This window comes from Eretmochelys imbricata, chromosome 9 (assembly GCF_965152235.1).
Source record: "Eretmochelys imbricata isolate rEreImb1 chromosome 9, rEreImb1.hap1, whole genome shotgun sequence".
Taxonomy (NCBI): Eukaryota; Metazoa; Chordata; order Testudines; family Cheloniidae; genus Eretmochelys; species Eretmochelys imbricata.
In genome coordinates, this window is record NC_135580.1 from 26,326,150 (window position 1) to 26,398,238 (window position 72,089).

The window sequence follows — 72,089 nt, forward strand, 5'->3', positions numbered from 1 at the left end:
ACTTAGGAAGGAACAATCAATCAGCTGCACACATACAAAATGGGAAATGACAGCCTAGGAAGGAGCCCTTTTATAGGGTGCCTCATTTCAGTTATTTAATTAAAGTGACCAATTTAATATGTTTACCACTAATATTAAGATTAATAAAAATTTCCACAGAGAGAGGATTGAGGTACTGTAGGGATGAATAATGGCACTGTTCTGGAGATGGTGATAAACAAGTAGCCTTCCAGACAAGGAATTTATGGAAGGAAGAAGAAATTTGAGGATTTCTGGTCTTGAGAAAAGCTAATGTGTGAATTCAGGAGAGTGCTGAGGAAGTCAGAGATGTGGTTCTAAAAGGATGGCTTGGATGATGATACATTCACTTTCAGGTGGCCATTTCTAGTCAGGGAAATTTGATTATGACAGAAACACTTGATTATTCTATACAGACTAAAATGCGCCTCTACTTACATAAAAGTTCATGGTCACTCTTCAACAATTTGATGAAAACCAAGTGCACAAATTGATGAGAAAGAGTTAATGGGTTTTCAATCTTCTGTTTACTTTTTTAGCCTCATATTGAGTATGTTAAGCACTAGTACAGTGTTAAAGAAACTTTCCACAGTCTATGTATCAAGATGTGTGTAAAGATGGTCACAGCAAGGTTAATAATTGTTGGTATGATAGCAGTCTTGCTAGAAGAAAGAAAAATAAGTGCTTTTCTTAGCAGAGGGATTTTGTAGCTTTTTCCCCCACAAACAAAGGGAGGGATAGAGAGAATGTTCGTTGAATCAAGTACAAAATGCCCCTTTAGGGAGATCTAAAGCAAATCATCTTTCCTCCTCCCTCGTGATTTTAGTTTTTCATTTAACTCCACTCTGTCCTCACCTGTTTCCAGAGAGATTATAAAACCATGATAGTTTTTTGTTGTTTTTGCCCAGATCTTGTTGTACTAAATCATCACTTTGTACTTTCTGTACACTGCCTGAAAGGAGAAGAATCTGTGTATAGAAATAAATTCATTGTGGTGAGGGACTCTCAGGTGGAGCAGTAGCAGGCCTGCAAATCTGAGGCTTTTATTGAGAATCTGGAGGGAATTAAAGAAAATAAAACAAGGATACTGGAATATTTTGACTTTTTTTTTTTGCTTAACAACATTGGAAAGAAAGCTCTCTCAGCTGTAGCCTCTAAATTAGAAGAATGATTACAGTGTGTCTTTCCAGCTGTCTTTCTACTCTCTCCTGAAAATTGCAACCTTATTTTACACAAAATGACTCAATGTCCCCTCATGTAATTCCATATAGTGCATGTATATCTCACACACATCTACAGTGATATATCTGAGAATTAGGCTCCTGGACTTTTTTTTTTTCTTCTAATTACCACCTAGCATAGACAATCCATTTGTTTTAAATTTATTATAAATGTTCATCCAACAAAGTTTTCTGCATGAAACACAAGCTATTTATTTGTATATTACTGACTGGTGTTGCCATAAATCCCTTCCAGATAAGGACCAGCTTCTAGAGCTTTTTCCTCATAGGAATACTCTTCTCTACTCACATGAGTAGTCTCATTTATCTTAATGCAACTACTCCCATAAGAGAAGGTTTGCTGGACTTGGAACTTCATGGTGAGGAGTCATGTTTTTCAGATTATAGAAAGCAGCTTTCCTATAAACTACATTTAACTTGAGATTAAGCTATGAAACCATCATCCCATTTGTCTTGGGACATCAGGTGAGACAAAAATAGCAGTTTCAAAGGTGGAAGTTCTTTTTGTTACTGCACTGAAAAATAAATTTATTTTTGTGATCCGTAAACCTGGTTTAGATGGTAACAGATGACTTGCTATTTGATTTTGTGTCTACCTCATCCTCCCATGTTATAGTAAAACAAATCTGTTTTTTCTTGCAAAATAATTAACCAGGATACCATTACCTCTGGATAACTGTTGGGAGTTGATTTACAATCGGATTTAAAATCACCTTTTCATTAAAAATAGCCTTGTGCAGAAGCACAGGAGAAGACACTAAATTTTGACTAGTAATTGGTACTATAGATGGAATAAAAGAAGCTTCTCATAACTAAATTTAGCTTTAAATAATCACCTAGTCAACTTAATATCAAATACAGATTTTTTTTTTACATCAAACAGTATTGCTTAAGCCAACAAACAGATGAAAGTTAAACCCAAACTTAGTTTTGCTCAAATCAAAAAATGTCCTGACACATTCTGGAGGCAGATAAAAACTATAGTTCAAATGAATGCATAAATAAGAAGGGACCACATTGCTTCTATCTGCATTTAGTCAAGTAATTATAAAAATCTTTGACACCAATATTTAATTGTTGTTGATATAAATAGATGTTTTTAAATATAGGCTCAGATCACTTCCTTTTGTGGAAATGCCAGTGGAAATGGGTCTAGGGAGAGCAAAATTCCACAAAGGATCCTCTTACCAAGTTTTCCCCCCCACCAACTCATTGCCAAGAGCAGGGGAGGAATTTGTCTCCTCTATCCTTGCCTTTCCTCTAATGGACTGTTCTGACTATAGAACCAGTTGATCCGTATGTGCAGACCCTATGCCTCTGCATTGGGACTATTGCCCCTGGCCTCTCGGATAGCTTAGCTCCAGTGGGGTTCTGCTACCAGGGCCTACCATGCCTGCAGCTGTCCTTCTCCAGAGCTCTTTGTATGTGGGGATTCCACCTCACCAAAGTATTTCATGCCAGTTATAATGCAGCCTGGAACTGTATTTCTAATCAAAGCTGTCTACACAGGCTGGGCGGATGGAGGGTTGATGAGGCTTCCCCAGCCTGCCTTTTCCCAACCAAGTGTGTCTGACTCCCTCTCACTCACCCAATGTGAGCCTTGAGTCTGCAGAGACCCTTCCCTAGATCCCAGGAAAAGAAGGGTGGCTATCCCCCTGCTTCTTCTCTGTAAGAAGAGGGTAGATCTCAGGGTACAAATCTTACCCACAGTAAGTAGGATATATATAGAGTCACTCTTTGGCTGCGGTTTGCTGTTCCTGGCCAATAGGAGGTGCGGGAGGTGGCAGCCTTAGATTTGCAGGCCTGTTACTGCTCCAGCCAAGATAGCTCCTCACCACAGTGAATTTCTGTACACAGATTCTTCTCCTTTCAGGTAGTGTATGGAAAGTACAAAGTGATGATTTAGTACAACAAGATCTGGACAAAACCCGCCAATTAACTGAATCCCTTTGTCTCAAGTTTCAAGCTTCTTTTAGTAAATGACCAAACCAACTTTTATATTTAAATTGGAATTAAAGCAAATGCCCATTCCTGGCTCTTCCAGGTGAAAGCTAAAGTAAGTGTTTTAAGGAAACACAAATAGTTTTGAGTACTTAATTATTCCAGACTTTTCTTAAACAGACATAACTCCTTGGTTCATCTTTCACCTATTTATTTTAACTCTTGTGTTTTAACAAAGAATTTTTAAATTTTCTACTTCAGTTTTATTTATATATAACAATAACTGAAAACAAAATAACTAAAGAACATTAGAAAAGTCTCCTTCATCTCTCATGTCACTACAGAAAAGTGTTATAAGCACAGTTCCTATCCTTATCCAATTCCATCTATTATATCTTAACTAGATATGGCATGATTCAAGACCCTCTTAAGTCAAGGAAAAACTTCAGTTGGCTTTGGATCTGACCCATAGAGCTAAGCTCTGCCTGGCAAGTGTTGGTCTGAGTAGGAGTGATGCTGAGCCTCATGCTACTTGGGGCGGGGGAAGAAGGGGAGGGAAATGCAGGGGAGGATTTTGCCTCTGAAATCCCTCCCTATCTCCACACTGTGCTCTGAGAAGCTAGGTCAGCCCCGTCCATCTGTTCCACCTGCCCTCAGAGGGTCAGATTGGTGAACAACTCTCCACAAATGGAGTCCTGCCAACTCGCCTTGCCAATGTGAGTAAAGGGTTCACACTCTGCGCCAAAGAATAGAAGGTGGCAAAGGGAATGTGGCCATATCACAATCTGCTTTCTGGGATCAATAGAACAGTCTTCTGTTGGGACTCTGACATGGTCCTTGTTATTTGGACCAGTTCAGTCCCATATTGTCAGACTTCTGATGTAAATCAGACAGTTTCCCTGCTGACATAAGCAGGTTATCTGGCCCCTAATGCTCCTTAGGAGACAGCCCCTTCCTCCACAAAAGCAACAATAAATCCCCTTTAGATTGTTATTTGCTATCCTTTTCTTAATAGTGTATCTGCAGTTAGTTGCTACTGTATTTATATAAAAACAGTTAGTAAATAAATTATATAATTTTACTAGGGCTGTCAATCAGTTAACTCATGTGATTAACTCAAAAATTAATCACAATTAAATTGCACTTAATAGAATACCAATTGAATTTTGTTAAATATTTTTCTACATTTTCAATATTGATTTCAATTACAACACAATACAAAGTGCACAGTGTTCACTTTATAATATTTTGATTAAAATATATGCACTGTCAAAATGATAAAAGAAATACTATTTTTAAATTCACCTCATACAAGTACTGAAGTGCAATCTCTTTATTGTGAAAGTGTAACTTACAAATGCAGACTTTTTTGGTTACATAACTGCACTCAAAAACAAAACAGTGTAAAACTTTAGAGCTTACAAATCCACTCAGTTCTACTTCTTATTCTGCCACTCGCTAAGGCAAACAAGTTTGTTTACGTTGACAGAAGATACTGCTGCCTGCTGCTTATTTACAATGTCACCTGAAAGTGAGAACAGGCATTTGCATGGCACTTTTGTAGTCAGCATTGCAAGGTATTTACATGCCAGATATGTAAAACATTCGTATGCCCCTTCATGCTTTGGCCACCATTCCAGAGGACATGCTTCCATGCTGATGACGCTCATTAAAAAAAAAATATGCATCAATTAAATTTATGCCTATACTCCTTGGGGGAGAATTATATGTCTCCTTCTCTGTTTTACCCGCCTTCTGCATATATTTCATGTTATAGCATTATCGGATGATGACCCAGCACATGTTTTTTTTAAGAACTTGTCAAATCTGCTGTGAAAAGATGCAAAGAAGGTACCCATGTGAGATTTCTAAAAAATAGCTACAGCACTTGACCCAAGGTTTAAATAATCTGAAGTGCTGTTCAAAATTTGAGAAGGACAAGGTGTGAAGCATGCTTTCAGAAGTCTTAAAAGAGCAACACTCTGATGCGGAAACTACAGAACCCAAACCACCAAAAAAAAGGAACCTTCTGCTGGTGGTATCTGACTCCAATGATGAAAATGAACATGCATCAGTCTGCACTGCTTTGGATCATTAGCAAGCAGAACCCATCATCAGCCTGAAAGCGTGTCCTCTGGAATGGTGGTTGAAGCATGAAGGGACATATGAATCTTTAGCGCATCTGCCACATAAATATCTTGCAACGCCAGCTACAACAGTGCCATGTGAATGCCTGTTCTCACTTTCAGGTGACATTGTAAACAAGAAGCAGGCAGCATTATCTCCTGCAAATTGTAACCAACCTTGTTTGCTTGAGTGATTGGCTGTCCAAGAAGTAGGATGGGTGGACTTGTAGGCTCTAAAGTTTTAGATAGTTTTATTTTTGAATGCAGGTTTTTTTGTACATAATTCTACATTTGTGAGTTCAACTTTCAGTTGAAAGAGATTGCACTACAGTACTTGTTGGAGGTGAATTGAAAAATTGTTTCCAGTGCAAATATTAATAAAAAATATAAAGTGAGCACTGTACACTTCGTATTCTGTGTTGTAATTGAAATATATTTGAAAATGTAGTAAACATCCAAAAATATTTAAAATAAATGGTATTCTCGTGTTTATCATGATTAATTTAATTTTTTTAAATTGTGCAACAGCCCTAAATTTTACCTGTTTGATATTTAGTGGGTTTTTTTGCAAAGTGCATTTGATTTCAACTTAATTCACACTCCATCCTATAGCAAAAATGTTTTATTATTTATGCCAGTTTTAGTCACCATGGTTCACAAGTTTCCTCTAGAGGTTATTGTTTGTTTTCCATAATTGAAGCACAAAGGAGGTATCATTAGCTGAGATTATGTCAGAGTTGGGGGACTGAAAACCATGCAGTTAACTTAATGCTTTCAGTGAAAACCAGACAAATATGAAGAGATTTGTGTTCCTATTGTGGCAGCAGCATTATTCATTTAGTTTTAATTATACAGGGGTTACAAGTCGCTTTTCCATTTTGAAAGATTCTACTGTTTTAAGTGAGGTTCCCTGCACTTCTTGTGCTGGCAAGAGCTCTCAAAGCAAAAATAAATATTTCAAGAGACACTGGTGCCTTGCAGACAAGGTTTGTCTCTATTATGAAAACCATGAATTGCTGAAAGCAGGGTGTCACTCATAGGGACAGCTGAACTGATTGCTGAAAACTGTTTAACTACAAGCATAGCCAAGGATAAACTGTGCTCAGCACCACCCCACCACTGGCCTCTGAACAGTTTGTATTTAGTTAAAACATATTCAGCACTGATGCAGCTGCACCCACTTATTACACCTGTTGTCACTATGGAAAGTTACCCATTGCTGACACCTAAGACATGATCTCTGCTCCCTCAAGACATGAAGAGGTTGTTCGTTATTTCACCCCAACTGACCTCTTCACTGTTAGGTTCCCTCCCCCCACCCTTTTTTTTTTGGTGAATTTTGGTTTAAAGTGTTCATATTTACAGTTGTGTGCACAATGTTTATTACACCATTTAGTGGCTCTATCTTTCTATGTTATACTGTATGGCTGATACACCTAAAATATCCAACTTGTCTTTTTAAGGTTAATCAATATTGATATAGTGATTTGTTATTTAGTATATGCAGGAAATGTAGACAAAAATAGATAGTGTAGCAATAGGTAAACGAGCAGGGATTGAAATTGCAACCTTCTTCCTCTGAATTTACAGCCAACTGCAAATTAGCTTCCAGAATTACGTGTAGGAGATGGAAGCCACTGCTTCCAAGAGGAAGTCAAACAATGGAATGATTATATTTAGGTCATTTGGCGCAAGCTAGTTCCTTGGCCGTGTCTGTGGTTAACAGCGTTGGAAGTGCCTCTGGGGTGGTCTTACAATTGGGCTGCTTTGAGACTGATTGAATGACTGTCTTTTCTGGGAACAGTTTCCCTTTCATTCACTTACTGCAAGTTCAGAGAAATTTTCAGAACATACTGTGCTCTGCTCGAGAAAAATCCTGCAACATAGGCACTGTCCCATCTAATAGTGCAAAGTTAATGTTCCCAGTGAGCAAACAGAACATCTTTTCTTCACAAGTCTATCCATTGACCACACTGATCTTGGCTATTCTGCTTTGAGTCACTTCTATGCAGTTTGTCCCTTCTCAATACGGAGCATCCATACAAACAAAATGGACAATTTTCTCTTTATCCATAGGTCAAACTGTAGAATATTTCAACACAATTTAAAAGAGGGGAAATGAAATCAGGATTCCTAGACTTTTGCATCAGACTTACTGACACATATACTGTCCTGTGGATTTTATTGTAGAAAGTGAGAGGCTGTAAATCTAGATTTGAGAAGTGAGAGGCTGTAAATCTTGTATTTGACACATTAAGAATTTGGATATGATGGAATTATTATTGGCTACAACTCCTAGTACTGGCATACTGAAGGTAACTTTAAATCACATTAATTGCCATTTTAAGTAAAGAAACACCTGCCCATCCCATGATTTAAAAGAGTGTAGCTCTTTGAATCTTCAAACACTTCAAATTTCAAAACAGACAGACAACTAATCATAACTGCCTTCTATTTCCCATACAATTAGGAAGTTAATACATTTTGCATTGTACATCTCAGGTGTTTCGAGGACATAAAATTGCACCATGTTTAATTTAGACAGTTTTATATGTCCAAAGTAACACTAATTTTAAAAAGTATTCTATTTACAAATTTTAATTATGAAATAAAAATAAAAAATGTTACAGTACTCTGAGTGCTGTTACCATGATGATGGATAGGCACCAGGCCTTCCTAAATTAGAGAGATTTGATGCTTAAATAGCCAACTTATAAAGTGGAAGGAAGGACGGACTTGTGGTTATGGCACAGGATTGTATCAGGAGATGTATGTTCAGTTCCTAACTCTACCATTGACTTCCTGTGTGACCTGGAACATGTCGCTTAGGGCTAGATATTGCCAGATATGGGTTTTTAAGCAGGAGTCTTCAATTTTTTTAAATAAAATTATGCCTTAAGCTGTTTTTCCAAAGATCAGTAAAGTGATTCATAAAAACATGCAATACACAAAGCACTGAGAAACACAAGGCATTCCAGTAAAATAATGTACTCACATAAATCCACAGCTATGGGTAGGAGTTCACAGTTCAGGGAGGGCATAGTACAATGGCGGTTCTATTACCAGCCAAACCCTGGTGAAGCTACACTGAATTACTTCAGCTGACAGTAACCCCCAAGAGGTCAGTATGATAGATTGGTGGCTCATAAAGATGCTCAGCTGCACTTTTTTTCCTGGACCTTCCCTCAGACTAGATATGGTTGGCCTAAGAGCCACATTATGCTTACTGTAGGTCATTGACTTTTGCTTCTACAGTGGGGTGATCCACCAGCTTTTTGGCTGCATTGTGCCACTGGTGTGGTGCAAAGGAACTGCACAATTGTGCGTGGGCATCTCTGCATTGAATGAAGCATGTAAGAGTCATCCAGCATTACAGGAACAGAAGAAGGACGTGAATATCATGGGGAAAAACCCAATACAAAAATATAATTAAATGATGCTCATTAATGACTGTTGAAGCAAACAAAGAAAAAAATTCCAATTTAAATAACCAACTTCACCAGTTGCAACAGGATTAAGTTTTGTCAGGGTTACCTGTTCAAATACTCAACCACTAGAGTCAATATCTAGAGCAGTGGTGGGCAATCTGCAGCCTGTCAGGGTAATCCGCTGGTGGGCCATGAGACAGTTTGTTTACAATGACTGTCCACAGGCACGGCCGCACACAGCTCCCAGTGGCTGTGGTTCACTGTTCCCAGCCAATGGGAGCTGTGGGAAGTGATGGCCTGCGGACAGTTAGTGTAAACTAACTGTCTCACGGCCTGCCAGTGGATTACTCTGACGGGCTGCATGCGGCCTGCAGGCTGCCCACCACTGATCTAGAGAATATTCTAGTTTTTTCATTTACAGGTTTTTTATAACATCCAGTAGCATATTTTGAGGCAGAGGTCTGTGCAAAAGGTAGAATGTGATCCTGTAATAAGACTATCATAATATGTACGCACCAAAGGGCTGAACTAATGTTTCATGGACAATCTTAATTCTGGCATTTTCTGTCTCGAGTGCTTGACTTTGCAACTTTAATGTTCTTGAACATATATTAATTGCATCCAAAAAGCTAACCATTTTCCCCCCAGTATCTTACAACAAATGGAAAAGTAGAAGTGTATAGGGCCCAATTCTCAACTCCAGAGCTAGGCCAATTTACATCAGCTAAGGCTCTGGCCCCATAGTGCGTACAACGGCCAATGTTTTCAAAGTGGAGTGCTTCAATCTATATTAATTGTGAATAGATCTGGTTAGAAAGTTTTCAACAAACTTCTTTGCTCATTCATCTAAACCAAAACAATTCATGAAACAGGGGCAGTTTTGTCTAATCTCCTGACCTGAAATTTTTTTGGGAAAAAAAAAAAAAGAGACAGTTTAAAATTGATAAAGATCCGGTTGTGACATTTTCAAACTGGAAAGTTTCCATTTTTCAAGTCAAAACAACTTTGTTTCAACATTTTAAAAAATTTTGACTAAAAAAGCAAAAGGGGAAAAAAGTTTAAATTGACTTAAACCTTTTTTAAATCATCATTTTTGGGGTTGGAAAAATTTGATACTGGTTTTGGATGGAAAATTCTCTCAATATATTAATTTTCACAGGATGGGAAACCTGTTTCCTACCCCACTCTAGTGGACAGCATACAGAATTATTGAAGATCAGGCCATTTTAGTTTAGGTGCTGAATATTTAAAAATGTTGGTAGTGCTTTTCCAGCATTTGTTTGAGTTAATGGTTTTTGCCTTCGGTATCTTGTAAGAGAAAAATTAAACTTCTGTTTAATGATTTTGAAGTGGCTTTCATTAAAAGCAGATTTTATTACATCTAGAGATTACTACAGTCTTTCCATAAGCAATCACCAATGTTAGATTTTTAATTCCTTAACTCAGCCCTCTTTTCCAGTATATTTAACATTCACATGGTTCCTTAAGCAGACATAAAACTTAGACACAACGTGTGATATCAAAGTATTAGGGCAAACCAAGGCTGCAATCTTGTATTGGGGTATACAAGCCTAATTCCCTTCACCTATGTATGCAGAGTCCCCTTGAAGTAAACTTTACTACTTCAGTGCTATCCAAGGACATCAGGAAGAAGAAAGAGGATCAAATTATGAAGATTTGTGATATCCACTGTGAGTGGTGATCGTTTTGGTCCCTGAAGAGACCTGAGCCTGATTTATGAGCAGAGCTTTGGATAGCACTATCATAGATACAGGATAACTGCACCTGTATTCCCCTGTGTTGTCCACTCCAGGTGTGCCCAGTCGGGTCTCAGGTTTCCTCTGTCACCTGAATGCTCAGTAGGAGGAAAAAGGGAGCTCTCCTGGCCCCCCATCTGGAAGGGATACCCTCATCCTGTCCCAGTTCATTTATGCACAGCATGGCCACCAGCTCTCATTTCTTCAGATCAGTAGCAGACACATCTTGCTGCTCAGAAAAGTTCAACAGCTGCTGTTTCTTTAGTGGTTCTTAATTCCTGGTCCTGTCTCTTTTTGCTATTCTTTTCCTGAAAAGACTGGGACCCTATTTTTCTTTGTAGTTTTTCCTTCCATAGTACTTGCTTTCAAAGCTGTTTGAACTGATGGCAATTCACACGATCATAGATCCCATACACACTGCCACTATATTGTCAGGTTCAGGATAACTGCATCTGCATCCCCCAAACCATGGTCCACTCCACGCCTGCCCAGGTCTCCCACTGTCACCTGTCTTTGAGCAGGAACCCTTGTCCCACTTCCTTCTGACTGGGGGTTTAAAGGCTGGACAGCTCCCTGCCATAATCTGCCTAAAGTCAGAACCCCAGTTTAGCTCTCTCTTCAAGGGCTGTGAACAGTTTTGTTGCCAGCAGTTACAAATTCCCATACAGCTCTTCCTCAGCAAGCACATTATTCTTAAGGTAAAAGCATTACAGGGAAAACATTAACAAACACTAGACGTTCCTATAAGTATGCTAATAGCTTGCCGGAGGTCACCCATTGGTGTTAAGGGGCCCTAGTATGTAAATGTCTTTTCAACCCTTCTGCGAGGGTTGAGGGCCCTACTTAAATAAAAGGTCCTTTCTGTTTGCTGGATCAGAAAGAGGGCCCTGAGTCAGTTCAAACTCATCCTTTTATATCAGAAGTCCTTTGTCTCCTAGTCTGTGGAAAATCCAGACTGAACCAATATATTCAAACACCCAGAGTGGAGAGGGAGGTCTGTGCTTCTCTGGAACTGTTTACTAGCCCAGGGTAATCACCCCCACCATTTTTGGTACCTGAAGAAGTGGTAGTAACCCTCCCCCATGAAGTATATAGGATTGTGTTCTAAACTATTCATAAATTTAATACAATATTCCCCAGAGATACTGCATGGGGGTTGCAATTTCTGCCACAGGTACCATTGCTCTCCCTCCTTGACTCCTGTGTAGTAGTGAAACTACGATTTTTGCATTTGGGTTATGCTATTGGCCACTTATAAATTATCTGACATCATTCTACATTACTAATCTGTTCAAAAAACACTTATCTGCAAAGTGTTGACTAAGCTTTTTTAAGGAATGAAAAGTAGGCATAAATTAATTCCCAATCATTGTGATCATAACTTCGAATTTGAAGGTGGAAGGCAGCCTGCGTGAAAGTGATCATGAAATGATCAGTTCGTGATTCTAAGGAATTGGTAGGAGGGAAAATAGAATAAAGACCATGGACTTCAAGAAGTCAGACATTGGCAAACTCAGAGAGTTGTAGGTAAATTCCTGTGGAAAGCAAATCTAAAGGGGGGGGGGGGGGGGGAGGAAAAACATTCAGGAGAGAATGGCAGTTTTTTTTTTTTTAAAACAGCATTACTAACACACTAGGAAGCATAGGAAAGAAGGAAGTATGGTAAGAGACCAGCCTGGCTTAGCCAGATCTTCAGTGAACAGAAAGTATAAAAAACCCACACATTCAAAACATGAAAACTAGGTCAAATTATAAAGGATGACTATAAAAAAAAACCTACGAGCACATGGAGACCAAATTAGAAAGCCCAAAGCACAAAACGAGATTAAACTAGCTTGGCATATAAAGGGTAACAAGAAAACATTTTACAAATACATTAGAAGCAAGAGGAAGAGTGAAGGTAGGGAGGGACCATTACTCAACGAGGGGGGAAAGACAATAACAGAAAACGCAGCAATATCCAAGTGTCAAATGATATTTTTGTTTAACTTTTCACCAAAAAGCTTAGTAGTGATCAGATGACTAACATAGTGAATCTCAGTGTTAATGAGATAGGATCTGAGGCTAAAGTAGGGAAACAACAAGTTAAGAATTACTTAGACAAATAAGATGCCTTCAAGTCCGCAGGGCCTGATGAAATACAACCTAGAATACATAAGGACCTGGCTGGTGATTATCTTTGAGAACTTGTAGAGGAGGGGAGGGAAGAGGACAAATCTAGTACCTATATATAAGAAGGGGAATAAGGGCAACCCAGAGAATTATAGACCAGTCAGCTTAACTTTGGTACCCAGAAAAATAATGGGGCAAATAATCAAACACTCTATTTTTTCCTCCCTTGGTATCCTGCTGTTAATTGATTTAATCTCGTAAGACTGACCTCACACTTGGTAAAGCAACCCCCATCCTTTCGTGTATTTATACCTGCTCCTGTATTCTCATTCCATGCATCTGATGAAGCGGGTTTTAGCCCACGAAAGGTTATGCCCAAATAAATTTGTCAGTCTCTAAGGTGCCACAAGGACTCCATTATTTTTACTCTATTTGTAAGCACCCAGTAGATAATAAGGCCACAAGTAACTGTCAGCATAGATTTGTCAAGAACAAATCATTTAAAACTAACTTAATAGCTTTCTTTGACAGGGTAACAATCCTGGTGGATGGGGGGGTAGCTGTAGATGTGATATATTTCAACTTTAGAAAGGCTTTTGATACTATCTCACATGACCCTCTCATAAGTAAATTAGGGAAATATAGTCTACACAAATCTACTATAAAGTGGGTGCACAACTTGTTGGAAAAAATCACTCTAAATAGTTATCAGTGGTTCACAATTAAGCTAGAAGGGGATACTGAGCGGGGACCTACAGGGATCTGTCCTGGGTCTGGTTCTATTCAATATCTTCATAAATAATTTGGATAATGGCATAGAGAGCACACTAAAAGTCTGCACACAAAGCTGGGAGCGGTTGAAAGTGCTTTGGAGGACAGGATTAGAATTCAAAGTGATCTTGACAAGGTGGAGAAATGGTCTGAATAAAATAGGATGAAATTCAATAAAGACAATTTTAAAGTACTCCACTTAGAAAGGAACAATCAGTTGCACAAATACAAAATAGGAAATGACTGCCTAGGAAGGAATATTGCAGAAAAGGATGTGGGGGTTATAGTGGATCACAAACTAAAATGTGAGTCAATAATGTAATCCTGTTGCATAAAAAGCAAACATTCTGAAATGCATTAGCAGGAATTTTGTAAGCAAGACACGAGAAGTAATTCTTTCACTCTACTCAGAACTGATAAGGCCTGCACTGGAGCATGGTTTCCAGTTCTGGGCACCATATATCAGGAAAGATGTGGACAAATTGGGGAAAAGTCCAGAGGAGAGCAACAAAGATCATTAAAGGTCTAGAAATAGGACCTACACAACAAATTTTAAAAATGGTTTTGTTTAGTCTGGAGAAGACAAAGGGGGGGACATGACAATAGTCTTCCAGTACATAAGAGGTTATTATAAAGAGAAAAGTGATAAATTATTCTCCTTAAGCACCGAGTACAAGACAAGAAGTAACGAGCTTAAATTGCAGCAAGAAAGATTTAGGTTAGACATTAGAAAAAACTTCCTAATTGTTGTAAAGGTAGTTAAGCACCGGAATAAATAACCTAGGCAGGTTGTGGAATCTGTCACTAGAGGTTTTTAAGACCAGGTTCGACAAACACTTGTCAGGGGTGATCTAAATAATACTTAGTCTGGCTTCAGTGCCAAGGTCTCGACTAAATGACTTATTGAGGTCTGTAATGGGGTTGGCTCCCAACTCTCATGAGCACCCCCTCTGGTTGTGTGTCCACAGTCTTTAAACCAGTCCAGCAGGTGGCCTCTGGGCCTAGTCCATCCGATCACAAAGTCTCTTCCAGTTCTACATTTCTATGATTTACAGATCCAGTTGAGGATCTGCCAGATTCCTGTATAAAAACACAAAAGGAGACTTCTAAGCCCTCTTCCTAATTAGTCACACAGCTGATTACTGAACTGACCACACGGACCATTAAAATAATAATTGGACTAACTTTAATTCAATATTGAATTGAATTTGGGTCACTTCAGTGAAAGAGTGCAGAATTCGTCTGTTCCATTATGACTATTACCCATCTTGGGTATTCTGATGTATTGGGCATGATCTGTTGTCTCATTACTTAGTTTGGGATGTTGTTTGTTATATGGTATTCTCATTGTATTTAAATACAATCTGATGCATACAGAACAAGGATGGTCCAGTGTTTAGGCACTAGCCTGCTCCATCACAAACTTCCTGTGTGAGCTGGGTTAGCTTATGTGCCTCCATTCCCCATCTGTAAAATGGGGATGGTAGCACTTCCCTACTTCACAAAAGGTATTATGAGGAGATATACATTGGGAGACACTCATATATTGTGGTGCTAGGGGCATACAAGTACCACAGATGGAACAAAACACTAGGAGTGCGATTTGCAAGATAGTTCAGGGTTATCTTAGCTGCTCCCATGGAAGTTAATGGTACAATACATTGGAGTTAGGGCATCAGTGAACACTTGAAAATCCTACCCTAGAAGTCCAAGATTAATCCATTAGCCATATGCATCTTGGAAATGTGTGTTAATTTGGTCTCTATAAGAGGAACATTTCCCTATGGGGAGCCTTGTAGGTGACAACAGCTCAGGCCTAAAGAGCTCACTCCCAAGTGGCAGTCACAAGGGCTGTGGACCACTGGCACATGCAGGCTGCCAGACTGGCGTTTACAGAGATCTCAGACAGCAGCCTGGGATGGTTACCTACCAAAGCAAACATTTTTGAGAAAAAATAATAAAATTAAGCTACTGCCAGACTGCTCATGAGACAGGGATTCTAAATATACTTTTAAAATTATTTGAATTGACAGGGTCCTTTACAAAATAACTTCATATATTTCAGTTTTCAACCTTTTTTTTTTTTTTTTTTAAAGTTGAATAGATTATCAAAGTGGATAACTGAAAGATGACATGGAGCTCTCTAGTAAATCTGCTCAGATCTCATTATTTGAAGTTACTTCAATGTACTATCACTATTTTACCAGTAAGAAGTTGCCAATAAGCTATATGGGTGATGGGGGGAAACTTGATATCTCCTAAAGCTTTTGGATTTGGGTTGGTAACCCTGGTCCATAAAAGGAAAGGTATGCATTTCCCCATAGGTTCTGTAGTGACATTGACCTAATGGCTCCCATGGGAGCAGTGCAGGCTCATATGAGGGCAGAATTAAGCCACGAATGTCCATTTAAGGGTACAATCAGGCCCTAAATAAATCCAGCAATACCCCTTTCTGCAGATTACATACAGACTGCTTAATAGGCAAGCATAGAGAAATTTAAGAACCTCTGGATCCAAGCATCACACACACTTTTGAAGAAACTAGCACTTAACAAAAAGACTGAATTTTGCCCCAAATATTTAGCAGGGTTCATTACTTGGGGGATCTGTGGCCCTTTCTACTGAAAGACACAGAGGGAGGTGAAGCATATTAACCACACAGAAATAAAACCTGAGAGAAAGCAGAGCTCAGAGCCAGGAAGAGCTAGGTAAAATTTTTTGAATAGTTCATTTGCCAAACCATGCAATTTTTGTTGGCTCATAACACCCCCCTACCCCCCTTCAGAACTTAAACAGCATTCACAAATAGCCAGAAGAGGTAAGGGTGGCTCCCTTATTCCCAGTGGTTAGGGCACTCACCAGGTAAGTGAGAGACCCAGGTTCAGTTCTCCCTTTTGCCTCATGGGAAGTAGGGATCTGAATTTAGGTGTTCACTCATCTGTACCGGGGCCTTAACCAGTGGCCTATAGGATATTTTTGGTGTAGGTCTCTCCTGTTAAAGCTGTTCCACTTTGTACAAATAAACAAACAGTCACTGGAAGAAGGACATGAACCTAGATCTCCTACTGCCTAGGTGAGCAGCCTAACCAGCGAGCTGCAGCATCACTCACTCTTTGATTCTGACTATTCACATGTTTTAGACAAACTAGAACAGCTTCAACAGGAGACATCTCCAGCAGAATACCCCATAGCCCAATGGTTAGGGCATCCACCTATTGTGTGTCAGGCCCAAGGTCAGATCCCTGCTGTTCAAGGGAGGGGAAACTGAACCTGAATCTCGCACATCCCAGGCGAGAACCTTAATCTCTTGGCTAAAAGTCATTGAGGAGGAGAGAAACTGCTTCCTCCCCTGTTTTGTGAATCTAGCCCTTCATTTCCTTTGCTTTTATTTTAAACAGTGCCTGGAAACTAAACATTTCATTCAACCTGAAATGAAGTTTCTCAACCTTTTCTGATTTGCCAACATTTTTTGGGATGTTTGATTTCAGTTGGGACTAAACTGAATTATTTCTTTAGTTTGGGCAACTGCCAGCAAACAGTAAAATCAGTTATTTGCCCCACTCTAGAGCCAGGCTTCCATCCCGCCTAGCCCAGGCACTTGAACATGCATTGCAATATATGCATGCTTTGGGGAGATGTGGAAGGAGTGAGGTAGAATCCATTCTGTACACAAGCATGCTGCTGTGGTCAAGTTGTGAAGAAAACACTGCTAACTCACTCATAAGATAACGCCGCTTATTGAGCTGGCAGTACAAAACATTTTCAGATGTCTGAAGCTGTTCTGGCATCCCTCCACCATATATCTAGCTGCCTGTAGAGCTTGGACATGAGGAGGCTGCAGCATAGGGCTACACCAGGTACCGGCACCAAATTCTTCTTCCCTCTAGCCGCTGGTCTGTGGTATTGCATTATGCTTCCACAGGTTCCCTGCTGCCAAATCATGAATTCTCCCTGCCCTCATTAGATTTTTCATGCCAGGGATCTTTCTGTAGTGTCAATCATTTTTCTATAATACCAAGCACCGTAGGGGGCATAGAAGGCAGCTTGGAATTCTGGGATAAGCCTATTAGCTGCATTTTTCTGCTCAGATGATCAGTACTACAAGAATTAACATTTTAAACCTTCAAAGTATCAGAATTAACAATTCCTTGTTATGAATGAGGTAGCTTGTCTTTCTCAGAGCTATTTTTTCAGGATGCTTTCAGATGGGGAAGGTAAGCCTGTTTTGGCTTATGCTTGGTTTCGGTTTTCAAAGTTATCTTCACACAGTCAGAAAAGCTAAAAAATAATCAAGGTTTGGGAAAAAAATTGAAAGCTTAGACTCCAAAGCACATTTCTGCATCAAGTGGAAGATTTTACAGCAAATGCCAGAGCTGTAGAATTGCAGACCACAGGGGTTCCTGTCTGTCACAGTAGCAGACCACAGGGGTTCCTGTCTGTCACAGTAGCATCTAAGGTCCACTGACTTTTGCTCCCACTAACCATTCAGGATGCATAATTTTTAGGGGAATCTAAAGCATGCAGCAACATGCTATGTAGCTTCTAGTATTTCTTCATACCTTTCACACTTACCCACAGTGACCGCTACAATATGGACCCATATTACTTTACAAGGCAGTAGTGCGAGATTCAGTATAATGGCCCAATGAGTGAAGAGTGTTATATTGAGGGTTTAAAAATAAATAAAATAGCAATTTGTGAGTCTAAGGCTCTTCTGATGCCATTAGCAAGCTAAGAGGCCAGAGCCAGCATCCATGCTAATAGGTTCTATGCTGATTTTAAAAGAGCTGTGGAGTCTTCGGGAGGGGAGAAGACGTGATCGTATCCCCTTAAAGTTTTCCCATTCAGTGGGGTTTCTATGACCTTCTCTTAGGTTGTTGGGGAGGGGGAGGAGAGAAAGATAGTATAAAGTATTTAAGTGAAGAAAAGTTACAAGCCTGCTACTTCTAAACTAAATGGAAGTGGCAGGAAATCCTAAATAGTTTCAGGCACTTTAAACAAGTAGATCCTATGGTGGTAATTTGGCAACTGGATGCTTTTACACCAACATATCCTACTGGGGTAGTGGCAGCTGCTTTTCAGATATTTATGCAAGTAGGAAAATACAGTGCTTTGCATTATAGTTCATCCTGGGTTATACCTAGGATACTGTATTCACTCTTAAGCACAAGCCACTGCAGGGTCCACGCTATCACAACCCCTTTCTGGTAGGTTGCCAAGAGCAGATGAGCGAGGCAGTCAGGCCTGCTGAGGCAAGGCATAGACCAAGGCACGTGGTAAACGTGAAGTAACACAATTTAATTTAGTGGATATATGTTAACGTAACACCAAAGATTGAGAGGAGATTGTGGCTCACCTGTTCTTAAAATGGTCATGGAGGTTAACAAGCCAAGCAAGTGTTAAAGTTAATCAAAGGATATTTTTTGTTACCATGGGCTTTACAGATGTACAATTCTGGATGATCACAAGTTAAAAACTGGAGAGGCTATATATACACACACCTACAGTTTTTTTCCAGTACATTCCTCAAAAGACATACCTGGTAGAGAAGCATATACCTTCGGTAAATGAATCATCTCCCAGCTGAGGTTCATCCAAAACTCACAGTGAGTAACTTTGCTGTAAAACACTCAGGAGCCAGATTCAAACAAAGCAAAGCAAGGGATTGCTGAACAGAACAGAAAAGGGTGCTAAAACAATTAGAGGATTACAAATTCATTTTCCCCTTTTACTTCCTCTGGACATATTTTTAAGAATTCAGCAATTGATCTGCACTAAAACATTCACACAGCAACATCTAGGTTCACTAACTGCATAGTCAGGACAGCATTCATGGGGTCCACAAATCTGCAAAGCCACTAGCCCAAAAAAGACCAGTACCAGAAAAGTTCAGTAGTGGCTGCAAACTGGGGATACCCAACTGTTCCTCAGACCCAGCTGAATATGGCTGTATACACAGCCCACTTACTTCAGCCGTGCCTTCATTTCTTGAGATTTCACCAACAACTCATAATAACAAATGCAAAATATTTAAAATCTGCTTACTCTGTTAGTTAGAGACAAGAGTGTCTCAAGAGAGATCACATTCTCCCTTTCTTGATTTTGACTGAAGATAGGCCTCTTATTCTAAGTTTCCTTAATGGGTTCATTAAGGCAATGGAGTACATCTGCCCTGAATAGCTGGCTGACTGACAAGCCTCAACTGCTTTCCATTAGATCTAGACAAGCTGGAGAGGGAGTATCATGTGCCCATGCACACTTCAGGCATTCCAATTATAGGTAAGACCTGGCTAGCATTGGGAATACTCAATTTAAATCATTTTAATTCCCCAAGAGCAATAGGTGAATTCTGAAAAACCACAAGTGCTCTGTATACACCCAGCTGTGGGACCTGGTTAGGTGGTCAGCCTGTAGCCTTTAATAAGAACAGTGAGTGGTTTTTTTTTATTGTTGAATATGGACAGAGTGTTTTGGGGATGATAAGATTCCCCTCACTAAGTCATAAAGCTTGTACAACTTATCATAGAGATTTTTTTTTCTCAGTCATTCATTTTGTTTTCAAAAGTTCTCATCCCTTCATAGACTTCCTTGTGTGTGGTTCACACTTGCAAGAGCCTATGAACAAGGCAGGGTAGAGCTTCCTGACTGAACTTCCTCAGGGCAGCCTAAATGTTAGTTTGTTCAGATAGTAGTCTTAAGGCCTTGATTCACTCTTTAATTCAGGACTATCTTTTTAACTATGTAGCTGTCATCGATCTCCCTCTCACTCCAAAGCAAGAGTCTCCATCCCAATACTCCCTCTGGATGAAGGAATCGTAGGCATCCTAGACTGAAAAGACATTTATTTACCTAGTCTATCTTCTGCCAGTGCAAGATTTTTCACTGTTTTCTGATGTTTTGTCCAAACTATCTTTTTAAAGGACTATTTCTCTGGGATGACAACTTTGTTTTTTAGTAGGTTGCTAGTGAAATATATTCCCAGCTCCAAGGAGGCCAAAGCAATTTCAATTCTAAATTGACTCCAAAAATGAGGTCTCCAGTGTGATAACTGTAACAGTAGCATGACAAGTGTGATGAATTTCTTTGCTGGGACTCTGCTTTCATTGGATTCTGTTGAATTGAGGGGAATCTACCAGACCATCCTTTTTCCATTTAATTTTTCTTACCTAATAACTTGCGTCCATCAGTATAAATGTGCAATTAATACATCTTACACCAGTTTTCTAAATAACTTTATTACAGAGTTTGACTATATATAAAAACTTAATGTATATTCTTTTTACCTACCATTTAATTAATTATGTACCTTTCTGTAACCAGCCCTTTGAAGCCCAAATGAAACATAGATGCAGAGTTAAGATCTTTCTTCTGGGGTAATAAAATACCAACATTAAAACTTATAACATTGAAAGCTCCACAAAATGTGGAGAAATAAAATTACCTAACTTGGAGTTGCCCTGTCTGTCAGTCTGTCTAGTCTAATCTAAGACAGTTAGATATACATGATTTTGTCTTTAAAAAAATCATAATTCAGTATAAGCATAGAAAGGATTAGGATCAATAAACTGGGCAAATACAGCATTTTTAATCTTTTTTTTAATTAAAAGAATTCATATTTGACTACTAAGATACTTTATTGGAACAACTGGCATATGCACAACGTCTTGTTACATTATATTTTTGTATGCTTACTTGATGTTTCTTAAGAAACAGCTATAGTATTACCCTGTTTTAATTAATTTCTATGTAGTGGCATTTCATGATGTTTTACAACTTCAGTCAAACTATTTTTTTAAAATGAGAACATTAGACCCGAGCCTACTGCCACTGAGATCAAATAGGGTAGTACTTGGACAGTGAAAAGAGTATCATCAATAGCAAAACGGAAATAAAGACACATGCAGTACATTGAATGTGACAGAGCAGAGGTGATGCTTCTGGAGATTCATATTATTAACTATTTTCTCATCTTTATTTTACTTTAATAGGAAAGAGATGAAAGAATGACAGAGAGAGTAGCAGGCATCCATGCCCTGACCTTGCATAAGAGGAACCCTGGAACACCAAATACTGCTAGAAAGCTATAGCCCCTAACTAAATATTATGACTATTCATTTAGTATTTGTATTACCATAGCCTAGGCTAGGGAGTCTGGGGATCCCAATCAAACACCCCATGGTGTCAGAGCTGTGCAAACAAGTAAAAGTAGGACAGTTTCTGCCCCAGGGACTTTACAAGCTAGTTTTATGACAGATGGCCTTATAATCTTTTTACTCTGTTAAGGATATACTGTATATTTCTATTTTACTACAGTAAATATAGGTTGAGCTTGAGCACTAGCTTCATACTGGTGACTGTACAGAGTCTGGAACTATTATTGACCCACAAGACAATAAAGTATTGTTACAGTGATAAACAAAAACAAATACAAATTAGTAAACAGTACTAAATAATAAAACATCTCAGTAGAACAAACAACAAATTCCAATGCACTTCCACTCAAGTGCACAAGTGCTCCTGGCCAACAAGTACCAGAGGGATGTTCTTTGAAATTCAGGAAGTACACAATCTACTGGTTCACATTGATCTCTTCTGACTTTATGAACTTCAGCAACTTAGTGCAAGCTCTGCACTTCACATCATAAATGGATCAAGATGAATAGTCAGGCTTCTCAATTCCATGTGGGAAAGACATAACGTATTTATCACTGGAGCCATCATCAGCCAAGAGACATACCCACCTTCCTGTTGATACAGGGGAGGATGACTGTTTAGTAACAAGAATCCCTCAGCAAATGCTGGAAGGGAAACTAAGAGGGCAAAGGAAGGAGAGAACGGTCATGAGACAGTTGGTAACTGATATGGCAACAGACTGACATGGCAACAGAACAAGTGTGAAAACCAGAGTAGGCTCTTTCAAGGTGTTTACTTAGTCGTTACTGCCTTGCAACCGTATCAGAAAAGTGATTAAAAGACATAACAGATATGCCAGGAGACTGTACACCAACCTAAAACACGTGGATATGGTCAGTGTTCCAGGCACTCAGGACCTCAAGCCTTGTATCACATTGTACCTTAGGATGAAACTATCTTCATTTAAAAATCTCCATTTGGTTCAGAACACAGCAGCCCATTTATACAGCAATACCGGCTACAGAGAGCATGTTACCCAAGGGCTGTCCCCTCTTCATTGATTCCCCACCGAATAATATCTCAAATTCAAGGTTTTGTTCCTCATCTTCAATTCCTCCATGAGACTGTTTACCTCCAAGTTACCTGATGGACCATCTCACTGTAGGTGACTGTGATCTCTCATGACAACTGGGTTCCACTGGAACAATGCAGCAAACTCAAAAGTGAGCCTTGTGCATAGAGGAGAGAGATTCCTTGGCAACTGGCCCTTGACTGTAAACTCCCTTTCAGAAGAGACCAGGATGACCACAAACTTCAGCACCTTCTGAACAAAATGAACGCCCCCTTCTTTGACCTAACATTCCCACAAATCCCACCAAAATCATGCAATTAAATAAAACAACTCCTGAGAGTAAGCAGCAAGGAGAAAGAAAGTTAGAGGGATTTTCTTGTGTTCATCTTAGTACATTTCCTAAAACTCTCAAATACTATAGTGGTGAGGGCATTTAGGAGACTCTAGATAAGTAAATAATAGGGTCTAATATAAAGCCTGCTAAAGTGAATGGCAGTCTTTCCAGACTCTTTAAACTGTGTTTGGAGCCCTTGCCGGAGAGCAGTGGCGAACTGACGGATCACATTGTGCTAGACTCTGCTCCATGCTTCCATATGTTATGCTGCAAGACAAAAAATACATTAAATATGTTTTGCAATATTGCTTTTCCATAGAAGTAATTGCTGTAGAAATAGTAACTAGAAACAAATCTGTACTGAAACTAATTCATATAAAAGTCAACTATAAATCTAGAAACACTTTAAGTAAAGCAGGTTATCCTCCAAACTGCAAATTCAAATGCTGTAAAAAGAATGAAATGGGGCTTTTAATAAATGTTTCCTGTACTCACGAATTGATTAAATAGAACAACTGTGGTTTTATGGCACCAATTAAAACTAGCACTTTGGTCAGGCGAATGAAAACATGTATTTGCAGAATTAAGCATTAGGGGAAGGAAACCAGAAATAAGTACCCAATAGCTTCAAGTCTTGTAATACATTTGCATACGCTGTATTATTCAGGCTGGGCTGCAGAATGAGGCACTTGGATTTCGTTAAAAAAAATAACCCCCAACCTAACCAAGGTTTTACAAAACCCCCAGTAGTAAGAGAAAAATATGAAAAGTAGTTTGCTTTGCATTTAAAGATTTCCTGGCTGAATAGGTACAAACACTATGAGGGAACCCTCATCTCCTACAGACTTTTGCTTTGCCTTACAGTGTAGTAGTATTACTTTTCATGCTCCCACGTCTTTTCTTGTAATGTGGATGCACTTTGGCCCTGCATTGTTTAAGACTCACCCACTGCAGCATTATGCATGAGAAACAGAAAGTGAAGGGGACTAGACAGTTGTCAGCATCCCAACTGGATGAATTGCACAAAGCTCCCTTACCTTGTTATTATTATTTTAGTATTACAGTAGGGCTTAAAGACTTCAATTAAAGTGGGGCCCCTTTGTGGCAGGCAGTGTAAAAATACAAAATAAGAGATAATCCCTGTACGGAAGAGTTACAATCTAACTAGACATGACAGACAGACACAAACAGACACAACAAATAAGCAGCTGTTAAAAGTTCAAAACTAATTTGTAAATAACTATTTCTCTGCAACTTTGCCCCCCCCATGCTATCCCCTCACCCCACTCACCACCTGTCCAGATGCCAAATTCTGCTCACTCTGTGCTTGCCCACTGTACCTTTCTTCTGCTCTTCTCCACCCCCCACCCCAACAGAAATAAATTAATCCTATGTCTGGAAGGGAACAAAAAGTCATGGAAAGCAAGGTCAGCTGATGCTGCCTTCCTTGTGGAGGGAGTGGAGGAAAGGACTCCCCAGTGTTCCAAGGGGGTGGGTATAGAGCCCACATCATAAATGATGAAAAGTAAATTAGAATGTTTAAAGTCTTTAAATTTTAATAATTGAAGTTATTAATTCAGGCAAGGAATTATTTAAAAAAATATTTTTTAACCACATTAGGAATCCTTTAAGGCTCTAAGAAGCTACATGTTATTTCTATGGCTGCAGCCCTTTGCAGAGACCCTGACTGTGAGACAGATGAATTTCCTCTCATGGACTGTGGAATGCCAAATGAATTTCCTTTCTTGGACTGTGGAATGCCAAATTGGGTGTATTCCACCATCCACTTTCCAGGAAAGAATTCCATCAAACATGAACTCTTTGGACTGCAAAACTATCATGACCCGCCTCAAAGTGAGCTCAGAAAGGTGAGATGGGCAAAGGAGATGGTGGTGGAGTACAAATTAGGTTCAGGTGTGAGAGTACAGCAGGGTTCAGCTGCAGCTCTGATAGAAGCAAAATTTCACAAACTGTTTGCATAAGAGTTCAGTCCAAAATGCTGGAAGTCCTGTGAGATCTGCTGTGTTCGTGGAGATCTGTCATCTTGGGACAAAATCTCAGTTTGGTTACATCCATATACATAGCAGGAAATAGGCTTCTCCCAGGTCTGGCTCTATTATGGGTTGCCAGGTGTCCAGTTTTTGACTGGAATGCCCAGTCGAAAAGGGACCCTAGTGGCTCCAGTCAGCACCACCAACTGAGCCACTAAAAGTCAGGTTGGCAGCGCAGCGGGGTTAAGGCAGGCTCCTTCTCTGTCATGGCTCTGCATGGCTCTCGGAAGTGGCCAGCATATCCAGCTCCTAGGCACAGGGGCAGCCACGGGGGCTCCATGCGCTGCCCCCACTCTAAGCATTGGCTCCGCAGCTCCCATTGGCCGCTGCCCCAACCCCTTGCCCCAGCCCTGAGCTCCATCCACTCCAAACCCCTCAGCACCAGCCCAGAACCCCCTCCTGCACCCCAAACCCCTCATCCCTGGCCCCACCCCTGAGCTCACACCCCCAGCCAGAGCCCTCACCTCCCTCTCACACCCCAACCCCCTGCCCCAGTCTGGAGAAAGTGAGTGAGGGTAGGGGAGAGGGAGCGATGGAGGGAGGGGGTATGGAGTGAGCATGGGATGGGGCCTTAGAGATGGGGCAGGGCCTCGGGGAAGGGGTGCGGAAATGGTGTTTGGTTTTGTGAGATTAGAAAGTTGGCAAACTTAGGCTCCAACCAAGGACCAATATCAAAAGGCTAAATTTAGAGCTCAGGATTTGAATCACACTCCTAATCTCCACAACATTCAGACTTGTCCCATATCGATAGGAACATCACCTGACATTCTATCACAGGGGCAGATTCTTCTTTAGCTGACTGAATATCTATCAGCTGTGGAAGAAGTTCCTTTTGTTCCCCTTAATAGGAAGTTAAAAGTTAATGGATGGCATAAAAATAATTCTTTCTAGCTAATTCCCAGGAAAGACAAAGAGAATGGAGAACTACCCTGGATCAAAAATTCAGCATCTCGTCCACAAAATTAGTAATTAGAAGGTGGAAAGCCCCCTGTGACGCACCAAAGATTAGAACTTCTCGACCCAGCAAGACATGCTTTTCTTGCATGGTGGAAGGGTTGTTTCAAACCAGCTAGTTTCTCAAAATCACAAAATAGTTTGTTACCCACTGTCTGTGCCTGCACAGGAGAATTACCATTCATACCCTTGGGCAGGAATTTGTGATGGTGAGTGAAGAAGAAGTGTATGTTTTGTGGCTATTGAGCTGGGTTTATTGGTTTTGGTTTTGGAGGTCAGCCTCTGAGCTGAACATCATTGTTTGAGGGCAGTTGGAGGGGGATACTGTTCGGAAATAAAGCCAATTTGGGATCAGATTTTCAGTTAGGTACCAGTAGCTGAGTAACTGCATCGGTGCCTACAAAGATACGTATTTGCATTTACTAATTTTGGTAAATCTGAGCCTTATTTCTATTTTATTTTCCCATTCTTATTTTTATCCTAGTTTCTCTCTCATTCATCCATCTGTCTTTCGGTTTGTTGCTATTAACGTAGTAAATAGTAATATAAGCTAAAAGTTCAGTACAGGTGAAGAGTGACAGTGTTATTTAGTTGACAAGTAGAACATCCCTTAAATTAGAGCTAAAAATACACGTGGCTGCTGCAAGTGCCATATATGGCAAGTGTCACATGTACACCGCTTTTCCTAAGACCTGAGCTGAGTGTTTTTTAATCTCCTCTGCTCCATTTGACGGTCTCATTAACACCTAGGGTACATCTACACACCATTTTGGAGCAAGTTTCCCAGGCCAGGTCAACAGAACAGTGCTCTAAAAACAGCTGTATATACAGTAACTTTGAAGTTGCTGCTCAGGCTAGAACTTGGGCTCTGAAGTGGCTTCCTCCTCCTCCTCCTCCAGAGCCACAACATCAAAGCACTGCCGATACAGCTATTTTTAAAGAGCTAGCCTAAGCTTCTAAGCCACGTCTGTCGAACCAAGGAGGGAGGCTAGGTCCTGCTCCCTCCAAAATGCTATGTAGACAGACCCCTGGCGGCCCAATCTGGTGAGTGCCAGCGGCAAGGTACAAAGTACCCTCTGTCATGTGACAATGGAAAACACGCACAGAAAGAGTCAGTTTCTTCTAACACTTGACATGGAATTTTATTAGAATAAGGAAAATATTACCCCTACCACTTCCTTCTGTCTGTCTTGCTCTGCTTCAGTGTAGATCTTCACCCTAGAACTTCTGCCTGGCTCCTTTTTTTTTTAAAACAGCATACATCTTGAAACTCTTAATTCCTACTGGTTTCAGAAGGAGCTGAAGGCTCTGAGCACCTCACAGAATCAGGTACTAAAAGAGTTAGGTGTTTATGATCATCAAGGCAAAACTTTGCTGGACTACAGAATCAGGCCCCAACTGTAAGGATCCCTGCATGCAGGTTTCAGCAGCTAAGTAGAGAAGCTCATTTTAATTTTTCAGTTTTGTGTTAAAATATCTTTATATGTAGACAAATCTACTTTAAAATTTCTGTATTTTGTTATGGAGGAAATTCCAACCCTCCATTTGTACAATGTGTCTAGCCTCGTGGCTCCAATAAGAGTTGTACCCCACCCACACAAATTGGGGCTGCAGCTACTGGAGTTTTGTAGCTCTAGAAATAGTGGTTACACCCACGCATCCTCTAGCCTGGCTCCAAATCCCTCTCTGCACTGACCTATGCAGAAATGGCACAGGCCCTATGTCTGCTATGCCTATGCACAACTACCCCATCACTTAGCTGTGCAAGAGAACCTTTGCAAGTGTTCCACCACCTTGAGGTTTAAAGTAGGAACTACAAAGCCCTAAGAGCATTTTTCCATACCTTAATCATTCTCATCACCCTCCTCTGACACTCCCTTCCCCCTCTAAGTCTGCACTATCCTGGTCTCAGAGAAGATATAGCAGAATTAGAGGTACTTAAGATAACTAGATACTAAATCAGTGTTGTTAAGCTGTATTTGTCTTCAGATACAAATTAATGTTTATTTCATAAGATGTAACACCTAGAAACTAGAAAATAAGGGTACTTGGTCAGCTTGACAAGTACAATCTTCCCTAGACATTTTTAAAGCTGTCTTTACTGATTATGGATTTAAAAACTGTGAAATTGTTTCAGCCTTCAATTACAGTGAGTGATTAAGGGCCACAATATCTTAAGAATCTTTGACAAAGAGTCTGAAAAATATAACAGATGGAAAGTGAAAATTAGTTTTGGTTGATAGCTCTAGAAAAGTCAAGTCTTTTTCATGAATATGTATAGGCAGCAGCAAAATGCTTCTGGGTTCCCGACAGGAAAAATCCTTCAGAGTATGTGCACTATTACATTGTTCAGTAGTAAGTTAGGCATTTCATAATTCTACTGTATTGCATGATTTATAATAATAGGTGTGTTTCCCATCTTGCAAGCATTCTTATCCTTTAAACAGCCTCGAGCATTTAGCAGAGACCAGTTTTTAGGTGTAAGAAAATACATGATTTGTAAACACTTATCCTTAGCCATTTTATTGTTACTTCAACCATGTGATACATAAGAAAGCATTATTAATGTTAAGGACGTAACATTATTTCACTTAACAGCGACTACTGTTGATAATCTATTTAGTTGTCTCTTAACAAAATAATACTCTATAAATGATACATATAACTCATTTAAATAAACATAGTTCTGTTACCTCCCCACCATTCCTCAATCCATATTTGTTTCTTCTACCCACCTACGATATCCTCTCTTAAACTAAGGGTGCAAGTTCATTGGGGCAGGGATGCTTTTTCTATTCTAAATCTGTAATGTGTGAAGACACAAGCAGGTTAGAGACTTTAGGTATTACTGTAATACAAATAAAAAGATGGAATAAGGTAGTGGGGAGAGAGCTACATTAATGGATGTCAAATATGATAGAGGACTTTTGAAAGTAGTAAAATGACACCTTATATTAGTTAGAGAATCACAATACTCAGATGTAATATGGAATATTATGTAAAGCTAAAAAGATGGATGATTTGAAGGGAATAACAATGACATATAGAAAGATTACAGAGATACAGTACCACATGTCCCCAGTCTGGATGACAGGCTATTAGCTACAAAACTCAAGACTGACTGTCTTTTTGTTCTGTTTGTACAGTGCCTAGCATGAGCAGGTGCTGATGCTATGGTAGTACAAATAGATAACAGAAATAGTAAATACATTCTCAGAGTGTTCCACTCAAATACTGTAGCTTAAAACTTCCGAACAGAATTTGCCTGTTGGGATCTAATGTCTACTTTCTTGTTAAGACAGTAGATGGAACCTTGGCCCCATTGAAGTTAGTGGCAAAACTCCCAATGAATCCAATGGCTCCAGGATTTTGCTCTAGTTGGCTAGATTATAAGCATTGGAACTGAAAGAAGTTCAAAGAGGTAGCAGGTAAATGACAGTTCATCAGGCTGGGCAGTATTCTGGAGCATCATTAGTACCTTAAACTGCAAGCTCTTTGAGAAAAGGAGCATGTTTTTGTTCTGTGTTTGTACTGGGCCATGCCTGGGGCTCTAAGGTGCTACAATAATAGAAACAAATAATAATAATAGCTTGGACTTGTAAGTGATCTGATAGCCTGCAGCAGAGAAAAACTATTTGAAAGCAGGGTTGCTCCTTTTAACGTAGTACTATTTCAACAGCACTATATTAACATGCACTAGAAAACTTCAGTGAGCACCAGCAAAGTCTACACAGGCCAGTTAGCGCGCAGCACATGATGTGCTCAAGAATTCACACCCCTTCAGAGTGCATTGCTACACAATGTAGACTAGGTCTTATTCAACACAAGGTTTAATATAATTTCACATCTGTTAGACAAAGTCAAACCCTAGCTGTGTCTGAACAAAGGAGGGGGAGACAGACAGATAAGCCTTTACATATAGTCCAGGTCCTGTAAAACAGAGGAGACCCAGAGAAGCAAGGCTTGCATGGAGCAGAGAGAGGCAGTGGAAGAGAGATGGTGATTTGAGGTCATTAAGGAGCACAATTTTTATAATTTTACAATATTTTACTATGCAACTGCTTCTGTTTCCCCTCTTATTGGAATTTCACCTTCCTAAGTTTCAGCCTATTTGAACTCTAGATTTATCCAAACTACATTTCTTTAATGGACACAATAATAAAAAATTATACCACTAGATGAGCAACCTCTTCTCCCCTACCCCTATTTGTAAATGTTTCTCTTAACTCCCACATCACCTGAATCTATATTTGGTATTGAAAAATTGAATCACTTTTAAAAGATGCTACTCAGGTCTGGAGGCAGGGAAGAAAAGAATTACAAGTTTAGTTACAAATAGCTAAATATGTTATAAAACACTATCAAACTTACTTTAAATAATATACTTTTCTAATAAAAACGGTACCACTTGTTTGCCTGAAGTTATAACATTATTACAGATAGATCAGTATTTATTACTATTATATAAAGCAAAGTTGCAAGTGTTTTACAGCATATTTCTAAGGCTGCTTAAACATCCATATAATTGGAGATGACCATGGCATTCAGATCCAAATCTAAGTTCAGACTCCCAACTTCCTACAGATTCCAAAGCATTCAGATCAGAAATTTTGATCAGACTCATCTATGCATGTAGTATTGCAACAGTAACTACGATCTGTTGACTAGGATCCAATCTTGCAAATAACCATTAAAGTAACTTTACTCACTGAGTGGTTGAATTGAGTTTAATGGGACTAATTGGCTGATTAAAGTTACTGCTGTGCCTAAGTGTTTGCAGAATCAGGCCTTTATGTAGCGCTAACAGTCCTCTCAAAGGGCTCTTTTGCACTGCTCTGACTATGCAAAGGGGCCATAAAGTTAACTTTACCAGATCCTCCTCTGGTATACAGTTAGCATTTAAGGCTTTGCCAGGATAGGGGAAGCATTCATGAAGGGACCCCCCCGCACTCTAGTGCCCCCTAGCTAGTGTAATGGCCACCTGGAAGCTGTTACTAGTTAGCATGAGTTAGAGCAGGTCAATGTCTGCTCCAGCTTATTTCAGAGGTCAAACCAGGCCATAGTATCTCCAGGAGTCATGAGAGTGCCCAGAGAGTATACAAGCTGTAACATTTTAAATACATAATATAAAGGTTTTTTTGCATAATACAGGAAGTTATATTATCTTGTACTGCTGCCTCCCGATAATGAAAGTATGCGATGACATAGTAAGAACAAGAGCAAATCTTGAGTAGTCTACAATGTTATCAATACAACAAGACATTTTTGTCATCATGCAGAGTTTTCCTCAAATGATTAAAATATTGGAGTTCATTTTTAACATTTTAAGCTGCCTAAAAAAGCAATGTGTAGTTACCCTGCAGCAGAATCAGCATGCAATAGCCATCCACAAAGAGAAAAAGGAGCTATAGAGATATTTTTGGCTTTTGATCTAAATATACTGGGTGATTTACTGTAGAGCGTCAGATAAAGGTTTTGCGTGTTTTATAATACTGGGAGGAATGCATACCTGAGGCTGAAATGGAAAAGGTTAGCAAAATGGAAAGAGAGAGAGAGAGTTATGAAAACAGTTATTGTGGTAAGTGAAAATAGAAGGTTATGAAGAGGTTTTGTATTGCGTATACAGTGTGTAAGACTGGTAGATATTCAAGGTATATTGGGCCAGATTCTGAGCTCAGTTACACTGGTGTATGCTCAGCAGAATCTCACCCACTGAAGTATTTTCTTTATTAGAAAGTAGGTTAGACCATTAAATGCTCTATTGAATAAAATATTTTAACTGACATTCATGCATAATAATTTATTCACTTGTCTTAAACCTCAGTGGACCAGACAGCACCCTTTCAAGAACGGTCTGAATTTATATACTTTTGCAAACGATAATGATCCCTCCCTTCCTCCAAGTGTGTATCTCTGTTTTAGGAATATCCTGTGAATTTTTAACTTATTGTAATAATATAGAAGGCAGCAAAACAGTGTTTCATAATTTTATTGGGTTTTATTCACTCTGACATTGATAGGTACAATGCCAGTAACTCTGGTGGTTGCATTGCAGTTCTGTTGTCACTAAAAATAGTTACAGTTTCTATCACCATGCCTTACACAAAAACTGCATGCAAATGACACAGTGCTTTATAGAAAATAGACAATCATTTTATTCATGAGTTATGCATAACTAGTTTTTTTTTAGTTACTTTTGATTTAAATCAACTACAGAACCTGAGAAGCTTAAATATTGAGTAACACTGTCTCCATAGGCAAGTCAAATTAATGGCACTACTAATCACAAGTTTTGGATACACTAAACAATATTAATCTCACAGAATTATAGAAAAATAAACAATTTTCACATATATACTTGAAACACACTGTAGTCCAAATTCACAAAACATTAAGCATGTAAATCACATTTTATTCCTTCATATTAGTTTGAAATGATGATGCAATACAATTTACACCCCAGACATAACATTTTGCAACAGATACAGATTAAGTGGTCAAATTCTCAATGATGACAAAAATCTCTGGAGTTAAAAATAATACAGCAAATGTAAGAGTGATAAAACTGCAGGTCAAGCTACTATACTGTAGTTAAGGATTTTTTAGTGGTTCTCAGACAACTTCCATGTGAGGGTCAAATTCTGCCCTCGAATATGCATGCAAGATTCCCATTAGTTACACATACAAGAAACAGCATGATCAGCTGAATGAACACTGGGTTGGGAGTCAGAATCATCCAAATTCTAATCCTCGCTCTGTTGCTGATTAACTGTACAGGCAATTTGCTTCACCTCTCTGTGTCAGTTTGCCTGTGTATAAAATAGGAATAATGATACTTACCTACATTAGAGCGGACTTAATGTTTGTATAACGCCACACTGAACATGTAAGCTATTATATGAATGCTAGGTATTATGAGTGCTAGAACTTCCAGATACATTTCTGGGAATTGTGCCCACATAGGTACTCAGAAGCCATGCTCATGAGCGTGAAATAAATGTCTAGAGAGAACTGTAGGCAGAATTTACCCCAGAGGGAAGCATATACACTATCCAGCAAAACTTTACTTGAGGCAGAAAGTGGACACTATAATGCTTGGACTAGGAATAATGTGTATTAATTTACATTTCTGGAAAATGGGCAAGATGTTAGGACTGCTTCCTTTGGCTGTGAGGAACACAGGAGACCAAATAAAAGACTAAAGCAATATGGGGCAAAAAAGCCCCAGAAACAGTGGGAGTAAGCCAAGCCAGGATAGCACACTTTCCCCCTTCTTCTGTGCCTGGGACCCAGAGGAACTCTACTCACTTTTAGGGGTAGGCAGTGGGTGAATAAAAGGAACAGCCATTTTACATAGCATGCGCCTCTCAGAATCCAGTGGAGATGCAGTGGGCAAAAGGAGCAGGAGTTAATTCTCTACCCTGTGGTCTGCACTGTATCTTCTCCAAAGAGGGGGAAATAGCACAAGCTCAGCTGGAATGACCAGTAGCAACACCACATCTCCTTAAGAAACCATGCTGCCAGAAGGGAGAAGTCCTGGCCCTTGGCAGAGCTGTGGTATACAGGTTCTGGGTCCCCTGCCTCCACTGTTCCCCCATTTTTCCTCATGAGGGAAGGATTCAGTGGCATCTTGGCTGTAGGAAGATCCCTACTGTGGGTTTTAATGTTGTGATGGTATAATGCGACCCTTAATGCTTATTATATAGTTCTATAAAATAATAGCTCAATCCCAAATTCTGTCCTCAAATGCACAAGGGAAGCTGTCCCTAAATTCAATGGGAGTTACTCATGTGCATCCAGTGGCAGAATTTGGCACTTAGTGTCTTTAAAATTAAATTTTCATTAGGCTGCTAATGCATAAACTGGACTCAAAACTGCTAGTTTAAAAACAACAAATTTAAACAGCCATGATATCAAGCTACTGAAGTTTCGAAAGTGCCCTCAGCCCACATACAGTAACTAGATTACAGTTGCTTCATTTTGTATTAGACATTATCCCTCCTGGGAGCGCATGGGCATGAATGAGGCAAATTTGACCCTATGGAGCTATAAAATGCAAATGTACCATGAACAAAAAGAAAAGGAGTACTTGTGGCACCTTAGAGACTAACCAATTTATTTGAGCATAAGCTTTCGTGAGCTACAGCTCACTTCTCAAATAAATTGGTTAGTCTCTAAGGTGCCACAAGTACTCCTTTTCTTTTTGCGAATACAGACTAACACGGCTGTTACTCTGAAGCATATCATGAACAGTCATTTATTTCTGTATAGATCATTGTAGCTCTGTTTAGGTCAAATATTCATTTCTTTAAAGGTTTTTTTTTTAAATAAAAGTGTTTATCAAGAGCTTTTATGGATCTCTAAATAAATAATGTACATTTAGAAGACTACCAGCAAAGATGCCAAGAGAAAATAGCTGGCTCAAGGTTCAAGTCCAGTCCAGCACACTAAAGAGTGAAGTCAGTACTGTTAGGCAGACTTTGTGTAAGGAGGTGATTGCCTGAGTCCAGTTCCTAGTGAACAGGGCTACAAAACCCACTATCACCATTGTCACTAAATGGCATTCTCAGCAGTGTCAGCAAAGGTCTGAATGGAAATGAAAACTGTATTCTCCTCACATACCTAGAGGTGGTTCCGCTAGGTCAGCATGAGAGATGTGGTGAGAGGCAGTTTAGGGGATTTTCTCTGCTGATGCCTATGCTGTGAATAGATGGAGGGGGGCCTTTGGTCTAAAGACCTGTCAGGCTGGTTACCTTTCACTAGTATTAAATTCATTTTAATAAGATTAAGTACCAAATGGCAGTAGTATTTACCAATATATCTGGCAAATTACCCCAGGAGCCCATGCCACATTGAGCAAGAAAACAATTTATTTCTGGTCCCACGACATCCAGCCCTGCCACAGTTGGCCAGATCCTCCTCGGATGTGATTGCCCAACACACACCATGCTGTGATGTTGCAGGTACAAAGTAGTCATGCTGGAGCACTGAGAGTCACTCTTGTTATCCTGTGCCATGATTTTGCAGTGGCTCTATCTACTTCAAGGTACAGAACGTGTGCCAAATACAGTAATGTTAAAAAAAAAAGTGGGGACTTAACATGAGATTCTGTGGACCAGCTCCATGTTCCAGCTGCACTCAGTGGTAGTTGTCATCTCAGAATGGTGCATGTCAGGGACTCACATCAGAATAGGATGGTGGTACTGGTTGTTGGTAATTCTGAATGTCACCGGACCTGAAAGAAGGAAAATAGATTAAGTTTTAAGATAAAAATGTACTTAATGCCCCTCCTACCTGCACCATGGAAACTTCCAGGACATAACTGAGGTAAAGTTACTGGAATGAGGCGCCTTGCCTCTGCAAGTCACCTTTAAAAATTAGTCCTGATTACATACAATATTACCACAATGGACCATAGTGAGCTATTGGGCCAGTCTCTTAAGTGAGTATATGCAGGCAAGATGAGTCAAAATTAACTTTCCACTGTTGTGTGGAAGGCACAATAGCAGTCCATGTTTGGGAACCAGTGTGCTGTAGGGAGAATCATGTACCCCACAAAGGAGCAGAGCAGCAGGCATTCTGCCACTTTAAGAAGGGTGAATATTGCCTTCTTGAGTTTCCGATGGAGATGTGCAGATCCTCCCTGCCCCTCATTGTGAGCTGTACCTGTGTGTTACAATTGTATCCCGAAAATTTTGTTGCTGCTCTTGATTTTTAAGGTCTAATATACATTAATGAATAGCCAATATGGTTTAGCATAGCCTTGATACACATTTTAAAAAATAAAACAAAGTGGGTTGATTATATGATTTTTTTAAAAAAAAGTATCTAAATACAGACTTATCTGAATCTGAGGATTGACTATTGAGTATGTGTGTTTCATGCTTCAAAAAGTTCCTAATTAGTGCAACATTTTATTCCCTAATTGAAGGTAAAAACAAAAAAAGACCACAAAAAACTGTGAAAGTAACATGATTTTAAACCCATAAAAACCCATTCAGTGCACAGTCTGCAAATCCATTCTGACACTATCCTTAATTCATCTGCCAAGCCCACCAGTGCATGTCTCAGTTAAGTGCGGCCTCATAAGTGCATAGTTACACACCATGTACTGTGAAAAGAAAAGGAGGACTTGTGGCACCTTAGAGACTAACCAATTTATTTGAGCATAAACTTTCGTGAGCTACAGCTCACTGCATCCGATGAAGTGAGCTGTAGCTCACGAAAGCTTATGCTCAAATAAATTGGTTAGTCTCTAAGGTGCCACAAGTACTCCTTTTCTTTTTGCAAATACAGACTAACACGGCTGTTACTCTGAAACCATGTACTGTGGGGCTGATACTCATTCTCTGGCAGCATAAAGGAGCCTTAGACTTTGTCTCCACTAGCACTTTTGTCAGCACAATTTTTGTTGGTCAGGGGTGTAAAAATGGCATAAGTTTCACAGAGAAAAGTGTCTGTGTAGACAGAGCTATGTCGGCAGGAGAGCTCTGTCCCACCAGCATAGAATAGCTACACAGGAGAACTTACGGCAGCTCAGCTACACTGTGCCACCATAATGTCTCTAGGGTATAGCCTTAGTATAAATGAGAACCAAAGTCTGTACATTCAACAATGATAGAATCATAGAATATCAGGTTTGGAAGGGACCTCAGGAGGTCATCTAGTCCAACCCCCTGCTCAAAGCAGGGCCAATCCCCAACTAAATCATCCCAATGTTTTGTCACAAAGAGTTAGGAGCATTAGCCTTGACTTCTCGCATTAGCTCTACATTTTCTTGGATTTATAGGATTCAATGAGATTTTTAGCATTACTGTAAAATGTTATGCTTGCTAAACAGTAGCTTAATTTATGTGTAGACTGCACATCAACAGCAAATGGTAGTCCAAAATATCTTGCAGGGCTGGATCTGAGAGTTTATTATAAAAGATGTTCAATTAGAGTACAATTACAACAGTTCAAACATGCCATTCTATTTTTTCTGTTAATGCTCAATTCTGAAAATATGAAAAACAGAATCATTTAAAATGTTATTAGATAACACTTCACATGTGTACTTAGTCTTCCAATAAATAAGTTAAATAAATAGTTTTTGCAGGTTAAGTAGTTTTATGTTTCTGAACGTAAGCTGCTTAACAATGTTGTCAAGAGATATCTAGAGCTATTCATTTTCTGCATGTAGTCAGTCCTTGGAAATTAATATGCAAGATAGAAATAGTTTATTTTTATTTCTAGCATAAAGTTTGTGGGGGCTGAGGATTTGTTAAAACCATTTACTCATTACATATCACGCCATTTTGTGCGCGAGATTCAATAATACTTTCAGACACATTTCAAACAATATCTATGTGAAATAAATAAGGTTTTGTTCCCCATAGATTCTGCTCAAATCCTCGCTGACTGCTGCATTACACAATATATTATTCTGCGCAATTTTAGGTGACCCTTTTACACATTTGGGTGAGACAAATTATGAAGGTACCCACTCCCCAGCATGACATTATTGGCAGTGTATTGCAACATTTTGTTGATACAGTAATTCTTTATTCACAGTAAAAAAAAAATTGAAGTTTATCTTTTTTTTTTCTTCTGATTCCAACAAATATTGTTCTTTAACCCATTTTGATAAGAATTTGCCTGGGAAACAGCTTGTGTTATCACAGAAGATAAGCAAGTGAAAAATGCTTGTCCCAAATGAAGGTTAAGATAATTCAAATATCTCCGGCTTTTATGTGGATAAAATTAAAGTGTTTTCAGTAATAGAATTTGTTACCCGTAAGAGAAGTCACACAAACTTCCAGCATCAGATGCTGAGTGTCAGAACTGCAGTGAAGTGTTGGTCAAAATTTGTAACTCTAGAGAGCAAGTCTCTTCCAAATCTGTAATTTTGGTCCTGCTATTTGCCCAAGCAGAGCCCCCATTCCTGCAGTCCTTATTCAGGTCCTTTATTTGGTTCTTTCCACTGAAGACAATGAGGATTTTACTTCAACAAGGACTGAAATATTGGATATTTAGATATGCAGTGCCAATTTTTTTAAACTCAGATTTGTAGGTGATATCTACACTCAAAATGTACTGCAACTGTGCATGCACAGGTAGCTGCCTGCACAAAAAGCAAAATAGACATCAGTCTGTGTGCAAACACCAGGGTGAAATTCTGGCCCTGCTGAAATCAATAGCACTGACTTCAACATGCCCAAGATTTCACCCTTAGTTTTCATGTACAATCACAATAATTTGTGAGAGTCATGACACACATGGGCCTGGAACCCATCCTTATAGGAATCAAGCCTTCTGCAAAGATAGAACCAGAAAGGGCACCACCACCTAGCTACCAAAATTTTATCATTTTCTCCAAAAGTAGAAGATGCAAAATCACAAGACAACGTTCAAGATTGCTGCATCATGATCTGAATGTAAATAATTTTTTTACAGCGTGAGTGTAAAAGAAGAGGCTATGGATGGAAGTATGGACAGAGGCCCAAAAGAAAAGTTTTTCTTGGATATTTTTTTTAAAAAAAAACCTGATATTATTAATGGAGACAAAAGAATCAATAACAGCATCCGATGAAGTGAGCTGTAGCTCACGAAAGCTTATGCTCAAACAAATTTGTTAGTCTCTAAGTTGCCACAAGCAGCACATTTGAAGCTATTTTTTCCTCTGTGGGATTTGCTTTGTCTTATTTTATCTGACACCAGTCAGAAAGATATACTATTGTGAGCATTTTTTTTAAAAAAAAGGTAAAAACAGAAATCTGATGTGTTTTCCCCCCCAATTAAGATTAAATTTATTTATTTATTTTTTTTACACTTACTTTGCTTAAGTTCTCCTTACACTCACAAAATGAGACACCCCTGCTCCAAAAAGAACAACCCTGCCGGCCGGTTCAGTAGATTTTCCCCAAACAGTCATGGCACTAAAGCATCCTACTGTCTTAAAAACGGACAGTTTTGTTTTGTTTTTTGCTACTGCTTGCAAATCTTTTGCATTCACATACTTGTGTCTCCATTCACTTTATATTCTGCTAAAATATTGAGAGTCACTTCCTCGCTTTTTGATTGCACATTGAGCTCACTTCTTCTAGACATTTTTCTGGTTGCCCTTGAAAGTCTACTTCTAAAGGTATCACCTGCCAAAAAATACAGAATAGGATCTACACAGCTGTTGAGACTAGCTAACCCCCTTGTCACTTGGTAAGTGGCATATACTTTGTCATTGAAGGCACACATTTGTGGAGTCTGAAAATCTAGCCTGGCTCTGAGATTCAATGTCTTCATCACATGAAAGGGAAGATAAGACACGGCAAAGACCATCAACACAATAATAACCAGGTAAATTGATTTTCTCCTAAGAGGAGAATTGTCCAAATCCTTGTAAATCAAAGCTTTCACTATTAGTCCGTAACAACCAAGAATCAATATGAATGGGATGCAGAATATAAACACAGTGGTGCATATGCTGTAAATGAAGTAACTTCTCAGATAATCATCAGTTGTAGTATCATAACATGTAATGGTTTTATTTTTCCTTAGCCCAGTTCCAGAGTAGAACAATATAGGAGAAATCCCAACTACAACAATGACCCAAACAAGGGTACTGATGTAAACAGCATTCTTTTTCTTCAGTCTCCCAAGTGATTTCAAAGGATACACTACCCCTGTGTATCTGTGCACACTGATGCAAGTCAGAAACAAAATGCTACCATACAGGTTCACATGGAAGATGAACCTTTGCAGTTTGCACATGATATCCCCGAAGATCCAATCAGTTTTATTGAAGTAATAAAAGATGAGGGCAGGGAGCGTCAAGACATACAAGAAATCAGCTAATGCCAGATTGAACATGTAAACTGAGATGCCACTCCAAGGCCTCATGTGGAAGACAAACATCCAGATCGCCACACTATTGCCCAGAAATCCAGAGATAAAGACTAGAATGTAGACAGTGGGCAGATAATAAAACTGGAAGCCGGTTTTGGTTAGGGAACATTTGGTAGTGGCATTTCCCAGAGTCCAGCCAGTGTTTGACAGAATGTTGGTTTCAGTCCCATTCAAAACAGCTGAAAAGAGGATTTCAGTCATGATCTCTCCACTAAAGTCAGACAGGTCTGGGGGTAAAGCAGCAACTGTCTCTGGGGGGACAAGAAAGCATCTAAAACGAAAAGGCAAAGAAAGACCCAGTTGGAACCTAGCATTTTATTTATTTATTGCTTTATTCAAACATTGTCAGATGAAGAATCCATGTATACTTGTTCAATTTTATTCACCAATCATTCAATTATTTTTCTCTCTGCAGTTTAGTTGAGCACAGGGCATGAACTTTTCCTATGAAATATTTAAACCAGCCAAGTGTCACACTTGGACATGACACAGGCACCCTTCCTCACCCCCACTGAAGACTGCCAGCATCCCTGCTGGAATTTAACACATCCAGGTGGGCTGCTGGGAGTCAATAGGGTCCCGCTACAGATCCTTCTCCTCCTCCCTGTCACAGTTGAATAGGGGGTCACCAGGGAGCCAGAGCAACTCTCTACTCCCTCCCTCCTTACTCCCCTTGCTAGACTCCAGCGGACATGAATCTGGCATAAGCAAAGAGGAAACAATGAGGGTAAGGAGGAAATGGCAGCTGCACCAGTGCCTCAGGGATAGGCATCAGGGGCTGCCAGTGGTTGATGGAATGGGGGTACAGACTGCACTGGGAGTAGAAAGGGGCAGGAAATGAAAGAGGGAAATGAAGCAGGCAGGAGCCAAAGCAGGGAAAAGGGGCTGAAAAAAAAAAAAAGAAAGAAAGAAGGGAGGGAGGGATTAGGAACTAGCAGAAGAGGGGCTGACTTGGCAAGGGCTGTAAGGGTGTCTCAGAAGGCAGCAGGGGCTCAATGGAAGAGGGAGAGAATGGGTCAAAAGGTGACAAGCTGAAGGAGGCTCATGAGGATAAGAGAAGGGCAGACTAGGGGAGGCTGAAGGGAGCCGCGGCAGAAAAGGGAGGGTGCTCTAGGTTCCCTGACACCCGCTTCCTGCCCAAAGCAGTGATTTATATTGCCGCCTTGGAGGTGAGCCGAGAGCCCCTCCAGAGGGACTCCCCTCTCCCGGGCAACCTCGCAGAGCTTCAGCTCTTCCGCCTTCCAAACACCTCAGGCTTCGGGCTACCCTCCAGCTCCCCGCCCGCCCCCTCGGGGCCGCTGTAAGCGATCCCCTGCCCCGCAGCTCCCTCCACCCGCACTGGCCGCCCGGCTACCCCCGGCTCCTTCTCCCTCGGCGGGGAGGACGAAGAGTCCCGGCCCCCGCTGCGGGGCGCTCGGGGCAGGCTCCCGTCTCCGCGCACCGGGCAAGCCGTGGCGGGCTGGGGGCAACCGCGCCAAACTTGTGGGCGCGGCGGGGCCAACTTGCCCCGAGCGCTCGGGTCGCTTCCCGCCCCGGGCGATCCTACCTTCCCGGCCGCTCAGCGGGTCCGCTCCTCGGAGATCCGGCCCCCGCCCCCCCGCCGCCTGCTCGGCCCCTCCGGAAGGCAGGAGAAGGGGCGCCCGGAGGGCGGCATGTGCCTCTCACTCCCCGCGCCGGCTAGGAGCCCAGGTCCCCGCCGCGCCACCTTGAAGGCTCGCCGCAGCCCCGCGCGGCACTAGGCGAGGGCGGCGGGAGCGGGCTGAGGAGCAGAGTTCAGCTTCCTGAGGCGGCGGCAGAGCCGGGAGTGGCCGCCACCCACTCAGCAGCCCCAGCCCAATCGCCGGCTCCGCGCCTGCCCCCCTGCGCTCCAGGCCCGGGAACAGGAGCGCGGCACGCAGCAGCGGCTCCGGGAGAAGCGGCTTTCTCACGGGCGTTAGCTCAGCCCCACGTACCCTCCCTTCTGACACCCGGGTGGGAGAAGGGGGGAGATAGCAGGGAAGGATCCAGGCGGTCTGGTTCGTTTCCTTGAACAGCCGGCTGTAGCTTTTAGCAGTGGGAAGGGAACACACAACACAGCGAAGTTCCTGGCACCCGGAGAGTTGTTCTGCCACCAACACCAGCCATCCCTACAGATAACAGAGCTGCACAGGGACGGAAACCCCGACCAGTCACACCAACACGTAACACAATCACATTTACAGAGAGAGTTACACGCAGAGACACCTCTCTCTCTCTCACGCACACAGCCCATCTTTCCTAACATCTACGATAATAGTAAACCGCATTTTTGGCATGACCATGTGTCATTTTATCTATTGAACGCGGTTACACACATGCATAACTTAAACCATAGACAGACTCACACTGATGTGCGATAACACCCTCACGGACGCGGACAGCTAGGTCATTGACACCCATTCACACACACTGACGCTCATTTACATACACATAGGCACAGAACTACTCAGACAAGTGGGAACAAAACACCCCCTTTCAGGAGGCAGATGTAGAGAGAACATATGCAGACAGCGGCTCCCTGTTAAACAAATGGGTTTTTTCTCTGTCCTTTATATTTTACCTTGCGAGCCACTGCATTAAATTTAAAAATTAATTGGACAGTCGGGGAAAGATTCAGATTCATTTTTACCAGATCTGTGATTCTTCTAAGACCTGGAGACTTCTAAACGTATCTTTTTTATTCATTTTAAAAGATTTGTAATTTTTGCCTTCAAAAGTTTCACTGAAGTATTAGTCTACAATGGAAATGCCTGGAAAAAATAATTGACAGGTACCGACTGTAAGCAAAACACAGTATCAGCAGTCCTAGAAGTAAATGGTACAGTTGCTCTCTAGTTTAGCTTTGTGCACTGAGCACTTAATTTATTTCTCCAAAGTAACCTGCATTGCCTTTTCTAGGTCAGAATGTTATTATTTTGTTTCCTTAACAAAACAGAATTCACTGGTTTCAGCCATCTGGTTTCTTGCTCCTGTGTTAGTAAACTGTGTGATATGTGATACATACTACAGTCACATCCCTGCTAACTTGAAATACAGCCATAGTTTAGCACTATTAGTATTTCTTGCATTATTTATGTATAACATTTTCAAACTTGAAAGTCTCTCTAAATTACATAACTAATTTATTGGGAAAACTTACTAGGGAAACCATCCAAATACTCTATGTCTCCAGGAATACACAAATGAATACAGAGAGGAATTTTAAACTGGTTACTTCTTGGGGTAAATTACACAAAAATATAGTTTTAAGCAATTTTTTGTTTCTCAATGATAGGACCTTATGCTTTCTATACATTTTGGTAGGTTTTTGTTGGTGTTGTTTCTCTTTTGCAACATTGCAGTAGCTACAGATGAAAGCTTTTTTCTTCTTCATTTTATCCCAAATAAGGGAACATCTGAAGAGAATGTATCAATGTACCATAAAAGTCTCATCTTACAAAATTGTTCATTGGTGTCTTCTCATAACCACAGTGTTCCCACAAGAGAACCTATCCACAAAACAGAATATATATACACATTTTAAGACCACCATGCTGGCTTATGAAAGCAGTAATCTCTTTCCTAAGAGGATAAACTACAAGGTTGAAGAGTTTATTTTAATACAAGACTTGGATTGTTGCTACAGAAAAAAATGTAATGCTATTAGCATGCTAAAAGTCTTTTAAAATTGTCTATTTATTGTTTTACTATTAGTAATTTCATTAGTCACATTGATATTTATTATAAAACATTTATCACTAATCTATCTAGCACAGTAAATTTACACAGCATTTTAGTGGTTAGAGTCAGTTATAGTTTAGTTAGGTAAGTGCAGTGCAAGCCTTCCTACACACCTCGACCAAAGCAGACGTCATACCTGACAGCAATTTCCCTGGTATTCCAGTCTTGAGCAAACTGTGAATCATACCAAACAGTTGTAGTTTTGTAATATCAGCAAATATACTGTGAGAACTAAAACCCATTGTCACGTGTTACCTAAGCAGAAGCAGTGTTTTAAGTTCTGACTTCTAAAGGTGAAAGGCATTAACTGTGCAATAACTCAGTGTCCTGTAAGCACCAATTAAAAGAAAATGTTTTCAAAATTTTTACCCATAATTGAAATACTGTAAGTGCTTACAGGGCTTGAGCTATGCTCTGAGCCTGCATCACTGACAAGCTGACAATGTAATGAGTAGTCTTGAATACTGAAATACATCAACATTTTATTTAATGATAAATTTAAAAATACTAAATATAATGGCATTGAAGTACATATACTGGAAATACAATTACTAACAGTGTATCAATAACAATATAAAGAAATTAATCATCCTTTCTGCTCATAGTTAGAGGTGATCAAAGGGATATGAGGCTCAAATCATGACCCCACTGAAGCCAGTCACAAAACTCCATTGACTTCAATAGAGCCATAATTTCATCTGAAGTATACAAGAGGAAGAAAGAAGTGTATGTAGTAATATTCCTCAAGAAAGCATGGAAGCTACTATTTATAAACCATGAGTGTTTGAGATTCTATGCATCAAATTAATGAAGTCATAATAAAGATTAGAGATGATTAAGGTGTTGTGTTTTAGGGGAAGCAGAGCCTAAGTGACTTCTTTTCACAGCATCATCCCACTTGCTAAACAAGACAGGGTGAAAATGATTATTAATAATAAAAATATTATTTGTAAACCATGCACTCCTCTTCCCTGCAAAAAAGTGCTTGAGGTACAGAACAGCAATCATAAAACAACTTCATTAAATAAACGGAACACTCCAAACTTGACAAAACTACAGACAAAGCCACATCAGAGGCAGTAATTTAAAAATGCCTCTGAAAACAATACGTTTTTAGGGATGGATGAAATGAGCTGGATTTCAGAAGGCAGCCTGAGGGAACGAGGAAACAAAAGCTCGATTGCTTACCAACTTTAGGAGTGATGGCAGAACTCCCTAAGCACCAAGTGAGTACAAAACCTGTAGGTGAAGGCTCCAATAGGAGGTCCTTGAATAGGAACAACCCCAGATTTATAAACCATTAATGCGAATTTAAACTAAATCCTCAACTTAATGGGCACCCAAACAAAGAGCACAGAGCGGGCTCAATATGATTCTAATAGCTCTAACCCATGAGCAATCGATGCATTTGGCTTAGCCTCATGGTAACCCAGCAAAGAGGAAATTACAATAATCAAAGACTGGAGATCACGAGGGCACGTGTTGCCATCACCAGTATGTCTGGATAAATAAGATAAATAAAGGGCACAACCTATGCAAATTGCATTGCTGAAAACCACATTTCTAAAACTAGCCAATGCATTGCTTTCCATGGCAAGGGCATGCTCAACAATGCCACAATTTTTAGCTTGACTCAGTGACTGCCACATCAGTTACCTCAAACAGAGGAGCTATAAAAGAGGAGCTAGTTATCTGATAAAAATGATCCCTCTCTAATAACACCACTTCTATCTTACCAGGGGTCAGGACAAGAAACTCTGACAGGATAAACGTGTGTATTGTATTATGAATTAAGTATATCATCAGGTTTGTTATTCATTTATAATGAGTTTCATAGATTCATAGATATTAAGGTCAGAAGGGACCATTACGATCATCTAGTCTGACCTTCTGCACAACGCAGGCCACAGAATCTCACCCACCCACTCCTGTGAAAAACCTCTCACCTATGTCTGAGTTATTGAAGTCCTCAAGTTGTGGTTTAAAGACTTCAAGGAGCAGATAATCCTCCAGCAAGTGACCCGTGCCCTATGCTACAGAGGAAGGTGAAAAACTTCCAGGGCCTCTTCCAATCTGCCGTGGAGGAAAATTCCTTCCCGACCCCAAATATGGTGATCAGCTAAACCCTGAGCATATGGGCAAGGTTCACCAGCCAGATACCCAGGAAAGTTTGTGTCATCTATACGGATAGGAATAGAACCTGGTCAAATAATGGAAAAACAAACTGTGAAAATTATGTCAATTTTTATCTTATTTGTCTAATCAAAATTTCTATGGTTTATGAACAAAGTTTTGAAATTTGAAAAAAATTCAACCTGTTGTAGTTAAGAGTTTCTATTGTACTTGCATTTGTATTAGCTATATAAATGTAACAGTGTTCATGGCTGGATTTATTCAGTGGGAATTTTAGCTGAGTAAGGAATGTAGGATCAGATCCCATAAATGCTTATGCAAAGAAGTGAAGACAAAAGATTGTAGGAAAAGAACAACCTGAATTACTGCAACTCACTCCCCAGAGCCATCATTCTCTACATTTACCATTTTGAATGTGTATATTGGTTATGTGTCTGCTGTTTGGTAATGTTGTTTCATGTAAATTGAACTATGTCATGCCATTTTGTAATTCATACAGTTCGAAAACTTGCTTTCCATTTTCAAAAGGAAGAGCCATTTCTCACTGTTATTGTGCTTTTGGGGCCTATCTAGCCCCTTGGGACTCAGTCGGATTATTTGCAATCCTCCCACGCTACCACAGAGTGGCAGTGGCCTCTTGAGCCATGACTGGATTGTTGCCTGATCTTTAGGGGTTAATGTTATTGTATCTGATATGCGTTATAGGTTCGCCAGTTGATCTGATCAGAAGATAATAAGGTTCTGTCCCAGAATCAGGCTACACAGAGTCTTGTAAGAACCGTTGGGATGTACAGCAAGCACACTCACACTGAGGAAAAAACACAGCCTTAGAGACTTTTATTAATATAAGCAGAAAAAAAGAACAGGAGTAGTTGTGACACCTTAGAGACGAACAAATTTATTAGAACATAAGCTTTTGTGGGCTACAGCTCACTTCATTGGATGCATAGAATGGAACATATAGTAAGAAGAGATTGATTATATATATGTGTGTGTGTGTGCACACACAGAACATGAAAAAGTGGAGTAAGAGGCTAATTAATTAGATGAGCTATTATCAGCAGGAGAAAAAAAACTTTTGTAGTGATAACCAAGATGGCCCATTTAGATAGTTGACAAGAAGGTGTGAGGATACTTAATATGGGGAAAAGATTCAGTATGTGTAAGGAAGAAAGTGACACCATCATAGGACCTAATCACATTAGCCACTCCATCAAGGGCTCATTCACCTGCACATCTACCAATGTGATATATGCCATCATGTGCCAGCAATGGCCCTCTGCCATGTACGTTGGCCAAACTGGACAGTCTCTATGCAAAAGAATAAATGGACACAAATCTGACATCAGGAATCATAACATTCGAAAACTGGTAGGAGAACACTTCAACCTCTCTGGCCACTCAGTAAAAGATTTAAGGGTGGCAATTTTGCAACAGAAAAGCTTCAAAAACAGACTCCAATGAGAAACTGCTGAGCTTGAATTAATATGCGAACTAGATACCATTAACTTGGGTTTGAATAGAGACTGGGTGTGGCTGGGTCATTACACATATTGAACCTATTTCCCTAAATTAAGTATCCTCACACCTTCTTGTCAACTGTCTAAATGGGCCATCTTGATTGTCACTACAAAAGTTTTTTTCTCCTGCTGATAATAGCTTATCTTAATTAATTAGCCTCTTACTCCACCTTTTCATGTTCTCCGTATAATATATATTATATTCATATTCATTCTTACTATATGTTCCATTCTATGCATCCAATGAAGTGGGCTGTAGCCCACGAAAGCTTATGCTCAAATAAATTTGTTAGTCTCTAAGGTGCCACAAGTATTCCTCTTCTTTTTGCGAATACAGACTAACACGGCTGCTACTCTGATAAGCAGAAAAGTTATCGAAGTTCCAAACCCCAGAATTAGAAGGAAATAATACTGTTCTGGAGTTACATGTGGTATTTTCTATAAAAACTTCCTAGATTAACATTCACACCTTGGGAACCTGATGGCAAGAGACAAAGGACCAGCCTCGCCTCTGGCATGCCAAAAGAATCCAATGGCCTCAATGCTCGAGTTGAAGATGGACAAAGCTCGGAAAAGCTAAGCTAAACTATACCCTCATGGTGGTTTGCCCCTCTTAGAGGGCCTGAACACTATATGCCCAACCTTCCATGTCCAAATCTAATTTCATCATCTTCATAATATTGGGATGCACTTACTTTATAGGCTGGCATATTAATACATATTGCTAATATATTCATACATATTAATGACAATTAGCTCATTCTCAAACCTGTTATTTCTGGCCTGAACTGGTTCTGTGGTTGTTACTTGCATGTTCTTTGTGGTATACCTTGTGGTTACCATTAAGGCTTAGGTAAACAAAATCTAAAGGGTAACCAGTAGCCCATGTATCGAAACCAAAGGTCACAAACATACTTGACTATATGTATGCTAACTTGCTTTAGCTCATCATACAGGATATGGGCCTATAGGTTCCTTGTGTTACTGCCAAACATAATAAAATACTCTTATTATATTGGATTTATAGCTTTGTATTAAACAGACAAATCAATAATATTGGGCATGATATAATATAGCAAGCCAGCCAGCAGGCTAGCCCTATGGGCTACAGGATACCCACTCCTGTCCTAATGCACCCACTTCAAAGGGTGATGGTGGTAAGCACACTACTGCATTCAGCAGCCAAGCTCCTCCCTGCTGCACCCACAAACAGCCCGTGCGTTGCCTTGCAGAGCGGGGCTTTACACCACACAGGGAATGCACATTTCATATATGGATGCTAACCTCTTGCACGTTGGAATCAAACTGCTTCAGCTGCCAGAGGCCCCTTACATTCAACTAAGCAAGAAATGGATGGGTCACTTCTTGACTAATTATGAAACATCGCTGCACTGTTGTGATTTCGTATGCTGATGGCAACTGTATTTTGCTGATTGTATCAATAATTTTTTCCTATTTCAGAGCATGATCATAAAATGTGCTAGATTTTGACCCATTTCTCCACACCTCTATCATATTTCTTAATCATTCCATATATACACAGCTGAGTAGGCTTCTCATCCAATGTTTTCTTTGCTATAGTTTGAATTAATTCCAATTTTGTTTCTTGATGCTTTGTCTGCAAAAATCAAAGGATTTTTTGCCACTCATTTCCATTAGAAAAAACATGCAGTTTTTCTCCCACCTGGCCTTTCACAGCTGAATTGATTCAACTGCATGATAAATCCCTAACAAAGAAAAAAAGCATGTTACACATCAAATGGAAATTCTCAAGCAGTCCAATCACTGAAAAACTATAGTAGAGGGTGCGGGTTGTGTGCAGAAGGAATGATTTAGACATAATCTAAGTAGTTCATATCTTTTGTTTCCAATTATCAAAGAGATTAAAGGTATATTAGGATTTGAAAGTATATTAGTATGAAGGACAGGGCAAAAAAAAAATCAGACTTTTAGACTCGTCATTATTAACCCACTTGTTGCAGCAAAGGGAAGGCTGTGCAGAGCTCAGCACACTGCCTCCATGTTGGAGGGAAAGACTTTCCTCTCTCAGAAAGCCCTCTTACTTTGGGTTTGCATGGGGGACCAGGAGTTGGTCCATTGTAAGCATGTACAAAAAGTACTGCATAAGATCAGATCTTTGATCCATCTAGTTCAGTATCCTGTCTAATGGAGGCCAGCACTAGATGTTCAGAGGAAAGTGCAAAAAACTCAATGGAAAATTGTGGAATATTTTCTCAGAGGAAGTTTTTCAATAACCCTCATCATTTATCATGAGGGTTTGTATCCACTGTACTTATCTTATTTAACTGTAACTATGGATATTCTCATTATCTAGATAAGATGCCCCCGCCTTCACTAGGCTTTTATTGTGAATTGATTAACTCAAGTTAAGAGACCCTTCCACCACAGAGCAAAGACAAGGCCTAAGTCAGCTGAGTACAAAGGACTTGATCCTGAACCACAGAATCAATGGGCGCATAATCAGATCCTGAATGAAGCAATGTTGCCTTCACTAGTGCTGAAAGGCCGTTCATTCTACATGGTGAATGTGCTACTCAGGCAAAATTCCCACTAATGGAGCAACAGAATGTAAAGCACAGGTTTATTTGGTGTTAATCTATTTACCTAATGCTGGAGTCTGACATACTCAACCTGTTTGCTGCCACTCTTGCAGCCCTGAAATACATGTTGTATGTTCTTGAGTCAAGCCCTCTAAATTCAGTTACTTTTGAAAAAATATGATGCCAAACTGATTTGACAAAAGAAAGCCAAACAACACCGTGAAGAGGCCAGCCTCCTTTCTTGGCCATTACATCAAATATTTCCTTAGTCTTGAGCACTGACGAAGCAAATCTTAACATCAGGTGACTGACCAAAAGACAACAGAAAGACCCTTTGCATTGGTCTTGAACATTTCAGGATTAATATTAATTCTGCTTATGTTATTGGAACCATCTTTGCTAGCTATATTTCCCATATACTTTCCTTGAACACTTCAAAAATGTACGTTAAGCAGCAGGGGTAATGGCTTCTACAAATGCTGCCAAATACTCCTTTTTATCTATTTCTTAGAAGCCAGAATGATTGGTTCTCTTTATCCAAAACATTCCCCTTCCCTGTGCCAAATCTCAACAGCCCTTTTGAAAAGAATGCCAGATAAGCCAACTAGCTACAAAGGATGAATAAGTCAGTCCCTTGACTGAGGTGGGGAAAAAAATTTCAATGTCATGTTGTTCCTCTATGAGCACCAGTCTGGGGGGAGGGGTGGGAGCTCCTTCCTGGTGGGGAAAAAGCAAAAAAATGCTGTAGACCATATTAGAGCCTGGGACAATTTGCCTTCAATCTACAAGACTTAACAAAATTTCCAGAGTTCAGGACTGCTCCTCTGCTGCTCTGAGTTGCAGGGAATAATTGATCAGAATAATTTCACACACTCCATTAGTCACATGTTGAAAGTGAGTCTCAGTTGAGATGCCATCCTGCTCATCTCTAACATCAGCATGTGGTTATAAAGTGCTCTTGTCTAGCTATCTTGAAGTTTGGCTGATTTCTATCCTATTTCTCAAGCTCTTGTTTCTCATTGTATTTTTTTCTGACTACTCTGGGGTGCACTCACTGTTCCTGTAGATTTGAACAGTCATATTTATATTCTTTGTAGATGATCACTCAATGTACTGTGGATGACAAATTGTTAATTTAAGTTATCAAGGAGAACATGACCTAATATACAAGGTTAAAGTATTGAAAACCCCTTTTCTCATTTAAGAAGAAAAAGACTGCTGGCAACAGAAGAAATGTGTATACAGTATATATATTTTTGAATCCTTGAAACCATATGATATTTTATTGTCTTTAAAACAAATTGTGCATGGGTTAATTAGACACTAAGGTGATCAGTTCATTGCAGGCTTGAAAGGCGGAGATGATCTAGGGAAGTTTGGTAGCTTCCTACTCTAAGTGTTTCTTCTGTTTTGGAAGAAAAAATTGGTACAATGTGGCACCTCCATAACACATTGTTTCATATATGATTATTAACTTGGAGGAATGGGGTTATGCCAACACAGTTATACTATTTTAACCCCCAATAAAATATATGTCAGTGGAAATATTTGCCTCTTGTTGACTGCGGTTTTGAGGTGGCTAGTTACTATCAGAATGAGGAAGTGGGTTGTGATGGTCTGTGTTACTCTACAAGGTGAAATATGCGATACAAGTACATGGTCAACAATTCTTAACACTATAAAATGTTGCAAAATAACCACTTTTCTAGGTTCAAAAAAATTTGAGCTAGGGAAACTGTTTCAAACTATAGCAGGGAGTATTTTGCCTGTAGGAAAAGGTGGCATTATAAATCCAAAATGACTTACCAACAGAGAGGTTTTGTTCAGATGTCAGCCAAGAGAGACAATGGCTTTTGGAAGGCTTGGCTAAGATGTTGACACATACATTAAAGTTTCCTTAACTAGTCAACCAGGCAAATAGGGAGGAAATGGTGAAGTTTTCATGTCAACAGAATTCAGTAAAGTATTTATTAAATGATGTAGTAAGGGAAACTGAATAAAACATTTACTCATAGGTGTTCTAACTTAGGCAGGACAGTTAAAGGTAACATATGCCAATGTCAGGTTTTTCACACATACAAAGACAAAGTCCAGCAGAAGAACTATTAACAGAGAGACCATGGAGCTTGAGGGAGAGAACCATCTGAGGCAGGCAGAAACACAATCTGGAAGAAGGATGCTCAAGGTCACTGGACAATTAGAAATGGAGCAAGATGTAAGAATATTAATCCTTCTTAATCAATAGATTAAAACACAACATATGTTTCCCCGTAACTAGCTAAGATTTGGATAGTCTAGAATGTTTAACTCTTTATAACTGGGATAAAACTTGCTATAGTTAAGGTAACTGGAATAGGTGCCTTTCACTGGGAAGCTTTTGAGAGAAGGAAATCCAAATTTGAATCTCGGAGGAGGCTAAGTTAAGATAGTTGTCAAAGGCTTTGGGGCCCATTCCCAAACCAGTTGAGCTAGGACACTGGTCAGCTGGTACAGAGACATGAGACTTAAAGATCAGGAGAAATGCAATGCTCAGGAGACCTCTGTAGTGCCATTAGAAGTGATCAGGTTATTTCAAGACAAATATTGTTTCTCTGCTCTGTTTATTCTAATGGTGACCTTGTTGCCATATTTGACTATAACTGGGCAACAGAAGCTACAGCAATATCTTCAGCATGACTCTTTAAACGCACCTGAAAAAGTTGCTGATACGTGATGCAAATTTTTTTTTAAATACATCAGAAGCAGAAAGCCTTCTAAACAACCAGGGAGGCCACTGGACGATTGAGATGCTAAAGGAGCACTCAGAGATGATAAGGCCATTGTGGAGAGACTAAATGAATTCTTTGCATCGATCTTCACTGTTGAGGATGTGAGGGAGATTCCCAGACCTGAGCCACTCTTTTTGTGCAACAGATCTGAGGAACTGTCCCAAATTGAGGTGTCATTAGGGGAGGTTTTGGAACAATTTGATAAACTAAACAGTAATAAGTCTCCAGGACCTGATGGTATTCACCCAAAAGTTCTGCAGGAACTCAAATGTGAAATTGCAGGACTACTAACTGTTATCTGTAACCTATCATTTAAATCAGCTTCTGTACCAAATGACTGGAGGATAACTAATGTGACGCCAATTTTTTAAAAGGTCTCCAGAGGTGACTGGCAACTACAGGCCAGGAAGCCTCACTTCAGCACCAGGCAAATTGGTGAAACTATCGTAAAGAACAAAATTGTCAGACAAACAGATGAACATAATTTGTTGGGAAATAGTCAACATGGTTTTTGTAAATGGAACTTATGCCTCACCAATCTACTAGAATTCTTTGAGGGGAGGTCAACAAGCATGCAGACAAAGGAGATCCAGTGGATATAGTCTATTTAGATTTCCAGAAAGCCTTTGACAAGGTCCCTTACCGAAGGCTCTTAAGCAAAATAAGCAATCATGGGATAAGAGGGAAGGTTCTCTCATGGATTGGTAACTGGTTAAAAGATAGGAAACAAAGTGTAGGAATAAATGGTCATTTTCAGAATGGAGAGAGGTAAATAGTGGTGTCCCCCAGGGATCTCCAACTGGGCCCAGACCTATTTAACATATTCATAAACAATCTGGAAAAAGGAGTAAACAGTGAGGTGGCAAAATTTGCAGATGATACAAAACTACTAAAAACAGTAAAGTCCCAGGCAGACTGCGAAGAGCTACAGAAGGATCTCACAAAACCATGGTGACTGGGCAACAAAATGGCAGATGAAATTTAATGTCGATAAATGCAAAATAATGCACATTGGAAAACATAATCCTAACTAAACATATACAATGATGGGGTCTAAATTAGCTATTACCACTCAAGAAAGAAATCTTGGAGTCACTATGGATAGTTCTCTGAAATCATCCACTCAATGTGCAGTGGCAGTCAAAAAAGCAAACAGAATGTTGGGAGTCATCAAGAAAAGGATAGATAATAAGAGAGAAAATATATTGCCTCTATATAAATCCATGGTACGCTCACACCTTGAATACTGCTTGCAGATGTGGTCGCCTCATCTCAAAAAAGATAGATTAGAATTGGAAAAGGTTCAGAAAAGGGCAACAAAAATTATTAGGGGTAGAGAATGGCTTCCATATGAGGAGAGATTAATAAAACTTGGATTTTCAGCTTGGAAAAGAGGTGACTAAGGTGGGGGTATGATAGAGGTCTATAAAATCCATGAATGGTATAGAGAAAGTAAATAAGAAAATGTTATTTACTCCTTCTCATAATATAAGAACAAGGTCCACCAAATGAAATTAATAGGTAGCAGGTTTAAAACAAACACAAGAAAATATTTTTTCACGCAACGCACTGTCAGCTTCTGGAACTCCTTGCCAGAGGGTATTGTGAAGGCCAATACGATAACAGGGTTCAAAAGGGAGCTAGATAGATTCATGGAACATAGCCATTGATGAACCTATTAGCCAGGATGGGCTGGAATGATGTCCCTAGCCTCTGTTTGCCAGAAGCTGGGATTGGGTGACAGGGCATGGATCACTTGATGATAACCTGTCTGCTCATTCCCTTTGGGGCACCTGCCATTGGCCAGTGTCAGAGGACAGGATACTGGGCTTGATGGACCTTTGGTCTGACCCAGTATGGCCATTCTTATGTGTGAAGTGAAAGACTCATTTGCCCAGAAGGAATTAAATGTGCTCTTAAATATTAATTTGCCTATCATGGATGCCTAAATTTTGTGGGTGCAGTTAAGTACAAGTGGGCAGCACTGAAAGTTTGGCTACAAACACCAAAAATAAAACATTAAGCAATTTTTTGTTGCAGAGCATTGCTGTCGTATCATCTGACCATCAAGAAATCTTTCCAAGGACATCTTTGACAATGATAGAGTCAAAGAGTGCACGTGTACTGAAACAGCTACAGTATAGATTAATCGCATCACATCACATCAGCACCATGTCCGTTCTTATATAAAAAGTAATCTTTGCCAATGGTGCTGATCATCTAATATAGCCAATTGTTGTGTAATAAAAAGGGTCCTAATCCTGCAGTCAATTGGCTTCAATGGGAGTTTTGGGGTTGCAAGAGTGAGAAAGGCTATATTTGAGATTCGTATATGGACTGGGACTCAGGAGATCTGAATTCAGTTCTCAGCTCAGTCATGGGTGATCTTGATTATAAACTTCAGCCCCCAAAGAAAGTGTTGAAGAGTTTACAAGCATTGAAAATAGGTGCTTAGAATTTGAGGGACCACCAAGTTACCTGCAATGTAGTTGTTTGGTCACTCATGCAGATGCAGCAGGGGAGCCAGAAAGCAGTAGTTTAGATTCATCAGGATCTCAGGAAAAATGATTTTCCTCAAGTTATATATTGTTATGGCACAAGTCACTAGGTGACACTCTTATGCATTGTCTTCCAAGTTCTAACCACAGGAGGAAACATTCAGTCACAGGTATACATACTGTGGTGGTTTTAGTTTGATTAAGCGAGGTTCTATGTAGAAGAAGTTATCACTGGAGGGGTATCTGTATAAGCAGCAGGAGAGTTTGCCCACTGACTGTCTATAATTAGAGTCAATTCTTGAGGCAGAGTTGCTCTCTGGGAACCAGGCATTGTTTTTGGGCAGAGATTCCTGAAAGCAGGGATGCCATTTGATCACCTCTATTCCCTGGGCTGGTGTAAATAAAACAAGTAATTGTTGAAATATACCCAGAGTCTGCATCACTGATTTCTCCTACACTGGAAAGTTGACTTGTAAGGCCCTTAACATCTGCCACTACTGGGCAGAGGGTCAGAAGGAACAATATTAGAGTGCTAATTATATTTCCCTTTTAGTATTTCTATAAACATGTTTAAGTTTCAGCAAAACAATTGCATTTCACCTTTAACGTAATATTGGGATCAGGTGCTGTTGATTTAAAGTAGCTTTTTGACAGTACTAATAAGTACAGGGAGACTAAAAACTTGAAGGCATGAATGTTACAAGTGTAGCACATTGTGAAATTTTTCAGAGTGAACCCCAAAGGTGAAATAGGCAAGGGGGTCACTCATTTCATATTAAACATTGGGAAGGTGGTTTTATAAAGACCACCCTGGATATATTTTGTAAGAGCTATGATCACAAATCAGACTGAAGAGTTTGGCAATAGAATAGTTTGGCAATAGACCAACTTATAGGCCATCAGCAAGATGAGGAATTCACACCTTTCTGGTGGAAAGGAAGCCACAAAAAAAAATGGAGGTGAAGTAGCTCTGCAGTCAGCAAAGTCATCTAATGAAGCCAATAGAATTTTTATCATGAGACTATTCTATACCTACACTTCCTTTTCTGATGACTGTATTTTGAGTTCTACACTAGCTGATCTGAATGAAATTAAAGACATTGCATCCACTCAAGCAGAGCATTATAGTTCCTAGAGAAAGCTCAGAATGTACAATTGTGTTGACAGAAATAATGTCATGATGAATGTTTTTCCATAAAATATTATCTGATGGAGTGCAAAGTACATCCTTAGTGTCTGCCTATTTATTGTAACTGCTTCCACAATATGAAGCAGTCAAACATGATTCTTACTCAGGCCTCACTGTAAACAGTGAACGCAAACTACTAATTGAAGGTAAACTACTCATTGGCTATGATTCTGTAAGCCATACTCCCCTGCAGTTGGTACTGTATTATAATCCAGAAGTATCAGCAAACACATGAAGGTAAGTGCTGATCACATGCAGACTGTCAGATTGATATGCCATTCCATTGACAAAAATGTACTATCAAGTTCCCGCTGACGTCAACTTAATCTTGATACAATGGTGAGTTTTTAAACCCTGATATTTTTTCACTAGAAGTATTCTGCTCCCTGAGAACCCAGATTGTAAGTCTAGATGAACCATAAATGATTCAAGCTGCTTGAATCTTCCTTTCCTTGATGTTATTGTCCTGTCAAGCAACCCTTGCAGGTCTTCATCCACATTACTAAATTAAGAAGAGTCATGTTCAATATCCAGTGTGTTTCTCTGGATCATTGGGAGCAAGCAGACTGTTAGAATACAGCTCTAAGAGGTCTCTTGTGTATGTATGCACATGATTTATATGTTGTTTTGCCTAATCTATAGAAGTTAATCAGTGAGGTAGTACAGAGCACATCAGATTACTAATTCATGAATTACTGGATGCGCTAAATGCTTCAGAGGCCATACAAGACACTTAGCCGCCCATATCCAATGTTCTGTCATGGTAAGTCTCCTTCAGCAAATAGAAGATTTAGTAAGCGGCAACAGCTTGGATACACTGATACATGTGTTGGTGGCAGATGGAAAGGTGAAACAGATTTAGTCTCTGCTTTTCCCCTGGGTGATCCTTTACCTTTGGATAACAATAGTATTATCTTACTATACATTAGAAATGGAATAAAACAATGGTGAGTTAATGATAACCCTAATGACTTTTGGCTAGTAGGCTTATCTGAATGCCCTGGCTAATTTTAAGTGTTGAACCCAACAGAGAAATTCAGAAGTTAGGCAAAGAGAACCTATCATATAGTCCTGAAATCCTATCTAGATTAATTTGTTGCTCTCTTTTACCTTCTTGTGTCAAATTGGCTGACTTTAAATTCAGGACCTGAGATTCTCAGGATTCCAGCTGTTGATCAATAAATACCATGGTGTTGAGCATCTGAGATTATAATATATAAAAATAAAGGTAACAATTGATTTGTGGTCTGGTTTTAGCTGGTGACAATGAAATAGTGAGATGGGAGTAGTCAAGCTTGATTAATAAAACAATCAAGTTACCTTTATTATTTTAGAATAGTGCACCACAAGGAGAGGTATACAATACCCAACCTTTATAGAACCAAGCTTCCCATCAATGACACAAATGAGAGTTTGTGCATGTTTCAAATTGGCAAGCATATATAGCAATATTCAAGCCTCCCATGCCAGTGGGGTTAGAATACTTATTCTGATTAACAGAATATTATGCTAAACACAGAGGTTCTGCTGAGATGGGAACTCGAACCCAGGTCTGAAGGGTGCAGGAGAGCTGATGCATCCATGCCTCTTCCCAGCAGCCATTACCACAGACCCTGTGGAGACAAACACCACAGGATATACCAACTCAGATGGACAGACTGACAGCCTCCCTTGTGGCCCCTGATTGGTCCAGGTGTCCTGTTTAAACACAGGATTTGTTCCAGGAAGTGTCTATGCAATGAGGTAGACTCCCCTGCCAGCTGTAGTGACAGACCTGTCTCTTAGCTGGGGTCAGGAGTTCAACAGCAAACTTGGACTCTTTGCCTCTGCCCTTGAACACCAACTCTGATCCTGACCCTTGCTTTGGTACTTGGACTGACTTTTTCATCTGACTTTGGTGCTTGGTTCTTGAATCTGGCCCTGAGCCTTGGCTCTAACTCCAAGGTCAAAACTCCAGCTCTGACCTTCAGCACTGTTCCTAGCCTCTGACTGCCACTGCTGGAGAGCAGTAAATGAAGAGGATGCATCACTGATACAGAACAATCTCGATAAGGGCTATTGTAAAAAGGGCTCCAGAGGTGACCCTGGCAACTACCGGCCAGTAAGCCTTACTTCAGTACCGGGCAAATTGGTTGAAACTATCATAAAGAACAGAATTGTCAGACAAACAGATGAACATAATTTGTTGGGAAATAGTCAACATGGTTTTTGTAAAGGGAAATCATGCCTCACCAATCTACTAGAATTCTTTGAGGGGGGTCAACAAGCATGCGGACAAAGGAGATTCAGTGGCTATAGTGTATTTAGATTTCCAGAAAGCCTCACCGAAGGCTTTTAAGCAAAATAAGCAGTCATGGGATAAGAGGGAAGGTTCTCTCATGATTGGTAACTGGTTAAAAGATAGGAAACAAAGATTAGGACTAAATGGTCATTTTCAGAATGGAGAGAGGTAAATAGTGGTGTCCCCCAGGAAGCTGTACTTGATCTGATCTGGAAAAGGGGGTAAGCAGTGAGGTGGAAAAATTTGCAGATGATACAAAACTACTCAAGATAGTAAAGTCCCAGGCCGACTGCAAAGAGCTACAAAAGGATCTCATAAAACTGGGTGACTGGTACGTGACTTGTCTATTGCCTAAAACTTCCATCTTGGTTACTATTTCTTTAAATTTAGACAATATATTGAGAAGGGTCAGTCCAGGGCACTATGCACTTTAAAAAAACAAACAAACAAAAAACGCACTAATCCTACAGGTTGACTGACAGGCAGCTCTCTCATCTCTGATTATTTCTCTACAGATCCTGACTTCTTCAGTTACACTCATAGGTAAAAGCTTTCCATTAGTATCTGGCACTGGTTTTCATCCCTTGCTCTCAATAAGTGTGCAAAAACAAAACAAAAAAACAAAACAAAAACCACCACCCACTCATAACCCTGCACTCTCTCTCAAATTAACTGCTATGTTAGACACAAGCCAAGAACAACGTTAGGGAATATGCAAAGAGAAATGATACATGAAAAATATAGGACTAGCTAAATTTTCTTTAAAGCCACTGTAGTGAAAACAGCATCTTTGTTTTTTAAAAGTTTGAAATTGTAATTACTAATACAAATTAATCTGTTGCATCTGGCTAATTTAATTTCTTTCAGCAATTTAACGTTTTTTTCAAACTTAAAGCTCTTAGGTTTTATGTTTGCAAATACTACAAACAAATACATACTACTGGGAAAGCAGAGGTTATAATAATAAATCCTAGAAAGTACTGCACTGTTACTGATTAAAAAGACTGCTTTTCTCCTTGAACCATAGAAAGGTAAGGCTGGAATGGACTGAGAGGTCCTCTAGTTCATTCCCCCTGTGCTGAAGCAGAACCAAGTATGCCTACAGGTATTGGTCTAACTTGTTCTTAAAAGCCTCTAGTGACAAAGATTCTACAACCTCCCTTGGTAACCTATTCTAGAGCTTAACCATCCTTACCATGAGAAAGTTTTCCCTAATATCTAACCTAAATTTTCCTTGCCGCAGATTAAGCCCATTGCATCTCCTCTTACCTTCAGTGGACATGGAGAACAATTGATCACAGTCCTCTTTATAGCATCTCTTAACATATTTGAAGACTTATCAGGTCACTGCTCAGTCTTCTTGTGTCAAAACTAAAATGCCCAGTTCTTTTTTAGCTCCCTCATAGGTCAGGTTTTCTAAATCTTTTTTTCATTTTGTTGTTATCCTCTGGGCTCCCAACTTTGTCCACATGTATTTTCAAGAATGGCACTCAAAACTGGACACTAGTCCAGCTGAGGCCTCACCAGTGCAGAGTAAGGTGGAACAATTACCTTGTGTCTTACATTTGACACTCCTGTTAATAAACTCCAAAATGATATTAGCCTCTCTCATCATTGCATCACATTATTTGCTTATATTCACTTTGTGATCCACTGTAACCCCCAGATCTCTGGAAGACTCTTTCAAAGGAAGGTAATCACTTGGATTTTTAAGATAGAAAAATATTAGAACTGAACTAGTTTGCAACTACAATGGAAACTAGATATCAGGTTTCTACCCCTTCCGCCCACCAAGTATTCTACCCTGGTTCCTCTGTCATAGGTGATCAGTAATTTTCAGTGACTGCTTCCAAAACAGGACAGTTGTACCTCATTTCAGGAGTACTCTGATAAACAACAAACTGTTTGGAAGAAGTTTCTTCGAGTTGCCTGCTCAGCTACAAAATCTTTGGATCCATATTTAAGGACCTTCCAGTTTTGCCCTTAATTACTTTTGACTGTTCATAAAAATCCTGCATCTTGGGGTATTGCCAACCAACATCTACCGTGTAGGGTCAGATTGAATCTTTCAACAGTGATACTGCAAAATGGGAAGATGTGGTAAGTAATAAATTACAAATGGAGGGCTGTGCAGCACCAGGACGTCAGAGGCTGAAGAGTGGTGGTTGAGAGAAGAAAGCAAAGAGAAAAGAAAGCGCAGCAGACCTCAAACACTAGTAGAGCACCAGCTTTATCTGCCCAGTGCTTTACGCCTGCATTATCTGGGGCAAGGACAGTCACTTGAGATTAGAACTTCTTAGTCACTTGCAATGCTACAGCATAACACATAGTAACTGAACTGCTTTAGCACTTAGTCTTTGGAGAGGGATGGTTCCCATGGCTAAGTTCAGCAATGATGGAAGAACAGTTCCAGCAAACATATCCAACAGCCCAAGTGCAATATGAACACCTGCTATCTAAAACTATGAAGTACTGACCAGGAAGATGTCCATATTATTCTGATGTATTGAGGTTGTCTTGAGTACTGAATAACTTCCAAACATCTGGAGAAGCTGCACTAGATGGAATGGACAGGTCCTACTCGGAACAGGAGGCAGTTGTCCGCAGATAAAGGATTGCCTTAACAATAGACGTCCCTTCCTTATACAGATAAGATGGGCCAGTGGATCAAGGCAAATAGTGAGGAAAGATGCATTCCAGATGAGTACCTTCTAATGCAAAGTCTTTGGACAGAACTCCATTTGTAGGGATCCGTACCTCATGTTTTAATCCATTTCAAAGAGTCATTCACAACACCAAATTTTCCTAAAGCAGTACACATTAAATCTGGTTAGAAGGTTTCTGCAAAGAGTGACAAAAACTATATACCGAGAACCCCTCTAAAAGTGCAGGACATTGAACAGCCACATAGTATTAGCCATTGATTGTCTCCCATTGTTAAATCCCAGCTGGCTGGGACTGACCAAGGAATGATTTCTCCCCGCCTTCTCTCTTTTTTGAGCAGTACTGCAAAGACTTTCATGTCACTCTCGGAGCCATGTGTCTGACTGAGTTTCCCATTGTTTATGGATTACAATATTCCTCAGTATCTGGAAGGATCTGGCCACCTAGCACCATATGCAAACACAATATTTTTCCAGTACAAACCTACACCCACCTATAATCAGTATATTTAACTCCACAAAAATCCAAACAACCTTAACTCTCAGATGTTGCAGTATCAAAAACACCCCATTCTGTTGGCTTTGAAACACTGCAAGGCAGTCACTCCCAGACCCTCTGTGCAAACAAGCATCGCAGTGCTATGTGAATATATGTTGTCTGCACTGGCATAGACAACTATGCATAATGTCCTATGCACATTATACATATGGGATTCTTAAAAGTAATAGATTGTATAAGGAGCTAAGCATGGGGTTAGATTTACTCAGAATATGGGCACGTTAACATTATTCTTATACTTTGTGTACACCCTGGACAGTGTATGAATATATTGGTATATTACTATGTGAGAGGAAAACTATCAAGGTCAAAATATGTAAACATTTTGTACAGTAGTGAACTTTGTTACCACCTACTTTGCATGACCTTGATACGTGATGTCCTGCGGATAGCAAAATCCAAACAAACAAATTCTGTGTTTACGTGTACGTATACACACTCTTCAGACTAGAGGAGGCTGATCTGAAGCCTGAAATATAACTTCCATCAAAGATATCTTTATTTCAATGCCAATGTAAAATTATGAACTTTCATATTTAAAACTATAACACTCCTTCCCCAGCTGTCTAACCTAATATGAAACAATTCATGTTTCCAAAGGCTGTAGTATTTATTTGATATGGACAATATGCACCTAAATTTCTTGGAACCATAGTGTCTTATCTAGTTTATAATTAAAGTTTGTCAACTTCTCAAAGCTCAGATGTGCTCTTTACCAAAATATACAAGGACCCAACTCTAAAGAAACTGAACACATGCAATTAAAAAAAAAGTGTTGATATTTTGGAAACTTAACCTTCCTATTTTGTATACAAGCACAGATGTATATTTAAATTAACTTCTTCTAAAAGCTGCCAGTCTAATTTAACAGCATAGGTTTCTGTAACTCTTATGGCTATTTAACTGTTACTTGGTAGGTGAAAAGAGACTAGTCAATATTTATTAATACTAATGAGGAAGGATTATGGCTTTAGTATATTCATTGGATAGTTTCAGTGTTGTCATTTTAGTTAGTCACAAAGTTTCAAATTTCTGTCAAGGTGACTCATACCAGTACTGAAAGGACTCCCAGCTACCTCCTGCAAGCACTTAAAGTATTCCAATTACAATGGATACACTGAATACTTCCAACTACACCTTTGAGCTGGAGGAGGACAAAAGAGAGAAGTTACAACTATTTCCCAGTAGAAAGGGTTCAATCCTGCGAAGTGTTCTGGGCCTCTTGAAAGGTGCTTATGACCTGACCCTGCAACCCTTACTCATACAGGCAGTCCTTATTCAAAGTTTTCATTGATTTCAGATGGGACAAATTGCATGAGTAAGGACTACTCGTGTGAGTAAGGGTTGCAAGATCAAATGAGTTCTGCACTTCTGGGAAATAGAAGATGCCTTGGAGGATCAGGCCCTAAGGGAGTTTAGAGAGTCTTCTCTTCATATGTGGGCATGTGACTTCCATTGATGCCAAGGTCAATGGGAGATATGCAGATTTATCAAGAAATTATTAGAACCCATTGCATAAATTCTAATGGAACATCAGGGATGATTTCATAACAGGTACTGACGAGGCTTGTTGAGGAAAGAATGTACTGTTAATACATCTGTTAGTACTGTTGGTCCTGCCAATATAAATTAATCAACACAGGAGCAACAAAATACAATCTAAATGTCATGATTTGACTTAATTGTAAGTTATTCTAGCTCTTTGAAATAATTAAATTACACTCTTTACCTTTATGGGGTTTAGAGGGGAAGACTTTTTCCTGCTCCACAGTATTATCACTTCCATTATATACTCTGATTCTCATTTACACTGTTATCCAACTCCATACACTACTCTGGCAGTGTAGCAGGCCTTTAAATGGGGCATAAATTACAGTTACATCCACTTTACACTGTCAGTGGTGTAAAGAGACCAATTTATGTGCATGAGGCCTCTAGTCTCTGAAGCATGTTCTATCAAAAATTACTTTGTGTGTGTATTTTTTAAAGGGTAGATAATCCATTTGAACTTTAGCCAACATTTTAGGGATTTTGGTTATTGTGAATGGCAGATGCACACTGGGCAATAGCAAATGACAGAAAATCAAGAAGATGTAAAACATATTTAGTGACAAATTTTGTCCTCATGTATACAGTTACTGTTTGACAGTTTAACTTCTGCAAGAGTACATCAGAAATTGTCTCAGTTGCATAGATCATCCACTTAAGCCTAAATTCTAGACACCTGTACAAAGCACGAGTAAATAGCCCTGGATTAAAATCAGGCCCCCAAGGTGGAAAGTACTGTGTATGCTCCCCAAGGATGAGGAGCCAATGGACCGATGTAAGGTCTGTGCATTAAATTCTTGTCTGTGTGGCACGGGTAAGCCAGTAAATGTATATATTCATGAACTCACGGACCCTTCCCTCCTCTTTCAAATTTCTTTTGCACTGTTATAAGAAAGGTTTCAGACTAACAGCCGTGTTAGTCTGTATTCTCAAAAAGAAAAGCTCAAAAAGAAAAGCTTATTTCATGCTCAAATAAATTGGTTAGTCTCTAAGGTGCCACAAGTACTCCTTTTCTTTTTGTTATAAGAAAGGCAGTCTTCAGTCTTGCATTACTGTAGTGAGACATGCAGCAGAATTGTCTTAAGCTGCCAGGGCCCATGGATGGGATGGGAGGGACTTGGATCTTAATTGGTTCACTGCTCAGTTGCATAATGCACACAGTGTTTTGTTTGGTTTTTTTGTTCGTTTCTTTACATTAAAACAACAAGCTAAGATCCATCTGGGACAACAGTTGGGGTGGAGGAAAGGGAAAAAGCTGCCAAAAAGGGTGAACTGGAGGGAAAATAACGGACTAACTCAAAAAGTGTCACTTTTGCTATCATTCAGAAGTAAGTGACAGAACAATTCCACAATGACCAGCATAAATTAACTGCGCTAACGACAGGTATAACCTGATCTTTGAACCTAAATTTGACTTTTAGCTTGCCACCTCCCTCCCTCATCATAATGATTATTGTAACTTCCTCCCCTGACCTGTACTATTCATATTGTCTTATCGAATCATAGAATATTAGGGTTGGAAGGGACCTCAGGAGGCCATCTAGTCCAACCCCCAGTGCCCATCTAGGACAAATCCCAACTAAATCATCCCAGCCAGGGCTTTGTCAAGCCTGACCTTAAAAACCTCTAAAGGAGGAAATTCCAGCACCTCCCTAGGTAACCCATTCCAGTGCTTTACCACTTTAGTGAAAAAGTTTTTCCTAATATCCAACCTAAACCTCCCCCACTGCAACTTGAAACCATTACTCCTTGTTCCGTCGTCTGGTACCACTGAGAACAGTCTAGATCCATCCTTCAGTCCATTCAAAACAAAAGGCCAAATGCCGTGGTTCTTATCCATTGATCTGACCAAGTCAACCACTGTGAATCATTTCATTGTCTTCCCCTTCTTGCACCTCCTCAAGTTCAAGCCTCTCACCCTTACCTTCAAGGTCCTCTGAAGCGCTGCCACTCCTTACTTATCTAAGCCCTGGTCTACACTAGGACTTTAGGTCGAATTTAGCAGCTTTAAATCGATGCAAACCTGCACCTGTCCACACGATGAAGCCCTTTATTTCGACCTAAAGGGCTCTTAAAATCGATTTCCTTACTCCACCCCTGACAAGTGGATTAGCGCTTAAATCGGCCTTGCCGGGTCGAATTTGGGGTACTGTGGACACAATTCAATGGTATTGGCCTCTGGGAGCTATCCCAGAGTGCTCCATTGTGACTGCTCTGGACAGCACTCTCAACTCCGATGCACGATTGTTTGCCATTTCTCTGATGCAGGGAGGGGCGACTGACGACACGGTTTACAGGGTTGGCTTACAGGGAGCTAAAATCAACAGAGGGGGTGGCTTTACATCAAGGAGTATTTCAGGCAGGACTTCACGGAGGGTTCCAATAAGAAATGGTGCACCTAAGTTATTGTTCTTATTGGAACAAGGAGGTTAGTCTGGCCTCTGATTGATACATGGCTAGATTTACCTCGCTGCACCTTCTCTGTGAGTGACTGCAGTGTGACCTAGAGGAATGAGTCCCCTAGACGGGGGGCGGGTTTGCAAATGAGTACAAAACAAATCTGGTCTATTTCTTGTTTTGATACACTCCATCTATCTTTTACATCTTTGGCTGGCAGCAGACGGTGCAGAAGGACTGCATGCCATCCACATCTCATGGCTGCTCAGCAGAAGATGGTACAATAGGACTGCTAGCCATCCTTATCTTTTGCCTGCCCGGCAGAAGATGATGTAATAGGACTGCTAGAAATCTGTATCGCCTACCTGCTCACCTAAGACGGTTCAATAGGACTGACTGCAGGACTAAAGAGAATGACTTGATCAAGTCACTCCAAATTTAGTCCCTGCGCCCATGTCTGCCCAGGCGTTCCTGATCGACCTCACACAGGCGACCAGGAGCACCTTGGACATGACGATGACGGCTACCAGTCCTATTGCACTGTCTGCTGCCACAAGGCAATGGGTTGCTGCTGCTGTGTAGCAATGCAGTACCGCGTCTGCCAGCACGCAGGAGACATACGGTGACAGTTACCTGAGCGGGCTCCATGCTTGCCGTGGTATGGCGTCTGCACAGGTAACTCAGGAAAAAAGGCACGAAACGATTGTCAGCCCTTGCTTTCACAGAGGGAGGGAGGGAGGGAATGGGGGCCTGACGATATGTACCCAGAATCACCCACGACAATGTTTTAGCCCCATCAGGCATTGGAATCTCAACCCAGAATTCCAATGGGCAGCGGAAACTGCGGGAACTGTGGGATAGCTACCCACAGTGCAACGCTCCGGAAGTCGACTCTAGCCTCGGTACTGTGGAAGCACTCCGCCGAGTTAATGCACTTAATGCACTTAGAGCATTTTCTGTGGGGACACACACACTCGAATATATAAAACCGATTTCTAAAAAACCGACTTCTATAAATTCGACCTAATTTCGTAGTGTAGACATACCCTAAAGGTGTGACCAGGTAACAAACACCACATTTCTCCCACTCCAACAGTGAAGCCAAGTTTGTTATCCTATTTGCCCAAATGTCTTGTTTTCTTGCACACAACTCACATTGAAAATGCAATGGGAATGGAGTCTCTCTCCCTTAAGGCTCCATTGAAAACACCAGACTCTGTTTAGACTCTAGAGTATATTATTTGTTTCTATTTAAAAATTCACTTTGTCAATTTGAAAACTGATTCATGAACATAAACACACTGGATTAAAGAGCAACTGCAGGTGAAGTCTAATGTTATTATGCCATGCAGAATCACATGGTTTATGAATGCTTCTCTTCCCGCTATGAATTTTTAATCTTAAACAGACATCTTCCCTTCTCTATATTAATAAAATTTAGCATTTATGCAGAAACCCAGCAATAATTTTGTGACCTAAATTGGGCTACCTAATTTAAGGCCCAATCTGGGAAGGTGCTCAGTACCCTCAATTTCCATTGATATCAACTACACGTTACTAAGGGCCCAGTCCTGGAGGAGAAAAGAAGAGATGTCATTACCGTAAGTCAAAGAAATGTATTTAAAAAGGAAGGATAGTCTAGTGGTTGGGGCACTGGCCTAGGACATGGGTTCAATTTTCTGCTCAGCCCTGGACTTTGTGTGACCGTGGACAAGACACTTAGACCCCGTCTACACTGGCAAGTTTGTGTGCAGTAAAGAAGCTTTGAGTGCTGTAACTCCCGAGGGGTACACACTGCCAAGCCACTCAATGCGCAGAAACTACGCAGATACATCACTCTTAAAAAAAAAAAAAACCCCAAACACCACACACACAAAAAACCACCCCGACGAGAGGCGTACAGCTTTCTGCGCCAGGTCTACAGCGCTGCTGTACCAGTGTAGACACCATGGTGATTAAAGCACTGTGACTGGCCTCCAGGAAGTATCCCACAATGCCTGTTCTCACCTCTCTGGCCATCAGTTTGAACATTACTGCCCTGCCCTCAGGTGACCATGAGGTCAGCCCCACCCCGTACATTCCTTTACAAATTTGAAAGTCCCCTTCCTGTTTGCTCAGTGATGCGTGCAGTGGTCTCAGTGCATTGATCCCCCGCTTGGAGCAATGCCGAGTTGCTGGACCTCATCGGCATTTGGGGAGAGGAGGCAGTGCAGTCACATCTGTGCTCCAGCTGTCGGAATTATGATACCTACAGACAGATTTTTAGATGCATGATAGAAAGGGGCCATGACTGGGACACACTGCAGCGCAGGGTCAGAGTGAAGGAGCTGCAGAACTTCTACCACAAGGCGCAGGAGGCAAACTGCTGCTCCGGTGCTGTGCCCACGAGCTGCTGGTTCTACAAAGAGCTGGACACGATACTCTGTGGCAACCCCACCTCCGCTGCAAAGGACCCTCTGGATTATTCGTTGGCTTACATGCCAGTCAAGAGCGGACCGAGCCAGGAGGAGGCAATCTTGGATGAAGAGGGGGAGGGGGACCTAGAAGACAACGATGACTCAGAGGCCATAGATGCATGCAGCCAGGAGCTCTTTTCTACCCCGGAGGCGGCTAGCCAGTCACAGCAGTCGGAGCTTGGTGAAGCAAAAAGAGGAGAGGAGGCCCCCTGGTAAGTGGGGGATCTGATTTTGGGAATTGCTGAAGCAAGTTGCTGGGGACAGGAGGGTTGCAGAAAGCGGGCTCGTCTCCCACTACTTGCCTAGCCTGAGCAGCGGAACAGGCTGTTGATACACTCCCTCACTTCACAGGAATTTCGCTCAGAGATCTCCAGGAAACTCTCGTGGAGAATAGTCACTGACTATTCAAGTACTTATAGCAAGAGGAAGTTAAAAATCGGAGAAACAGAAGTCAGTATTAAGTTAAATGGAAAATGGATGAACATTTGCTATGCAGATGACAGTGTGGTGTTGATTCAAAAGAAGGTCTGAAGTTGATGGAGATTAGACCATATTCATAGTTAGAGTTGAATGTTGACAAGACGAGCTATGGTAGTATACAAGAAGACATGCAAAATTCTAATATGGCTGTGTAATTCACAGCAAATGAGAAGTTATTGCTACTTAGGAAGCATCATTATTGAAGATAGAAGATTGGATACTCAAGTCAGCACAGAACAGCAAGAACAAGAGACGTTCAGAAAGAACAAATTCTGAAGACTAAATTTTGTCTTTAACACAAACAAAATGTACATTTTCAAAACTATGGTTGTGAAACATGGACATTCAAAAGAAACTACAATCCTTCTAATTATAATATTATACAAGAAATCTGAAGAAATCATAGACCATATAACCACCAAAAAGGTACTGGAACTTACTGGAACTCAGAAAATTAGTCAGCTCTTACGAAGAGATTTGATTTGAAGATCACATTTTAAGGGGTCTAGTGGGTAATGCATATTTATGGGCACTGGAAGAGAAAGATGATGATGATGATGATGATGAACAGGAGGCAGAAAAAGAAGATTGTAGATTAACAATGTAGTGTCCCGAGTGGATCAAAAGGACTATTCATCCACAAAGATTAGCAGAGGGATCCTACAGAATAGGCTACAATGATTTCAAACCTCCAGTAATGGAAATACTACTTGAGTAACCCGTTTATCTTCAGCAAAGTTACCTCAGGAATGTCTGTCGTGTTTTCATCTTGTGTTTGGGGAAGGTAAGCTCCCCCAATCTTTCCTCTGGCTATCATTTGCACTTCATTTCCTATTTCATTTGGCCCAAGCTATGGTACTTCTGAATTGGGCCAGTGTTTTGTACTTTTATGCACCCATTAGATTAACAGATTCTTTTGGTATTGCTTATGGACTATTCCAGTCAAAATAGTCAGCTTGTTTTCTAATTACTAGCTCAATTCCTTTCCCTACAGAATCCTGCATAGAATAAGCCAAATTAATCCCAGGTTTGTCTCCAGTGCAATTACACCAATGATAAATTTAGCCCAGAGTCATTCTGTAGTCTTGTATTTCTGAGATGCAGAGGCTAACCCTCTTTCCCCCCCACCCCCGATTAAATATGTCCCAAGTGGTGTTCTTCCTACGCTGAGAGCAGATTTGTATGCAGCTCCACTAATGGCAAGGAAAAGCTGTAATATCATTTAAGATACTAGATATAATGCTTAGTGATAGAAATGTTTTTTGCAGTGTGTGTTGAACTGCTGCAGGCAGCTGCCCTGCCTGGCCTGCCCTCCACGGAGATTTGATCCAGGACTGGGGAGAACAAATGACTGTTTCTTGATGCTGCTGAGGACTGCCCTTAAACCATGCCTCGCAGCTGTGCACCCCGCCATCTCAGTGTAATGCTGGGACTGTATAGCACAAGGACATTTTGTTTTCTGTGGAGGACTTTTGTGTTTTTATAAAAAAAAATATGCCGAAAAAAGCACCTAGCCCAGGCCTTTACCAGAATTTAAAAAACAAAAATACCCCAAATGGAAAACAAGTTGGCAACTGCTAATCAGCTCAATTGGAAAAGAAAACTAAAAAACCCACCTCTCTCAAACTACAAAATAATTTGTTACAAACAGAATTTCTTCCTTCCCAACCATGAGCCCTTATCATACTCCTTCCTCTTCAGAAGCAGAGGTAAAGTGATAGGTCACTCAAGGTTATTTCAGATCATGATGCGTGCGGGGGGAGGGGAGGGTCCAAAATTGAGGACCCCCTCATAGAGTCCACCAATGCAGCAGCTCCGCCCTCTTTTATACTGTAGGACTCCAGCTCGTCTGGTTTGCTGCTCCTCATGGGCTATGTGAGAAGTAGGAAACATGCTTCTGGAAAATCCTTCCCACTAGAAAATCCTTGCCTAGTTGGAAGTCAGAATCCTGTGCTAGGCAAGGCAACTCCCAGAAGAACTGGCAGGGTTGAGAAGAGGAAAGGCATTTAGCATTCCTTGAGGTGTGGTGCAAAGGGACCCACCTATCCCTTGGAGTGGGAGACAGGCTTTGAGGTCCCCCTAGAAGTCCCTTGAGGAAGCAATGTCCTGAGATGGGGTAGCTGAAAAATCTAAGTAGGTAGTAACAGCAGACCTCGTTCTGCAGGCATAGTCTGAACTAAACCCTACACAAACCACACTGTTCAGATTCTCAGCTCAAGGTCTAATTATAAGACATACCACACATCTGTTTGTTTGGGGCTTGTTTTCAGTAATTTAGTGAGTCACTTTGTATGGGAGTTCCCTCATGTGGAAAGGAGGGGAGGTCCACTGCTCAGAACATTTTAGATTGGACAAGAGACTAGAAAAATGTCCTGTGCAAAATCTGGGCTGGGAGAGGGAAATGCCTGTTAGAAATTAGAGACAGACTAAAACACCTATTAATCTATGAAGTTAGATAATCTCTATTAATATTCTTCATTAGTTACTTTAAATATGAAAAATTTAACAAATAGTTATATATTAACTTTCATGCAGAGACAAAACAATTCTGTGCTGCATTGCTTAAAAACTGCTCTGTGTATGATGTTTTATGCTGGCATGATGAACTCGTTATGGAAGAGTAAAAGCACAGTTGATGGGCTTCAATGCACTGAGGACACTAATGCAAGGTATGACTATAACTAATTGCACCACACCCCTCTAAAAAAAAATTTCAGCCATCCTGCACAGCCTCTTCCTCCCACAGGTAAACTCTTGTATTCCTCTCAAGTTAGGAAGCCTAGGACCCAGGAGTGGGAGGAAGGCCAACTGACCTGGCAATGATTGGGTTTACTGCCTGTTACCCTGCTTTTGTGTTATGGCTCCATCTGGGCTTCCCCTAACTATTAGGCCCAGATTCCCCAAGAATCCTATCTAATCTACTCTTTGCCTTCTGTCCATTAATTGAAATGGTTAACTAAACATACCAGATATATAATTGGTGTAAGCAGCACTCACATGCTCCTGTAGATGTGTATCATATGTACTTGCCTTTCCTGTCAATTGACAGCACTGCATTAAAGCCCTCCAGCCCCTTAGTGACTATATATTTGAGTTCTCAAGGATTAGCATCTGGCTTTTAAAATTGGTGCTTTAGGGATTTATTTCAGGAACCTGTACTAAAAATATACACTAGTATTAATCATCCTTTTATAATCCCAGGAATCTAAAACAATTTGGGGAAATGGGAAAATCCTCCTATTAGAGTTCAAACATGGGTGGGTGCTTTTGCTATTGCACAAAAATACCTAAAACTATTAATGACTGATTTTGCACTGATTTACAATCAAAACAAACATGGGGTATTCATAAGTAGGAAGCATTTCTTTAGTTTGCGCATAGCATGTTTCAGATTGATCACTTAAAAAACTTTAAATGGAGTGAAAGTGTAGAAGAAATACAAATGTATTCACATAGAAAAATCAAGAGCTTAAGAACTA

General features: G+C 40.2%; 1 protein-coding gene across 1 annotated transcript; it reads right to left on the bottom strand.

Moving 5' to 3' along the window:
- Nucleotides 1–38,422: 38,422 nt before the first annotated feature.
- On the bottom strand, nt 38,423–41,391 carry P2RY1 (purinergic receptor P2Y1). The gene is made up of 2 exons (XM_077827102.1): nt 41,366–41,391; nt 38,423–40,090 (listed from the first exon to the last, which is right to left on the bottom strand). Exon 2 carries the CDS (start codon nt 40,018–40,020, stop codon nt 38,929–38,931), a length of 1,092 nt encoding a protein of 363 aa, XP_077683228.1. The 5' UTR covers nt 40,021–40,090; nt 41,366–41,391; the 3' UTR covers nt 38,423–38,928.
- Between the last annotated feature and the right edge of the window lie 30,698 nt (nt 41,392–72,089).

Bases quoted from the DNA above. Each gene is read 5' to 3' on its own strand.
- P2RY1 (XM_077827102.1), bottom strand. From the start codon at position 40,020: ATGACTGAAATCCTCTTTTCAGCTGTTTTGAATGGGACTGAAACCAAC.